Consider the following 71,677-nt stretch of genomic DNA (forward strand, 5'->3'; position numbering starts at 1 on the left):
CATTGCTGCAATCACCATCTGCAATGATTTTGGAGCCCCCCAAAATAAAGTCTGACACTGTTTCCACTGTTTCCCCATCTATTGCTTATATGTGAAATCAAAAGAAATGGTACAAATCAATGTATTTACAAAATAGAAGTTAAGTCACAGATGTAGAAAGCAAATTTGTGGGGAGGGAAAAATTGGAAGACTGGACTTGACATATGCTATATATAGAATAGATATGTATATACAGAATAGATATATTCTATCTAGAGAATAGATAACTAATATGTATATAGAATAGATATAAACCCCACTGAAAAGCACAGGAGACTATTCAATATGCTGTAATGACCTGTACAGGAATAGAATCTACAAAAGAGTGTATACATGTATATGTGCAACTGGTCACTTTGCTGCACAGCAGATACTAACAGAGCATTGTGAATCAACTATATTTCAATAAAAATATTAGAAAGAAACAAAATGCACAGTGGTAAGGGGAATGAGAAGTACACACAGGGAAAAATAAAAGTATTTGTTGAGTTGGTATGGCTTTTTCTTTTTTCAACCAGTCGAACAATTTACTTCTGAGAAAGTGATGTAAACAGCAGGGCAGGTAGCTGCGGATGCTGCCATGGCTTATCATTACATATGGGGACTTTACAAAATCAAACAGTGTAAGACCCAGGTCACATGCAAGTCTGACAAAGTCATGAGAAGTGAAAAGCAATGGAAATCCTTAAAAACTGAGACTCTTTACATATACCGAATGATTGTGGTGGGCTCTGCTGGTGTATTTTACAGATGAACTGACTAAAAAGAAGACCCAAAGTGGCTGACAAAAGAGAAACGACAGAGAAGATTTACAGTGTTTGGTGCTGTTGTTGCTTAGTCACTAAGTCATGTCCTACCCTTTAGGGACCCCATGGACTGTAGCTCGCTAGGCTCCTCTGTCCATGAGATTTCCCAGGCAATAATAGTGGAGCGGGTGGCCACTGCCTTCTCCAGGGGATCTTCCCGGCCCAGGGATTAGGAAACAGTTATAGGGTAACTGTTGTTGAGCTGGGCCCAGCTGCTGGGTCCCTGCTCTGTTGAGACAGGGTCCCCGTGGCCTTCTCCCTGCCTGGACCTTGCAGTGCTATCCTTCTCCCGGACCCCCACGTCCATTACAGTTCACATTTGTGCCTGGCTTGCTGTCAGCTGCACTCCAGGGATATGTTCTTTCTTCTGTGTATCTGGATTCCTGCTGATGTTCCTGTTCGATACTGATGTGCTGGGTCCTTTGTATCTGTGCATTCTGGTATAGTGAATTGTCTATGTATGGTTGAGCCCCAGTGTATGACAGCTAATATTTAAAAAATACCTCAGTTGTATACTTGCATCTTGGCCCACTGCCTATAAGGAGACTATCCCTTTTCAAACAGCATGAATCTTCTCCTTAGTCTTTTCATGGCTGCCTTCATCTCCTGGTTCCTCAGGGTGTAGATCAGGGGGTTCAGGACAGGAATGATGACAGTGAGGTTGATGGAGACAGCTCTGTCCATGGGGAGGGTGGAGAAGGGCCGGGCGTAGACGTAGATGCAGGGCACGAAGTGCAGGGTGACCACCGTGATGTGGGCAGTGCAGGTGGAGATGGCTTTCCCCCTGCCCTCCCCAGCCTGAGACTTTATTAATAATAATATGACCATATACGATACAAGGAGGAAGACGAACCACAGGGTGGTGAGCAGTCCGCTGTTGGAAATCATCAGGAGCTCAAGGACAGCAGTGTCTGTGCAGGCGAGTGTGAGGACCTGGGGGACGTCGCAGTAGAAAGTGTCCAGGACATTGGGTCCACAGAAGGGGAGGGGGAGTAACAGGGAGATCTGCACAATGGAGTGGACGAAGCCCCCTGCCCAGGAGGCCACTATCAACCCAATGCAACGCCCCCGACTCATGATGGTCACGTAGTGCAGGGGCTTAGTGATGGCCACGTACCGATCCAGTGCCATCAGCGACAAAGAAAATACATCCACCCCTCCAATAAGATGGAAGAAAAACATCTGGGTGAAGCAGCCATTGAAGGAGATGGCCTTTCTCTGGACCAGAAGGTCTGCCAGGACCTTAGGGGTGGTGATGGAGGAAAAGCAGATGTCAGCAACAGATAAATTCCGGAGCAAAAAGTACATGGGGATGTGAAGGCAAGAGTCCCAGGTCACCGTGACCATGATGAGGAGGTTTCCCAGCAGAGTGGTGATGTACACCAAAAGGAGGAAGAGAAATAAGACCAAGCTCAGTTCTTGATTCTGGGTCAGGCCGAGGAAAATAAATTCTTTCACCCTGGTGCCGTTTCCCAGCTCCATGGACTCATCCTGTTTCTGTCTGTATTCTGAAGTCTACTTCATATGGCAGTGCTCAGCTATTCATTTTGTTTTCTTCTATGAATGCAATTCAGGTATTCCTCAGGTTGCTGCAGTGTTTGCAACGTGTTGAATTGTCCAAATTTTTAAGATTGCAATCTGTTTGGTGATTCAATCAAATTATCATATGAGAAATCATTCAGTCAATTGTTTTCCCATAAAACTATTTTTGAAAAGAAAAAGTATTTGTGTTAAGTAGAGACTTTTAATTTACATCTAATTTTATTTAATATGTTTTTGTTTTAAAATATTGTTATCATTTTTAATTTCACACCAATTAATTTTTCATTCTGCTAAGTCACTTCAGTCGTGTCCATCTCTGTGCAACCCCATAGACGGCAGCCCACCAGGCTCCCCTGTCCCTGGGATTCTCCAGGCAAGAACACTGGAGTGGGTTGCCATTTCCTTCTCCAATGTATGAAAGTGAAAAGTGAAAGTGAAGTTGCTCAGTCCTGTCCAACTCCTAGCGACCCCATGGACTGCAGCCCACCAGGCTCCTCCATCCATGGGATTTTCCAGGCAAGAGCACTGGAGTGGGGTGCCATTGCCTTCTCTGAAGAAGACATCTGATGGCTAGTAAACACATGCAAAGATGCTCAAAATTGTCATTATTAGAGAAATGCAAATCAAAACTACAATGAGATATCACTTCACATTGGCCAGAATGGCCATCATCAAACAATCTGCAAACAATGAATGCTGGAGAGGGAGTGGAGAAAAAGGAACCCTCTTGCACTGCTGGTGGGAATGTAAAGTGATACAGCCACTATAGGAGACAGTGTGGAGATTTCTTTTAAAAACTAGGAATGAAACTACCATATGACCCAACAATCCCACTACTGCACTGATTACCTGAGTAAACCATGGCTGAAAAATGCACATGCACCCCAATGTCCATTGCAGCACTATTTACAGTAACTAGTACATAGAAGCAACCTAGATGTCTGTCAACAGATAAATGGATAAAGAAGCTATGTACAAATATACAATGGAATATTATTCAGCCATAAAAAGAAATGCATTTGAGTCAGTACTAATGAGATGCATGAACCTAGAGCCTCTTATACGGAGTGAAGTGAATCACAGAAAAACAAATACCCTATATTAATGCATATATATATATATGTAATCTAGAAAGACGGTACTAATAAACCCATTTTTCAGGGTAGCAGTGGAGACACAGACATGGAGAACAGACTTATGGACCTTTGCTGTCACTGAGATGACCATCTTAGCTCTGAAGTATTTCATAGAACTGAGGAGTATTATGGACCTTTGTTGTCACTGAGATGACCATCTTAGCTCTGAAGCATTTCATAGAACTGAGGAGTATTATGGACCTTTGCTGTCACTGAGATGACCATCTTAGCTCTGAAGCATTTCATAGAACTGAGAAGTATTATGGACCTTTGCTGTCACTGAGATGACCATCTTAGCTCTGAAGTATTTCATAGAACTGAGAAGTATTATGGACCTTTGCTGTCACTGAGATGACCATCTTAGCTCTGAAGTATTTCATAGAACTGAGAAGCATTAACATCAAACTATTTTTACAAAGTCAGTCATGACATCTCAATTTCTCTATGCATAATCTTTAACCTTAGCTAGAAGTTAAATGTCTTTACCTAATTCCTTTGATCCTGAAACTCCAAGTCTGAAGTGTATGCCATTGGGTCAAGTGCAGAACAAAATGCTGGTGACATTAATTCTTGAAAATTTTGTTTCTGAAGGTAAAGCCCTTTGGAGACTAAATATCTTAGCGTCTTTTCTCCCCTTTCAGGAGAGAAAGGGCAGATTCAAAGGCTCACATCTTCAGGTTCTTTCACTGTGTCTTATGTATGCACAACTCCCTTGACGTCTGGCCTCATATAAGAACTGGGGAGGGAATATTACTGGATGAGGAAGGGGAGTCAAGTGCCTGAGCACGCCCCTGGTGATGAATTTTCAGTGGGAGCTATTAAAAAGTCACCAAGACACACACACACACATACACACATACGCATGGACACACTTTACTTGGTGTCCAGATTATTCAGCGGCAGCAGGTGAAGCCTATGCCTTTATCCACAACTCATCAGAGCTTTGTTAACACATGACACTGACTGTTCCTGAGAGACTTGAAGGTCCAGTTGCTGGGGTGTTAGGCTCAGAGGACACCACAGACAGTGAGTTTTCATTCCACCGCCAAAAGCTAGAAAAAGAAAGCTGGACCTCAAATCCTTTGCTGTTCATCTGGTCTCTGAGTCTACACAGGGTGCTCGCGGTCTCATGGATCTCCTCACAGAGAGAAACGCGAGTGCGGTGATGTTTGGGGACCACATGGCGTTCTTGTTTTCCAACAGTGCACCCACGCGGACTCTCTTTCCACACAGCAAGATAAGGATGTTAGTAACGTTGTCCACACAATTATAGTACTTTAATATTGATTCAATTCATCAAATGGTTTCATTTCATATAGAATGTGCTTTGTTTCTAGAATGCTGATGGCTTTGAATATACCTGCTTTGGATTTTGTTTTAGTATATTAAACTAGTCTACATGATAAAAACTATATGTATACTTGTTGTGTGCTTGAGATGAGTATTTTTCCCACCTTTGTAGAAATATAATTGACTTATGCCCTGGTGGCTCAGTCAGTAAATAATAATAATAATAATATATATGTATTATTTATAAATATATAAAAATATATGTATATATAATATATATACATATGGAAAAATTCATATATACACATTACATATATATTATATTATAATCATATAATTATATTATATATTATATATATAATACTATATTAATACATATATATAATAAATAATAATATAATAGACATCCTGGAATGTGAAGTCAAGTGGGCCTTAGAAACCATCACTACGAACAAAGCCAGTGGAGGTGATACAATTCCAGTTGAGCTATTCCAAATCCTGAAAGATGATGCTGTGAAAGTGCTGCATTCAATATGCCAGCAAATTTGGAAAACTCAGCAGTGGTCACAGGACTGGAAAAGGTCAGTTTTCATTCCAATCCCAAAGAAAGGCAATGCCAAAGAATGCTCAAACTACTGCACAATTGCACTCATCTCACACGCTGGTAAAGTAATGCTTAAAATTCTCAAGCCAGGCTTCAGCAATATGTGAACCATGAACTTCCACATGTTCAAGCTGGTTTTAGAAAAGGCAGAGGAACCAGAGATCAAATTGCCAACATCCGCTGGATCATGGAAAAAGCAAGAGAGTTCCAGAAAAACATCTATTTCTTCTTCATTGACTATGCCAAAGCCTTTGACTGTGTGGATCACAATAAACTGTGGAAAATTCTGAAAGAGATGGGAATACCAGACCACCTGACCTGCCTCTTGAGAAATCTGTATGTAGGTCAGGAAGCAACAGTTAGAACTGGACATGGAACAACAGACTGGTTCCAAATAGGAAAAGGAGTACGTCAAGGCTGTATATTATCACCCTGTTTATTTAACTTATATGCAGAGTACATCATGAGAAATACTGGACTGGAAGAAGCACAAGCTGGAATCAAGATTGCCGGGAGAAATAGCAATCACCTCAGATATGCAAATGACACCACCCTTATGGCAGAAAGTGAAGAGGAACTCAAAAGCCTCTTGATGAAGGTAAAAATGGAGAGTGAAAAAGTTGGCTTAAAGCTCAACATTCAGAAAACGAAGATCATGGCATCTGGTCCTATTACTTCATGGAAAATAGATGGGGAAACAGTGGAAACAGTGACAGACTTTATTTTTGGGAGCTCCAAAATCACTGCAGATGGTGACTGCAGCCATGAAATTAAAAGACTCTTACTCCTTGGAAGCAAAGTTATGACCAACCTAGATAGCATATTCAAAAGCAGAGACATTACTTTGCCCATAAAGGTTCTGTCTAGTCAAGGCTATGGTTTTTCCTGTGGTCATGTATGGATGTGAGAGTTGGACTGTGAAGAAGGCTGAGCACCGAAGAATTGATGCTTTTGAACTGTGGTGTTGGAGAAGACTCTTGAGAGTCCCTTGGACTGCAAGGAGATCCAACCAATGCATTCTGAAGGAGATCAGCCCTGGGATTTCTTTGGAAGGAATGATGCTAAAGCTGAAACTCCAGTACTTTGGCCACCTCATGTGAAGAGTTGACTCATTGGAAAAGACTCTGATGCTGGGAGGGATTGGGGCAGGAGGAGAAGGGGGCGACAGAGGATGAGATGGCTGGATGGCATCACTGACTCGATGGACATGAGTCTGAGTGAACTCCGGGAGTTGGTGATGGACAGGGAGGCCTGGCGTGCTGCGATTCATGGGGTCACAAAGAGTCGGACATGACTGAGCTACTGATCTGATCTGATAATATATATTATAATTTATGATAATAATATAATATATAATATATTGTCTATATTATAATATATAATAAGGTATTATACAATAAAATATATAATAGTATATACTATTATATAATATACTATATTATATACTATATTATAAGAACATAATTATAATAATATAATATAATATAATATAATATAATATAATATATAAATATAAATAATATAATAATATATTATACAATATAATGTAATTATAATATAATATATTATATAATAATAATATAATATAATTATATAATAAATTTAATTATAATATATTATATGTATAATATATATTATATAATGTATATGTAACAATATATAATTATATAAATATGTTTAAATGCATATTTATTGTATATTTATATTATTTATATTATATATATTTACCCACATCTTTATCCATTCATTCACTGATGACACTTAGGTTGTTTTTATATCTTGCGTATTATGAATCAGCTACAGTGACCATGGGGGTTCTTATACTTCTTCTAGACCCTGATTTCCTTTCCTTTGGATATATACCCAGAGGCGGAATTGCTAGATCATTTGTAGTTCTACTTTCAATTTCTTGAAAAACCTCTATATTGTTTTTCAAAGTGGCTGTACCGATTTATGTTCCCACGAAGAGTGCACAAGGATTCCTCTTCTCCATGTCCTTGCTGACACTTACCTCGTGTCTTTTTGACTATAGCTACTCTAATAGAGGGCCTTGCTGGTGGCTCAGTGGTAAGGAATCTGCCTGTAACCCAGAGACCTGGGTTTGACCCCTCGGTTGGGAAGATCCCCTGGAGAAGGAAGTGGCAACCTACTCCAGATGTTGAGTAATATCTCATTGTGAGTTTGACGTGCATTTCTCTGATGTTTTGTGACGTTGAGCACCTTGTCATATACCTGTTGACATTTGTATGTCTTGTTTGGAAAAAGATCTATTCAGTTCCTTTGCCTGTTTTCAAATTGAAAATTTTTTTCCTGCCATTGAGTTGTATGAGGTCTTTATACATTTTGTATATTAACCCCTTACCTGATATATGATTTATAAATATCTTCTCCCATTCTTTAGGTTGTTTTTTCATTTGTTGATTATGTATTTTGTTTTGCAGATACTTTTTAGTTTTTTCCCCATGGAAATGCATTTTATTGTAATTACAGCACCATGTACATGTCAATCCCAAATTCCCAATCTGTCCCCTCTCTGGACTCTTACCCCACTAGTAATCATGTTTGTTCTCTAAATCTGTGAATCTGATTTTGTTTTGTAAATAAGTTCATTTGTATAATTTCTTTTAAAGATTCTATGTATCAGTGATATCATATGATATTTGTCTTTATCTGATTTACTTCACTTAGTTTGATAATATCCAGGTTTATCTATGTTGCTGCAAATGGCATTTCATTATTTTTAATGGCTAATTAATATTCCATTATATATAGGTATGACATCTTCTTTATTTATTCATCTGTTGATGGACATTAGGTTGAGAAGCTTTTAATTTGATGCAGCCCCATTTGTTAATTTTTGCTTTGTTACTTGTGCTTTTGGTGTCAGATTTAAAAAAATCATTGCCAAGACCAAGTCAAGGAGCTTTCCCTCCATTTTCCTTCTAGGAGTTTTGTGGTATCAGGTCTTATACTTAAATATTTAATCCATGCAAGTGAATTTTTGTGAGTGATGTAAGATATGGGTCCAATTTTGATATTATGCATGTGGTTATCCAATTTTCCCAGCAACATTGGTTGAACCGAGTATCCTTTCCCCATTGTATATTCTTGGCTTCCCCCCACCTCCGGCCCCATAAATTAAATGATTGCAATTGTATGGATTTATTTCTGGGTTCTTGATTCTGTTTCATTGGTCTCTATGTCTATTTTTATGCTAGTATTATGCTGTTTTGATTACTATAGCTTTATAGTAGAGTTTCAAATGATCAGTGTGATGCCTCTAGCTTTTTTCTTTCTCAGGATTGCTTTGACTATGGAGTCTTTTGTGGTAGCACGCAAATTTAAGGATTGCTTTTCTATTTTTGTGAAAATTGCTTTTGGAATTTTGATGGGGATTACATGGAATCTGTAGCTACCTTTGAGTAGACTGTAAGTTTTGTAATATTAATTCTCCCAGTCCATTAGCATGGATTATCTTTCCATTTATTGGTATTTTATTCAATTTCTTTAATCAGTATTTTATAGTTTTCAGTGAACAGATATTTCATCTCTTTGGTTAAATTTATTCCTAAGTATTTTACTCTTTTGATGCAGTTATAAATTCAGTAGTTTTCTTAATTTTTCTGATAGACTGTTGTTAGCGTATAAAAGTGATGCTCGTTTTGACTTTTGTGATTTACAGTTTTGTGACTATATATGACTCTATTCCTCAAGTATTCTAGGATGATGTGTTATGAATCTGAGAATTTGTATTTTTCATCAGTCATGGAAATTTCCCCGTTATATCCCATAAAATAATGACCCTTCCCATTATTTTTTCATTCATATTATTTTTTCATTTTGGAACTCATGTCAGATATACTATTTATTAGATCTGTTCCTCTTTCCTACGTATCTTAACCACCCTTCTTGTGTACTCTACCTCATACGTGTCCCACTTCAGGGAGTTATTCAGTTCATATTCAGCTTTCATTTCTAGAAGCTTTGTTTTATTCTGTTTACAAAGTTCCTTTTTTCGTGCTCATTTAAAAACGTTAACTTTTGTTTTTAGCTTTGAGTTTACCTTGCGTTCTGTATCTGATTACTTCCGTCTTCAGAGACCTTGAGCGTCACACTGTGCTCTGGTTGTTCTGCTTATTCGACTGAGTTGGTCTCTGTGGTGGCCTGCTGCCTCTGCTGCTCACAGGCTCAGCTGCCCTGCGGCACGTGGGATCTTGGTTCCCTGACCAGGGACTGGACCACCAGGGAAGGCCTTGGTTGTTTCTTGTGATTCTTGCTAATAATGACTTGTTTCTGCATGCATTTAAAATGTTGTTCTATGAATTTGTGCTCAAGCTATTTATGTGGAAATCTTCAAAGGCTTAGGTTTAGTGTGCATTCCTTCAGATAGGGAAATATTTGTTTCTTTCAGGCATCACAAGGCATTATTAACCCTGCATTGCTGTTAATTCCTCCTTTTGGTGTTTCCTATTTCATCGGCAGTCCAAACTTCAATCTGAGACTTGTGTCAGGGTTTTGAAGTCTCAGAAGAGATGACTCTTTTTCCACACGAAGTTCAGGTTGAGGCAAACAAGTTTCCCTGTAACCTCTGCTGGCGGGACGATTTTTTAGCAGCTTAGCCTTCCACTGGTGGGGGAGCGTTCAATTCTCTGGTTTTCTGCTTTATATTTGTTTTTTGTCCTGAGCCTTTCCCTTCTCTTCTTGTGAATTCTGATATGCACATAAGTGGATGTTTGCAAGAAGCAATGAGTGTGCATGTTTAAATCAGGACTTTGTTTCATGATATGTGCTCTTTCATTTTGCCTAAAATAGCTCTAATTACTTTTTCTCTATGGATATTGATGGTGTATTGGAAAACAATGGTGCATGTAATTTGATTTTATGTGTTACCACTGAGTTGAATTCTTTTGTTATTTTCAATAATATTTCAGTGAATTCCTTACAGAACTTGTGGTGTAGCATCTTAATATCTGAGAATAATAACCCCCCCCCCAATTTTCCCACATTTTTATGCTTTGTCATTTTTCTTGTGTTTTTGAGTTGTAAATGAATTGAAGTGCAATAATTAATATTAGTGGTGATAGCAGGTATTATCCTCTATTAAGGACAGTAATAAAAACTGTTTTAATATTTAGTCATTAAGTATAATATTCGGACCTGCTTGGGTTGGAAAAACTGGACTGGTAGATTTCCTAGTGATCACTGGGGTCTTCTGTGCAATTTAGATGGAATATTGTGAACTGCTTTTCAAATATGAGTTTTAAACGTTCTGAGCAATTTTGTTCTGTGTTCTTGCAAGCATAATTTCTGCATGTCTGGAAAGGTAGTTTAATATGGAGGAGTTATCATACTGGATCTTTGTAATAGAAGAAAACACTATGATTTTATCTTGTGGATTGTATCCTCAGATTTCAGAACTAAATCTTAATGTCTACCTAAACTAAAGCGTACCTGTGTTCAGAACATGAGGCCTCTTAATGAAAGGTCATGACAGCTACCAGGGCTTGTAGTGGTGCTCCACAGCTGCTGGCTGGAGTACAAGAAGGCCCACTTTGCCTGTGGACTAGCCTTTATATTAGATTTATTTTTAAAATCAGGTACCCAAATAGTTGATATTTTCAATAAGCCTTCAAAAAAAAAAAAAAAGAGATTACTGAATCCATGGGGTTGGATCTTTTAATAATATTTCACAAACCCAGACAGTCTTAATCTGGTAGTTATCTTCCTTCAGGCTTTTTGTCAGTTAACAATTTTGGTGGCTCAGATGGTAAAGAATCTAACTGCAATGCAGAAGACCTGGGTTTGATTCCCGGGTGGGGAAGATCCCCTGGTTAGAGAATTTCAAGGACAGAGAATTCCAAGGACAGTTCCAAGGAGCCTGGTGGCCTACAGTCTGTGGGACCCCAAGAGTGAGCACACACATAATACTTGCTACATAGTTCCTGTTAATATTCTTTATTGAGGTGGTCACTTTTTTTTTTTTCAATTCCTGGCTTCTTAAGTATGTTTTGCTTTCCAGGGATGTGGGCTGATTTATGATGAATATTTTCTGAGCCACTGAAATAATTGCACCTTTTCATATGCAGTGAATTATATTAATATTTCTTTTTGAAACTGGAATAAATTCCACTTGACCTTGCTGTTATTACATAATGCATTGCTGTGGAACTTGCTAATATTTTACAAGAATTTTACATCTGTCTCTAAAGATGTGATTGGTGTGTTTACCTACATTAGATATATGATATAATTAGATCAATTAGATGCCATTATATAGTTTGTCAGTAGGGTTGCTGCTAAGTCACTTCAGTCGTGTCCGACTCTGTGCGACCCCATAGACGGCAGCCCACCAGGCTCCCCTGTCCCTGGGATTCTCCAGGCAAGAACACTGGAGTGGGTTGCCATTTCCTTCTCCAATGCACAAAAGTGAAAAGTGAAAGTGAAGTAGCTCAGTCGTGTCTGACTCTTAGCGACCCCATGGACTGCAGCCTACCAGGCTCCTCTGTCCATGGGATTTTCCAGGCAAGAGTACTGGAGTGGGGTGCCATTGCCTTCTCCGGTCAATAGGGTTATGGTATCCTTATAGACTGTATTAAGAAGTGCTCTAAAATTTACAATAAAACTGGAATTACTGGATCCTTGAATATTTATTGGAAATCACCCACAAAGTTATTTGGATCTAAAATTTTTTCAAAGGATCTGTCTTTGGCAATTTTTTCAGTTCATCTATAATTATTGATTTGCTAAGGTGTTTTCTCTTTTAGCCCATTTTTTATTAACTATATTTCCTATGGAAATTATATGGTCTTTTCCATCCTGTAAGTTTTCAGTGCGTTGAGTCCTCTTTTCTTCAGTAGGCTACAAGTTCATAGCATGTATTTATTTGTTCCACCAAAGAAGTGTAACTCTTTTTTTTCTTTCTTCCATTTAGTACCAGGAATTTAAGCAGAAACCTGAAATGGAAGCAGTTCACTCACGCTGTAGTAAATACAAAGTAAAGCAATGATTTTGGCTTGAGCTGTCTGGTTCAGTGGTCTGTGGGAATGTCACAAACAAGCTGAGTCACTGCAAACAATGTTTTTCTGGCTGTGACCACTGGCTGTCACTTCTAACACAGCAGAATCATGCCGGGGGGATGGAGAAAGTGAGCACCACTTCTTACCATGTTCCCCCTCACACTGCCAGTCTCCCTCTGCCTGTGTGCTGGATGTCACAGAGACCATCCACCAGTCAGGCCAGGGGAGGTAGGCCAATAGGCAGGGGCCAATCACTCTGTTCAACTACAGCCAGACTCACCCCCACAGCAGTTCCTGTGGCTCTCGCCTGGACTCCTGTACAGGGATCGGCTCTGGCAGTGGCAGCTGGAGAGGGTACTACGACCTCCCGCTGAATGAAGTTGGGTGAATGAATGGGAGACCTGCAGGGGTCACTTGCAAAGGGCGCAAGAGTGATAAGGGAACAGCTCATTCAGGCAGAAGCTTTTGATACGTAACTCCCAGACTTGCCTGTGGCGCAAGGGGACGCCATCTCCCATGGGAGAGAAGGGGGGGAGGCCATATTCTCACTACGGAGTCTTTCTAGGAGCCAGGGCTTCAAAGCACAGGCTCCGGATTCCTTCTCTCAACCACCCTCTCCACGCTCCGATCTCACTCCTTGTGCTTCTTCTTTTTCTTCTTCGTTGCTGCCTTGCTGTCCTTTGACGTGTGCCTTGCCCTCTTGCCTGTATCACTCTCAGAGTCTGAGCTGTCAGAGTCAGATGACTTCCTGTCTCTATGTTTCTTTTTCATCTTTTCTTTCTTTCTTTTTCTAGAAGAATTTCTCGTGGTGTCAGGCTTTTCAAACTCAGCTGACTTTGGCTCTTCTTTCTTCTCTTCCTCATCAGGTATCAGAGAATACTTGGCCCCACCTGGTTGCATGAAACAATCCTTTGCAAAGTGGCCTTTACAGCCACACTTCTTGCAGGTGGCGTTCAGGACAGCCTCGAGGGTGATCCTCTGCCCTGTGTAATCCTGGAAGGACCACCTCCGCCTCTCTTCCTGCTCAATGATAATGTTGTTGGGATCAAGGTCCTTCACAGTCCCTTGGTTGACAACCTTCATGGAGAGGGATACTTTTATCCTATCATCTTTCATCTCTCGGCCAATAAGTTTCACCCACACTTTGTCGCCAACATCTACTATCTCAGAGGGCTTATCCACGCAACAGGATGACATGTCAGTTCGATGGACCAGACCTTGCTTCCGACAGCCTGGGATTTTGATAAAGGCTCCATAGTCTGTGACCATAGCAACCTCTCCTTGGAAAATAGTGTAGAGAGCAGGCAAGTTCTCCATGGTCTCGGGTCTTCCTGAATTCATCCTTAATGCTCTATGGTCCCTCCATTTCTCTTCTGCTAAAGCTAATTGAAGTGTTTCGTTGTCAGCTTCTGGTCTTCCCCTCGCAGCATTGCGTGAAACACCAAAACCCAGAAGTGTAGCCCTTGAATGTGCCTGGGTCTTTGGGGATAGTAGGCTCTTTCCTAGGAGGGAATACCTTAGCAGGCTTCCGTGAGATAAGAGAAGCGTCTTCCCGACCTCCTCAGGGAGGAGCTGAGGCGGCGGTGTCTTTGGGCCCTAAAGTGAGGAAACCCTGGAGCTTCACAATTTATTTCAATATAAGAAACAAATATAAATAATATGTAAACATAATGCCCATAATAATAAACGTGTTATGAAGCGAAGTGAAATGAAGTCGCTCAGTCGTGTCCGACTCTTTGCGACCCCATGGACTATAGCCTATCAGGCTCCTCCGTCCATGGGATTTTCCAGGCAAGAATCCTGGAGTGGGTTGCTATTTCCTTCTCCAGGGGATCTTCCCTACCCAGGGTTCGAACCCAGGTCTCCCGCATTGTGGGCAGACGCTTTATCCTCTAAGCTCCCAGGGAAGCATAAATACCGGGGAAAGGTTTAATAAATGTGTTATAGGTGGTCAGAATTTGGTTAGAAACAGTCTGTTTTGTACTACTGAATTAATGGCAGTTTTTTGTGCTCCTAAAACAGGATTGGCAAAATAAAACTTGTTTGCTTTATATCTGTCTCTCTTGGGGAAAGTGTATGTGTGTATGTATGTGCGTGCAGGAGACAGGGACTGATTATTTTGTATTTTTGAATACTGAGTTTGTTAAATTCTAAGATGAATTTTTTCTTTCCTTCACATTTAAATGTCTCTGAAATTAAGATGCATCTTAAAATCAATGATTGTGTGTAATATGGTAGCTCTTCTTTTTTACTACCTAGCTGTTATTAGAGTGGCAAATGTATTTTACAGTGGATGACATTTTCAATTAAAATATGGTAAGTATAGTTGCTATAGAAAATACTTGAAGTTCCACCTGTGTCTCATTTCATGAAGTAGAAACAATTCACTTGGTACGACATAGGAGAAACAGTGTAATCTACAATACATGCACTGTGTGATCTTTCTAGACTTTAAGAAATTAGAAATTGGAAAATCTACCTGGCCCTAGTAAATTAAAATAAAGGGATGTGGGCCTGTATAAAGCTTAGAGTGCAAGATCATAGTACACTCTGATTCAATCATTTCCTTTTCCTTTGACTTCCATGAAGGAGCATCTGTTCAAGAAGTAAAGTCAATGTTACTTTATTTATTTATTTTTTTTGGCTGCGTCATATGACATGTGGGATCAGATTCCCAACCAGGGATCACACCTACGCCCCCTATCAAACCTATGCGGTGGAAGTGAGAATTCTTAACCACTGGGCCACCAGGGAAGTCCCTGAAGAAGTAACGTCATCTTTAAATACTAAAAAACCAAGATTAAGTAGAATTTGGTATCAAATTCTTACATACATTCATTTAATCCCTTTCCAAGTATTTGAAACACTTATTTAAAGCTTTTATGGGTCAGACACTATTTTAGACCCTGAGAATATAAAGGAGAATTAGATGTACTAACTTGAAGTTTTATGGAATTTTTAAAACACTGCAATAAGGGAAATGGTAAGCAGGTACACATAGGAAAAATAAAAGCATTTATTGGCTTGGATATGAATTTTTATTTTTTCAACCGAACTGGCTTATGCCCGAGGCAGTGTTGTGGGCAGTAGGGCAGGCAGTCCCACTGGCTGCACTTACATGTGGCCACTTCACCAAATCAGACGGTGTGAGTCCCAGGTCACGTCTAAGTCTGACAAAGTCACAGAGAGTGGCAGGCAATGGAGATCCTTCAAAACTAAAACCCTTTACATGTAACAGATGGTTGTGGGGGCTGTGCCAGTATATTTTATAGATGAGCTGATTGAGAGAGTAGGCCCAAAGTTGCTGATAGAACAGAAATGATAGAGAAGGATGTCCCCGTGCAGAGTCTGGTGCCTAGCATATGCTTGGGAGATACTCATAGGGAACTGTCGTTGCACTGGGCCCCAGCAGCTGTGCCCCTGCTTTGTTGGGACAGAGGCCTGGGCGGCCTACTGCCTGGGCCCCAGCAGCTGTATCCCTGCTTTGTTGGGACAGAGGCCCCGGCGACCTACTGCCTGGGCCCCAGCAGCTGTACCCCTGCTTTGTTGGGACAGAGGCCCCGGCGGCCTACTGCCTGGGACCCAGCAGCTGTACCCCTGCTTTGTTGGGACAGAGGCCCCGGCGGCCTACTGCCTGGGACCCAGCAGCTGTATCCCTGCTTTGTTGGGACAGAGGCCCCGGCGGCCTACTGCCGGCCTGGGTGTCAGAGCGCTGTCACTCACCCTTCGTCTGGACACCCATTTCTAGCACAGTCCGCATCTGTGCCTGGCTTGTTGTCAATTACTCTTCAAGAACTAGGTTCTTTGCCGTAACTTCCTGCTGGCGTTCCTTTCCGATACAGGTGTTCCAGGTCGCTGGTCCTTTGTACCTGTGCCATCCTGGTCTAGTTAATTGTCTATGTACAGTTGAGCCCCTGAATACGACAGCTAATATTTTAAGAAAATATTTCAACTATATACTTACATCTTGATCCACAATCTATAAGGAGACTATCCCCTTTCAGAAAGCATGAATCTCCTCTTCAGTCTCCTCATGGCTGCCTTCATCTCCTGTTTCCTCAGGGTGTAGATCAGGGGGTTCAGGACAGGAATGATGACAGTGAAGGTGATGGAGACAGCTCTGTCCATGGGGAGGGCGGAGAAGGGCCGGGCGTAGACGTAGATGCAGGGCACGAAGTGCAGGGTGACCACCGTGATGTGGGCGGTGCAGGTGGAGATGGCTTTCCTCCTGCCCTCCCCAGAGTGAGACCTCAGCATCATCAGGATGACTGTGTAGGACACAAGAAGCAGGACGAACCACAGGGTGGTGACCAGGCCATTGTTGGAAATCATCAGGAGCTCAAGGACAGCAGTGTCTGTGCAGGCGAGTGTGAGGACCTGGGGGACGTCACAGTAGAAACCGTCCACAATGTTGGGTCCGCAGAAGGGGAGGGGGAGCAACAGGGAGATCTGCACGATGGAGTGGACGAAGCCCCCCACCCAGGAGGCCACTATTAACCCAATGCACCGCCCCCGACTCATGATGGTCACGTAGTGCAGGGGCTTGGAGATGGCCACGTAGCGGTCAAAGGCCATCACTGAGAGAGAGAAGATGTCTGCGCCCCCGAGGAGGTGGAAGAAAAACATCTGCGTGAGGCAGCCACAGAAGGAGATAGTCTTTCTCTCCGAAAGAAGGTCCACCAGGACCTTGGGGGCGGTGATGGAGGAGAAGCAGATGTCCAAGACGGAGAGGTTGCGGAGCAGGAAGTACATGGGGGTCTGGAGGCGAGACTCGCAGCTCACAGTGACCATGATGGCAACATTTGCAAACACAGTTGTTACATAAACTATAGATAAAAGGAAAAATAGGAGTGCACTCAGCTCTTGAGATCGGGTAAGTCCACAGAAGATAAATTCCGACACCCTGGTGTGATTTTTCAAGGCCATTGGATGACATTTATTCCTCCAGGTACAGCTTTGATGGAGAGGAGAATGGCAACCCACTCCAGTATTCTTGCTGGAGAATCCCATGGACAGAGGAACCTGGCGGGCTACAGTCCTTAGGGTCACAATGAGTTGGATGCGACTGAGTGACTAACACACACCTACAGCTTTGAAGGAAACAATGACATTACTGAAAAAATTAAATCAAGCAAAGTTTTACCTCTCATGCAGAAATTGGACATACATAATGAAAAAAGACCATATATCTTGGACTTTCCTGGTGGCAGAGAGGATAGGAATCCATCTGCCAATGCAGGGCACATGAGTTCGATCCCTGTTCCTGGAAGATTCCACATGCCACAAAGCAACTGAGCCGATGGGCCACAACTGCTGAACCCCATGCGCCTAGAGCCTGTGCTCTAGGAGGAGAGAAGCCACTGCAATGAGAAGCCTGAGAGAAACTCTCTGCAACTAGACAGCCCAGAGGCAATAATGAAGACCCAGTGCAGCCAGAAATAAAGAAAGAAAGTAATCAGCAGTGTGCACACATTAAAAGAGTAAATTAAAAAATCACATATCTTATTCTACGTGAACTTGCTCTGTTATCTGGAAAAATCACTCGTTTCTACTTGCTTCAGCTCCCCGACTAGTACAGGTGGTAGGCTTGTTTCCCTCTTGTCTTCAGTGGGGAGTCTTTGGGTTCTGTTCAAGTTGATTCTAGAAGTTTCTGAGGAAAGGAACTTAAGGAAGGTTTCGTATAAGCAGTTGTGGATTCCCTGTATCTTCATGAGCCGGAGCCACAACTATCGAGCCTGTGCGCTAGAGCCTGGGAACTGCAACCAATGAGCCCACGTGCTCCTGAGGCTTGAGCACCCTGGAGCCCCTGCTCCACGCCAGGAGAAGCCACGCCCTGCAGCCAAGAGTAGTCCCCGCCCACCGCAACTACAGACATGCCCGCACAGCAACGAAGCCGGCACAGCCAAAAATAAAAATCAGTTAAAAAAATTGAGAATAGTTAACTCAGCCTTTGAGAAAAAAGCCATCCTCAGCCTTAGCTGAGTTATCTGAAACCACCATAGACATAGGTGGTCCCTATGCCCAGGGATGCCCAGCTGAGATGCCTCACGCTTGGTTTGTGTTGAAACCAGCTTTCAGAGCCTTGAGAAATTATGTGGATAAATAAAAAACATACGTTGCCTTTCATTTGCTCCGGAGGATATGGCTACTTGTTGGTCTTCTCTGGTGACTCAGATGGTAAAGAATCCTCCTGGAGTATGGGAGACCTGGGTTCGATCCCTGGGTTGGGAAGATCCCCTGGCGAAGGGAATGGCAACCCACTCCAGTATTCTGGCCTGGAGAATCCCATGGACTGCACAGTGCACGAGGCAGCAAAGAGTCTGACGCGACTGCGCGGCTTTCACTTTGTTTTCCCAGTTGATTCAGTCTTTGTGGGGATGGTCACCTTTACAGCATGTACTGATTAAGTAGCACATTTTATCCAAGAGACTTACCTGAGTCACCCATCCTGCAAGGAATTTAGACACTTTGTCGAATCTCTTCTGAAAATGCTACTTTCTTCATGTCTCTCATGCATTCCCTTAACTTCATCCTCAGTTAAACCCTTATCATTTCTGCTTAGATTGTTGCAGGAATTCCCTAACTGGTCTTTTCTTTGGTGTAGCCATCTTTAATTCATCCTCTTTATTGTTTCAAGAAATATTAATACATAAATATTTATAAGTCACAAATGGGCTCATTTATTCCTTTGCGGGAGATCTTGGTTTGATCCCCGGGTCGGGAAAATCCTCTGGAGAAGGAAATGGTACCCCACTCCAGTATTCTTGCCTGGAAAATCCCATGGACAGAGGAGCCTGGTAGGCTACAGTCCATGGGGTTGCAAAGAGTCGGACACCACTGAGTGACTTCTCTCTTTTTATTCTTTTGTTGAAAATTTTCAATGGCTCTCTATTGTAAACAGAATAAAGATCAAACTCCTCTCTTTTTCTTTTTATTGAAGTATAGTTGATTTACAAAGGTTGTGTTAGTTTTAGCTGTACAGCAAAGTGACACAGTTATACATCTATCTATCTGTTTATTCTTTTTCAGATTCTTTTCCCTTATAGATTATTACAGGATAAGGATTAAACTCCTCTTATTGCATCCAAGACTTTTTCCCACCTTAATTATTATCTTGTGCTCTGTTTCCTTTGATCCTATTTCAGGTCTTTATTTATTTGCTTATTTTTTCAGAGCTTTAAACATTATGCAAACTCTTTCTGGCCCACAACTTTATAAAAAAAATCAGTAAGATACTTTTAATTTACCCACTTTTATTTCCTATTATCAGAGAAGTGTATATCCTTTTCTGACCACCAAAAACTCTCAAATTATACAGACTTTCAAACTCCGAAAAACGAAATCAGCTCTGAATTATTCTACAACATTTAACAAGCGTCTAAAGCTGAAACCTAAATGTGATGACAGGATTTTATTAAATCTTGGCGAAGCCCTGTGAGTAAAACTTCAGATTAGCCTGCAAAAGCCAGCACACATACAAATCAGATTTCCTCTCCCTAAATCATCGCTGTTTTAAATCCCGTCTTGGCTGTTACAGTGTTGCCTTTAACCTGCAAATGTCAAGGTCAGTCGGAGGTGAGGGCCATGTGGTCTTAGGGAAGAGAATAAGAGAATGAGGAAAATATTTCCAAATCTCAGAGGACAAGTACTTGAGGAGAAAGTAAAAGAACTGCATGATGCATGCTTTTTGCCACATTTTGGAATATAAACTCAAATCCAAAGTCTTCTAAGAAGGCTGAGCACGGAAAAAGATGAAGTGTTTAGAAATTAACAAATAGTTTATGTATTTCAAGGGAAATTCATGCCCTCGTAGGCAAAGGAAATCTATATCCTGCAGTCTACAACACAGAGCGTCACTTTCAGTGTGTTAGGGGAGATTTCTTGGAGGAGGTGACGTCAGAGACGATTTCGAAGGACTGGTATTACTAGAAGGGAAGGCCCACAGTTTTGGATCTGTGTTCCTCTTGTTCTCCCCACCTACCATGCCCTCCCACTCTCATGATCTTCTCATTGATGAGCAGTGATCTTTCAGACTCCAGGAGCTGGTGATGGAAGGGAAGCCTGGCACGCTGCAGTCCATGGGGTCGCAAAGAGTGGGGCATGACTGAGCGACTGAACCAAACCAATCTTTCAACACTCAGGTCCAGAGTCTCCTCTTCTGTGAACATTTTCCTGATGTCCTTTTATGACGCATAATTCCCTGCACTGACTTCTCTTCTGGCACCTATAACAGGTATTCCATCTAATTTCTTCTGTCTCTCCTCACTTCAGTATATTTCCTTGTTATATCTCAAGTCCATCCTGTCTGCTCAGTATTTTATTTATCCTAATGTCATCAAAGCTTTCCTTAGTCTGGGTCACATGTTAGGTGCTCAGTAGTTTTTTTTTTTTTTTTTTAATTAATGAATAAACTTCACTGGTAAGTGCACATCCTGATTTACAAGCCTTGGCATCAGATTGTGTGTGAATGAGCAAAAAGGATCTAGACAAACATAAGAAACCCTTTGTTAATGTCTTTGACTTGGCCTTAGGGATAGAGAGATTTGTTTTCTGCTCCAGGCTATAAAATAGCTCTGCGACCTTGAGAGAGTTCTGTGGCCTCTCTGTGCCTCTGCGCCGCAGTTTGAGAATGTAAGAGCAGTCTAGAATGATGCAGTGTTATGTACCATCCAGTGTGATGCAGTGTTGCTGCTGCTAAGTCGCTTCAGTCGTGTCCAACTCTGTGCGACCCCATAGACGGCAGCCCACCAGGCTCCCCAGTCCCTGGGATTCTCCAGGCAAGAACACTGGAGTGGGTTGCCATTTCCTTCTCCAAGTGATGCAGTGTAAGACAGTCTTAAGAGCTTTGGAGGAGCATCAGGACTGGAATTCTACCACTTCCTCCTTTGTCACTTGGAGCAAGTCCTTTACTTTCCTTTGATTTTCCCCTCTGTAAATGGGGAAGCAGAACACTTACTTCAAGGGGTAGCACAAGGAATAAACTATGACTATCTTTGTGTAAATTACCCAGGACGTTCCAGTAATAGGCATTCCAGCCACTTGTTTCTCCCACCCCACTGCCTCTGCCAATCCAAACAAACAGTACCTTCCCTGAAGGGTTACTTATGAGGGTGTGTGTGTGTGTGTGTGTGTGTGTGTGTTAGTCACTCAGCAAAATGCTATTCAATAGAATGGCTTCTCTTTGAACCAACTTGCTTATTATTGTTCCAATGAACTTGTGTGAATTAGACAGACAGAGGCTTTAGTGCTGAGTCATCAGGTTTGGAAATAAAACTGCCTCTGGAGCAAAGACAAAACAGACCCATTGAGTCACAGGGAATGTACAGATATGAGGTTGCCTTTGAAACCTCCATGGTTTTTTGAGAATTTGGGGTTAAGATCACCTTTTTAACGGAAGCACCCATGTTGTGGAATCTATGATCCACATGGATCCCTATGGACAGACCCTAAGCTGGAAAAAATTCTACTGCTTTTATGCAGCTCAGTCATTCCATCAAATACAAACTGCTTTCTCTCTTACCAAGCTGACTCCATCTCTGTAGCTTCTTAGGAAGAGACTCCTGCTTTCCCAATATTTAATATCACTTGCTTTTGGTCCCTAGAGTTTTCAGCTCTTTTTGCAGCATATGATACACGAGGTATATTTTGCATGCTCATCTGTGTAATCCACAGTGCGTCACACCCCGGCAGCTCGATGTCCTTACCTAAGTCCTTCAGCGTCCAGGCAGGAATCCGCACATTCAGAGACTTGGCGGCTGGGTCTCAGTGTCTATGCGGCTGGGGAAACAGCACGTTAGAAGGTTAGTTATTCTGGACGTCAACCTCTTCTCTTCAACCTTCATGCTGGGAAAGGCAGCCTCAAGGAGTCACGTCATCACGGCTCTTCTCCTTCTCCCAAAGTGCCCCTGCTGAGCTCACTAGTCCCTCAGGACCAAGCTTGATTTGAGAATTAGTAAAGGGAGTTTTATTGGATGTGAGTGTGGAAACAGAATGGACATTCTTCTGCTACTGTTGGAGTTCCAGTGGGCCTTATTATACAGTTTCCAAGTCATTACTGCACATAAGTCCGCACATACATGAAAATGTCCAATTTCTATGCCTTCCAAAGTCTTGCAAGACCCCAGACAACATAACTCTACATACGTTAATATTGTGTGAGTCTCCAAGTTTTGGGGAAACATTTATATAAAGGTATAATGTCAATACTTTGGCCACCTGATGCGAAGAGCTGATTCATCAGAAAAGACCTTGATGTTGGGAAAGATTGAAAGTGGGAGGAGAAGGGGACGACAGAGGATGAGATGGTTGGATGGCATCACCGACTTCATGGACATGAGTTTGAGTAAACTCCAGGAGTTGGTGATGGACAGGGAGGCCTGGCGTGCTGTGGTTCATGGGGTCGCAAAGAGTCAGACACGACTGGGTGACTGAACAACAACTAATGTCATGGGATCATTCATTCTCAATGTGGGTATGATGCCCATGGGGGCAAAAATTGGTTCTTGAGAGCCAAAAAAATCTTGGATGTTTTAGTGAGGTGTGCTTCTTCAGACAACCTCAGAACACAAAAAGAGGTATGGTGTGTCTTTGATATTAAATTTTCTTGAGGGAGAGTAATTAGGAAAAATATCTAAAAAAGCTCTTTTAAGGGGCAATAATTTTAGAAAGCTTGAGAAGCACTGGCAGTATGATTAGGATTCCTGCGGGGAGCGAGCTCCGTCCCTGGCAAAGGTCATGAGGAAGGAGGCTCGGCATACGCAAAGGCGGATCGAGCCTCAGGAGTCTCCCTGGAAATTCTCGAGCAATCTACCCCCAAAACCAGAGTCTGCCTACTTTCTGCTTTGTGCTCTCACCTACACCTCTGACTTTACGGGGGGCTGTCCCCCACTACCTCTCTCTGAAAAAAGAGTTAGCTTACACCTCCAGTTAATAATTCCTGGGTGTGACAGTGTTTCAACCTACAAACTCCTTTGGAAGTCCTCTAGCCTGCCTGAATAGGTTTTTTCTGGCCACATGTGATTGTTCAGAGCCTCCCAACTGTGAGAGGCAGGAGATGTTCTAAACTGTCTAAACACAGATTCCTTTGAGCAGTTAAAAGATTGATTAGAAATTGTATTGGTGAAGGGTTTTTCACTTGTTGGGCCAGTGTTTGCTGCTAAGTTTCCATATCCCTTACCTGCTGTGTCCCTGGCAGTGTATTGATTAATATAATTGGTGTAAGTAGTAGCTTTAATGTTTGTAACCTGGGACCCTTGAGTTAATTCTTTTTCTTGTTATAGCCCACCACACCTTTGCTCTGTAGGAATGCAACTTTATCTAATGCTTTTGGAGGGTGGCTCCTGACCAATCACCTTTAGAGAAAAATAAGTTTTCTGAAGAAAAGGTCTTAAAATGTTAACAGGCCTCCGGGCCAGAAGATGATGCAAATCACCTAAGCTTTTGCATATGATAAGTTTGCAGGAAGAAAGCCTGGCTTGCTGCCTGACTCTACCCCTTCCCCCATTATCCTCTATGCATAACTTAAGGTATAAAAACTACTTTGGAAAATAAAGTGCAGGCCTTGTTCCCCGAAACTTGGTCTCACCATGTCGTTCTTTCTCTTACCTTCTGGCTGAATTATTCAGCCTCTTTTCTCCACTGAATTTCCTCACTGAGCTATCCTTATTTCAGCCTCTTTTCTCCACTGAATTTCCTCACTGAGCTATCCTCATTCTATTACTCTTTATATCCTTAATTAACGTTTAATCAAGCAGTTGTTTCCTGATCTTTGCCTACGCCGTCTCTCCTTCGAATATCCTGGATCAGCCGGGGCTGGTCCCCGGCAGATTCCTGGCCTAATGTGTCTGTCTTGTAAGACTCAGAGAAGATCACAGATGTGTGGTCATCTATGAGGACCTTTTTAGCTAAATATTAACTGATCATAAACATTTGCAAAAAATTGCTGTGTGTTGCAATTTCCTCAGCTTCCTTATTTCCCTTGGCCTATTTTTTTTTTAATTGATGTTTAGTTGTTTTACAATGTTGTGTTAGTTCCTGCTGCACAGCAAAGGGAATCAGCCACGTGTGTGTGTGTGTATATATAAACTCTACTCAATGTGGTAACAAAAAGGATAACCCTAACCCTAACCACATTGAGTAGAGTTCCTTGTGCTGTACAGTCGGTTCTTGTTAGTTAACTTCTCATTAGTCATCCATTTTACACGTAGTAGGCATGGCGGTCCCGATCTCAGTTTACCCCGCCTCCCTGCCCCTTGGTGCCCATGGTTTGTGGGTACACGTGAACTTACTGGTCTATTTCTGAATGACTGCTGGAGGCAGAAGGGTGGGATTTGATGTGAGTGTATAAACAGAAAGGAGATTTATTGTCTCCTTATATATCTACTTTCTTGGAATCCTATTCTTGGAAGAGAGGAGGTTTATAACACAGACCCAGTGGCTATTCTTAAATGGCTCCGTATGCCATATGTTGTGTTTTTTTTCCTTTCCTGGTACACAAAATGGGCCTTGAGTGAGTCAAACGTTACTTCTTAGGTAATTTTTTTTTTTTTTATGCCACACGGATTTGTCCTAAATTGTCTGTGCATATGTAGATGAAAACTACAGGTTTGCTCCAGCTCTGAGAGCTCTGGGGGTGAAATGGAAAGTGGGGATGGAAGGAAGAAGGAAGCTCAGGACAACATAAAATAAAAGCGCATTTTGTGCAGATACATCCCCAAACTATTCAAGTCCTTTTGAGACTAATTTCAATGTAAAGAAAGTAGAAAGAACCGGAGGACAGGGAATATTTGGTCTATTTCTAGATTAGTTCATGCATATATCTGACCCAAAATATATTTCTTCTCTTTTCTCTAATTGGTGAAATATATTGAAGATTCTGTACTCACAATATTAAATCAAAAAGTGATTACTTTAATAATCAACTGGAAATAGCAGTCATTAGAGAGAAAATATGAGAAATACATGCATCCACATTCTAAGTGTGTGCTAAGTTGCTTCAGTTGTGCCCAACTCTTTGTGACCCCATGGACTGTAGCCCCCCAGGCTCCTCTGTCCATGGGATTCTCCAGGCAAGAATCCTGGAGTGGGTTGCCTGCCCTCCTCCAGGGGATCTTCCGGATCCAGGAATTGAACCCTCCTCTCTTGTGTCCCCTGCATTGGCAGGTGGGTTCTTTACCACGAGTGCCACCTGGGAAGCTATATATATATATACACACATCTGGAGACATAAGAGACGTGGGTTCAATCCCTGGGTTGGGAATATTCCCCTAGCAACCCACTCCAGGATTCTTGCCTGGAGAATCCCATGGACAGAGGAGCCTGGCAGCCTACGGTCCATAGGGTCGCAAAAGTGGGACACGACTGAAGTGACTTAGTATGCATACATGCAGCACAGGCGTATTTGGCAACAGAGATGCAGATCATAGGGAACATAGACTGTATGCCTGATTAATGCCAGGAGTCGTGTGTGCCTTTACAACCATAATCCTCTCCACATTGATCACGTTTCATCCTCGAAACCACCTTGTAAGTAGACAGCGTTATTTCCAAACCACAAATGGTAAAAGTGAGGACAGATAGCACTTGGGTTATTGATTTCAGCTTTATACCACATACTTCTCCCCCATCCCCAGCCCGAGAGTGGATGTTCAATCTCATCCCTCCCTTTTGTTCTTCGAGTCTGTCTAACAGAGCTTAGTGGCTGTGACGTTCAATCTCATCCCTCCCTTTTGTTCTTTGAGTCAGTCTGTCTAAAGAGCTTAGTGGCTGTGGCGTTCAATCTCATCCCTCCCTTTTGTTCTTTGAGTCAGTCTGTCTAAAGAGCTTAGTGGCTGTGACGTTCAATCTCATCCCTCCCTTTTGTTCTTCAAGTCAGTCTGTCTAACAGAGCTTAGTGGCTGTGGTGTTCAATCTCATCCCTCCCTTTTGTTCTTCAAGTCAGTCTGTCTAACAGAGCTTAGTGGCTGTGGTGTTCAATCTCATCCCTCCCTTTTGTTCTTCAAGTCAGTCTGTCTAACAGAGCTTAGTGGCTGTGGTGTTCAATCTCATCCCTCCCTTTTGTTCTGAGAGTCTGTCTAACAGAGCTTAGTGGCTGTGGTGTTCAATCTCATCCCTCCCTTTTGTTCTGAGAGTCTGTCTAACAGAGCTTAGTGGCTGTGGTGTTCAATCTCATCCCTCCCTTTTTTCTTCGAGTCAGTCTGTCTAACAGAGCTTAGTGGCTGTGGGGATATGCAGAAATGGCGGTGGACAAAGACTAGCTGTCTCTGATTCCCAGGCTCGTAGTCTGAGAAAACCTCAAACTAGGCTCACATTAGATTTCGGGTCTCAATCTGACGGCTCATCTGAGTTTATTGCTCTCAAAAAGCCCAAGCCTCCTCTGCAGCCTCTTCATGGCTGCCTTCATCTCCTGGTTTCTCAGGGTGTAGATCACGGGGTTCAGCATGGGGGTGACGACCGTGTTATTGATGGACACAGCTGTGTCCACGGGCAGCGTGATAAAGGGCCGGCAGTAGATGTAAACACAGGGCACGAAGTGAAGAGTCACCACCAGGACGTGGGAGGTGCAGGTGGAGACAGCTCTGCTCCGGCCCTCCCCGACGTGGGATCGCAGCGTGACCAGGGTGACGGTGTAGGACCCCAGGAGCAGGAGGAACCACAGCAGGGTCACCAGCCCGTTGTTAGAGATCAGGAGGAGCTCCAGAGCAAAGGTGTCGGTGCAAGCCAGTCTAACCACCTGGGGCACGTCGCAGTAGAAGGCATCCAGGGTGCTGGGGCCACAGAAAGGGAGCGGAAGCATCAGGATAACCTGGACAGTGGAGTGCAAAGCGCCACCCACCCAGGAAGCCACCACCAAGCCCACCCACACCTCTCTCCTCATGATGGTCACGTAATGCAGGGGCTTGGAAATTGCGAGATATCTGTCCCAGGCCATCACAGACAGGAAAAAAATATCCGCCCCTCCAGCAAAGTGGAAGAAAAAGATCTGTGCCATGCAGCCATTGTAGGAGATGGCTTTCCTCTCTGATAAGAGATCCACCAGGAACTTGGGAACGGTGACGGATGAAAAGACGATGTCCAGGATTGATTTGTTCCGCAGGAGAAAGTACATGGGGGTGTGGAGGTGGGACTCCCAGGTGATGGTCACCACGACGAGGGCATTGCCCAGCACGGTTGTGACGTATACAGCTAGGAAGATGACAAACAGGAACAGCTCCAGTTCCCGGAAGTGAGTGAGTTCCAGGAAGACAAACTCCCTCACGTTGGTGTGGTTGCTCTGGCCCATGATGGAGAGCACGCTCTCCCAGGTCTCCCTTTGGAAAAGATACGTCAGGGTGAGCAGCATGGTGCCCTAAGGCAGCAACATCATTGATCACATAGTGCGTTTTTTTTTTTTTGCTTTGTCTTGTTTTTAACTTTTTATTTTGTAATGGAGAGTAGCCGATTAATGATGTTGTGATAGTTTCAGGTGAACAGCAAAGGAACTCAGCCCTGTATATACAACAACTCATTCAACCCTCAAGGCCCCTCCCATCCAGGCTGCCGCCTAACACTGAGCAGAGTTGCACGTGCTCTACAGTTGTGGCTCAGTCACTAAGTCATGTCCGATTCTTTTGGACCCACGGACTGTAGCCAGACTCCTCTGTCATGGAATTTTGCAGGCAAGAGTCCTGGAGAAGGTTGCCGTTCCTTCTCCAGGAGATCTCCTCAGCCCAGGGATCAAACCCATGTCTCCTGTGTCTCTTGCTTTGCAGGCAGATTCTTTACAACGCACCCCCCCCACCCTGGGAAGCCCTTAGTTGGCTTGGTTGGGCCCCAATTACTATTTTCAAATAATGCTGCTCTCAACGTTTTGTAAATCCATTTTTGTGTGCCTATGAAAAGCCAGACATAGACATACTGGGTCAAAGGATACGCTAATTTTCTAATTTTAAATGATGATGAAGATATTGTAAAGAAACAGCGTAGGGGCCAGAGGGGCAGCTGCCTACGCTGAAGGACACAAGCTCCCGAGTCTGTGCCTTCTGGAAGCTTGAAACTGTGGCAGTCCAGAAGCAGATACGCAGTCCATTTCACTGGTATCAAAAACTTTTGCATCTCTTACACTCTCACAGGGAGAATGAATTGTGTACTGGTCAAGTGCAGAAAGAGGCTTCCCTGATGACTCAAGTGGTGGAGAATCTGCCTACAATGCAGGAGACATGGGTTCAATCTCCTGGAGGAGGAAATAGCAACTGACTCCAGCATCCGTCCCTGGGAAACCCATGGACAGAGGAACCTGGCTGAGCACGCACGCGCATGCACGCACGTGCATGCATGCACATATATGCACACACACATATGGAGGTACTGTTTTGATAGTCTTATACTTAAGCTTTGATAGTCTTATTCTTCAAGTTAAGATTTAAAACAAAAACTCCAGCTATGAAAGCAAGATAAACAGATTCTAAACTGTACCTCATCTGTTAAGTTCCAATGTCAACTCATTAGGTGATACTCAATCTGTACAATAAATTATGAACCTGGGAAAGAAGCAAACAGCCTAACTCTATTGTATTTGTGTTTGAATACTTGATTTCTTTTTATAAGTAGATACTATGAGCTGAAGTAAATGATAATACTTTTTAACTTCTTAGGGAGATGGAATACTGAAGATTTTGTCACCTTAAGAACATAAACATCAAAAAATAAGCTAAAATATTAGAATAAAGTCTAAGTAATTTTTGTTTTACTTTTGGGGAAGAGAAGAACTTTGTAAGCATTACAAAGAAGATGATTAGATTTGGCTAATTAAAATATGAGGATGAATTGAGAGAGTGGTATTGACATATATACCCTACCATGTGTAAAATAGATAGCTACTGGAAAGATGCTGTATAACACAGGGGGCTCAGCTCAGTGTCTGTGATGACCTACAGGGGTGGGATGGGGGCTGGGAGGGAGGCTCAAGCGGGAGGGGATATACGTATACAGATAACTGATTCACATCGCTGTACAGCAGAAGCTAACACAACATCGTAAAGCAATTAGACTCAGTAAAAAATAAGGAATTTCCATGTTTTGGAAAATAAAAAACTTGAGAAAACAAGTTTTGTATACGTGAAAAATAAATAAAATAGGCTTAATGTTTTAGATATATAGAGTTCTAATCATTTAGTAAGAAATAGATATTTTAAAATAAAAATGGGTCAGGATTCAGAGAGAAGTAGAGTTGGTCATACCATTCATCAAATAAGCACAAATTAAAAGTGTGGTGAGATACCACTTCTCATCTAGAAGATCGGCCTGTGAAGAAGTGATCCATTGTTGGCATGGATATGGAGAAAGAGACACCTCCATCTGTGGTTAATAGGAATGTATACAGGGACACACTTTCTGAGGTCATTCTGGAAGCATGTGTCAAGACAAAATCTGCAAATCTTTTGAGTCAAAAATTCTACTCCAGGAATTAATGCTAAAATGTGAATAAACAAAATGCTTAACGTTATGAGTACAAAGAAAGGTCATCACAGTGAAGTTTAGAAGAGATTAAATTACTATCTGATTTATAAAATTGGTTCAATAAGTTATGGCACTATAGAGTAATTCAATATTTGCAGCCATTCAAATTTATAATGTAGAACTTTATTCTTAGATGTGGTAAGATTCTTTTTTAATAAAAGGTTGAAGCACTGAATATATCACATAATCTTATTTTTTGGAGAAAAACTACATGCCTAGAAGAAATCTGGAAAGATGTATACCATTATCTGTGGGTAATTGGATTTCGGTAGTTTTACTTTAAAAAGATATTCTATTGTTTCCTATTTAAAGAAATGACTGTAGGCTCTCTCTCACCTTCAAGATGCCCCATACTCTGCCTGTGGAGGGTTTTTCTCTAAATATATCCACTCCTTACCAGTCAAAAAATAAAAAGACTGTAAATGGCTTCTAATCTTAAAAATCAGGAGAAGAATCCCTCATACACATAATTACAACTTGAAGTAAAAGATTTTTTCCATTAATTTGAACTCTGATGTTATGCTCCTCGTATTTTTCTTTTCCTTCTCTGTAAAATTGTCCTAAGAAAGATAACTTGTTAAGGAAAGAGGGATGGGGGGGGTGACAGTTCTAATTATTCTTTTGGGGTGTTCTGGCTCCATGAGGCATTGGCTGGAGCAATCTAGGAATCTAGGACCCACCAAATCAGATCTCTGGAAAATGAGATCAAAGATACTTACTGCTGGCTTCTCTTTTGAATTTTGGCCCAGACGGTATTAGCGTCTGTCTACAATGTGGGAGACCCAGGTTTGATCCCTGGGTCCGGAAGATCCCCTGGAGAAGGAAATGGCAACCCACTCCAGTACTCTTGCCTAGAAAATCCCATGGATGGAGGAGCCTGGTAGGCTGCAGTTCATGGGGTTGCAAACAGTCAGACACGACTGAGCAACTTCACTTTGCTCCTCTTAAAAGGTTTTGGACAGACGATCAGGCCCAAGATCGAGCTAACGTTGAATGGTGGCCTTTCTGTCTCGTAACCTCACAGTTGCCTTGTAGAACTCAGTTATCCAACAATTCTTTTTGAATGGATGAATGAATGAATGGGTGGCTAGTGCCTGATACGAAGTAGTCACCCAACAAGAAATCATTCTTCTTTACTCATCTCCAGTCTCATCTAAACTTCCCTCTCTCACCCCTTATTCACTTTTGCTTCTGCGCAAATCAACTAAATGCCAATTCACAGGAGAGTACCTTGTAAACTTCAAAGCGTTATATAATATTATCATAATGCTAACGTCCTTACATCATCCTGTTTCTTTTCCTGCTCCCAGCTAGCTTTTAATCACTATTTCTTTTTTAAAGAAAGGGACTGTGCTGGTTACTTTCCTAAACTTTGTAGATGCTCAGTAAATGTTTTTAGAAGTTTTTAAAAAAGAATTTTACAGTAGTCCTTCTTTTTAAAAAATTTTTTTTGAAGAATAATTGCTTTACACTGTTGTGTTGGTTTCTGCCATACAACAGTGTGAATCAGCCCTGAGTATACACATGTCTCTTCCCTCTTGAGCCTCCCTCGACCCCCTACCCCATCCCACCCCTCTAGGTCATCACAGAGCACCAGGCTGAGCTCCCTGTGCTATAGAGCAAATTCGCACCAGCTCTGTTTTATACGTGGTTGTGTATATATTTCAACGCTACTCTCTCATCGGCCCCACCGTCTCCTTCCCCTGCCGTGTCCACAAGTCCTTCCTCTACATTCATCTCTCTATTCCTGCCCCGCAAACAGGCTGTACAGAATGTTTTAATACAAACAATAACCCAATTTGAATGTGTCTTGAGAAGCCTAGTATTTCACCTGAGAAGCAACAGACTTTAATCAGCCGGAGGCGTTTGGTTGTACACGACACACCTGCTTCAGGGTTTCCCGTGGAATGCGCGTGGCCGAGTCCCCGCACTGCTCACCCGAAACCGTCACAGCACACCCGTGGTAACTGCTTCTATATTATCACACAAAAGAAAAGGTAAAAAAAGAATTGCGCATGGATATTCTATTTTTCAGGGACTGGACATGGAACACTATCCAAATCATAAAATTACACACGTGCCACGCTGAAGTTGCCTGCTGTTGTGCCTTCAGGATGCCCTCACCTACCTTTGCTTTAGAAAGGGGAGCCGGCCAGGTTCCCCATCTTCACCCAGACAGACGCATCATCTACATTGCTCCCTGAGACACAGGATCGGGAGTCTAACGATGTAGCAGTCAGCATGGGGAATACTGTCGGGTATTTGTAGGAAAAGTACTTTTCATTGGAGAAGCTGGCAGCTGCAGATGCAGTGGGAGTTATTAAAGCGTTACTAAGCAACATGTATCTCTATTGGAGTTTTCCGATCTAGCTTCCTGTTATTGCTTTCTTTGTAGTTAAACTCCACTGCGGTCTTAGAGCACACTCTGCATGATTTATGAATAAAACATTTTATGGTCCAGAATGTGATCTGTCCTGGTAAATGTTCCATGCGAGCTTAAGAAGAATGTGTGTTATGCTATTGTTAGATGAAATATTCTATAAATATTAATTAGCTCCCATTGATTAATGGTGCTGTTCAGTTCAACTGTATCCTTACTGATTTTCTGCCTACTGGATCCATCAATTGCTGATAGAAGGATATTGATATTTCCAGCTATCGAGTGGATTTGTCTATTTCCCCCCGTATTTCTATCAGTTTTGCCTCTTATATTTTGACATTCTGTTGCTAAGTGTATACACACTAAGTATTGTTGTGAATTCTTTGACAGTTGACCCCTTTATCATTATCATTATGAAGACTCTTAATCTCTGATAATTTTCCTTGTTGTAAAGTCTGCTTTATCTCAAATTATTATACCTATTCCAGCCTTCTTTCTGTGTTATCTTTCTCCTTTGCATTACTTTTAATCTATCTCTGTCTTTGAATTTAAAGCTGATTTCTTACAGAAAACATATAGTTGGTTCCTTTAAAAAAATCCCCTCTATACTGTTTTATTTTTATGTATTTGTTTTTATTTTGGATATTACATTATTTTATGGATATATAATTGACATCAGTTCAGTTCAGTCACTCAGTTGTGTCCGACTCTTTGTGACCCCACGGACTGCAGCATGACAGGCCTTCCTGTCCATCACCAACTCCCAGAGTTATGCAAACTCATGTCCATTGAGTCAACATTCTATGAATTTCAGGTATACAAAATAATGATCTGATATTGGTAAAGTGATGTGATCACTGTGAAGTGATGATCACAAAGAGATGGAAATTTAACACAAATTGCATATATGTATAGAATTTAATTACCACATCTTTTTTTTTTTTTTTGCAAAGTAGATGTGATAATTAAATAGTAATCAACTTCAAATGAGTGGTGGTGTCAACTTGGCAGATTTAAGAATGAAGATGTGAGAGCATAAGTGACGTCCACCAACTGTCAGAGTTGGCGACCATTGGAATTCAAACCTCGATCATTGAAAACTGTTCACCTTGCTGATTATATCAAAGAGCAACTGTGAAGTGTGTGGCCCAATGCTCCGTGAATAGCAGACAGTCAGGAAACACTAATCCTTTTACCTGCATCAGTGGGGAGTGGTGGAAAGCATCTTGGGGCCTGATCCTTCTTCAGTCAGATAAACACACCTAAACTGATAAAACAGAAGATTTGTATTGGTGTGCAAGACCCAGGATGTTTTGCATATATTACCTTATGTAATCAGCTCTTGCCAGTTTTCAATGTCTTAAAATTTGTGGCCAAGTTTGAGCTTGACCAGTTGGGTTGCCAGTTTGGGTTTGACAGGTGTCTCGGCTGTGAGAATGAAATGGCATAAACTGATACCAGCGCTCTTTAACCTGAGTTGAGTCAGACGGTGAGTTGGGATGTTTGTCCGTGAGTGTGCCCCCTCCGGGTCTGGACCTTGTCCTCTTTCGCTGTGGCATCTCCCTTTATCTTAGGTGCCTACAGATCTTAGCTTCCCTTTTAAGATCCTTTCTGAAGAAATGACCATGAAACTTAAAGAATATCCTTTTTTTAAAAAGGAAACATTGGCACTTTAAAAGGGGACCAGCCTTAAACAAACAGATGAATTTCAGAATTTCAGGCAGTAAGGTGCAAATAATGTGGACATTAGGGATCTCCCTGGTACTGAGAATATATTCATACGTGCTCAGTCGCTCAGTTGTGTCAGACTCTTTGCAAACACATGGACTGTAGCCCTCCAGGCTCCTCTGTCCATGGAACTTTCCAGGCAAGAATATTGGGGGGGTTGCCATTTCTCCCAACTCAGGGGTCAAAACTGTGTCTTTGGCATTGGTGGATTCTTTAACACCGAGTCACCCGGGATATGCCGCTTACTAATTCTTTGGCGAGGGGTCTAAAACAGGCAACCTCCTCAGAAATGTTTTCTTTTAAAGTTTGTTTTTTTTTTTTTCCCTAGGAGCAAAGTTTCAAACATGGGTCAGGAGACTCACCAGAGGATGCCATTAGAGGAGCAGAAGCAGAAAGGGGAGAATTTGGGTTGAGCTTATAGGAAGGCAGGAAAAACCAGAGTCGTGCCCGGAAAAGAAATGTTAAAGAAGTTCCTGCATCTGACTGAGACTCAGAGTTCCAGGAGGTCATAAACGAGCCTGGGTGGTACATAGTCACACAGAGCAAATACCAGCTGATGGTGGGCAGCCACTCCCAGCCAGTCTGTCCCCGAACAACTTTATATTTTCATTTATTATTCTTTGGATACAGTCTAATCAGGCAAATGTAGCTGCTTCCAGTCCCCAAGCTGCTCTCTGAGACAGAACACTTGAAGCTCATTTATCCTTCCTCTTGATGCTGGGAGTGTGTGTTTGTGGGCAGATACTTGAAGTGAGGGGGCTTCCCAAGTGGTGCTAGCGGTAAAGGACCTACCTGCCAATGCAGGAGGTGCAAGCGATGTAGATTCAATCCCATGGGCTGAGAGGATCCCCTGGAGGAGGGCACGGCACCTCACTCCAGTGTTCTTGCCTGGAGAATCCCATGGGCAGAGGAGCCTGGCAGGCTACAGTCCATGGGGTTGCAAAGAGCTGGACACAACTGAAGCAACTTAGCATTCATTCACTTGAAATGAGAAGACAAAAAGAGATTGGAGAGAGGCTGTAACCTCTAAGAATTTCTCTTCCAGAAATATTAACCTGTTAATATCCACAGCTCTATGCCGGGGCCCAGCCCCGGTGGATCCAGGGAATTCGAAGCGGGGACAGCGTCGGCGAGGATCAGGAAACAACTGCTTAATTAAACGTTAATTAAGGATATAAAGAGTGGTTAAATAAGGATAGCTCAGTGAGGAAATTCAGTGGAGAAAAGAGGCTGAATAATTCAGCCAGAAGGTGAGAGAAAGAACGACATGGGGAGACCAAGTTTCGGTGAACAAGGCCCACACTTTATTTTCCAAAGTAGTTTTTATACCTTAAGTTATGCATAGAGGATAATGGGGGAAGGGATAGAGTCATGCAGTAAGCCAGGCTTTCTTCCTGCAAACTTATCATATGCAAAAGCTTAGGTGATTTGCATCATCTTCTGGCCCGGAGGCCTGTTAACATTTTAAGACACTTTCTTCAGAAAACTTATTTTTCTCTAAAGGTGATTAGTCAGGCGCCACCCTCAAAAGCATTAGATAAAGTTGCATTCCTACAGAGCAAAGGTGTGGTGGGCTATAACAAGAAAAAGAATTAACTCAAGGGTCCAAGGTTACAAACATATAAAGCTACTACTTAAACCAATCATATTAATCAATACACTGCCAGGGACACAGCAGGTAAGGGATATGGAGACTTAGCAGCAAACATTGGCCCAACAAGTGAAAAACCCTTCACCAATACAATTTCTAATCAATCTTTTAACTACTCAAAGGAATCTGTGTTTAGACAGTTTAGAACATCTCATGCCTCTCACAGTTGGGAGGCTCCGAACAATCACATGTGGCCAGAAAAACCTATTCATGCAGGCTAGAGGACTTCCAAAGGAGTTTGTAGGTTGAAACACTATCACACCCAGGAACTTTATTAACTGGAGCTGTAAGTTAACTCTTTTTTTTCAGAGAGAGGTAGTGGGGGACAGCCCCCCGTAAAGTCAGAGGTGTAGGTGAGAGCACAAAGCAGAAAGTAGGCAGACTCTGGTTTTGGGGGTAGATGCTCGAGAATTTCCAGGGGGACTCCTGAGGCTCGATCCTGCCTTTACATATGCCGAGCCTCCTTCCTCATGACCTTTGCCACGAGTGGAGCTCCTCACCACCGGTTCCCCGGCAGCTCTAGACAATAGGGGAGGGATCTTCCAAGTCTATGGTTAGAAGGGCATTTAGGCAGCTGGTTCTCTACTGCTGCTGCTAAGTCACTTCAGTCATGTCCGACTCTGTGCGACCCCATGGACAGCAGCCCACCAGGCTCCCCTGTCCCTGGGATTCTCCAGGCAAGAACACTGGAGCGGATTGCCATTTCCTTCTCCAATGCATGAAAGTGAAAAGTGAAAGTGAAGTAGATCAGTCATGTCCAACTCTTTGCGACCCCATGGACTGCAGCCTACCAGGCTCCTCCGTCCATGGGATTCTCCAGGCAAGAGTACTGGAGTGGGGTGCCATTGCCTTCTCCACACCCTTCCAAATGATTAGTTACATTTACCCCTTGAATGTTTCTACAAAGGAAGGATTTGCAAAAAATCCACAGCTTCACAAATTAATCACTCTCTGAGGTGTCAAAGACACATTCTTATTTACATTTTCTAAAAGCAGAGGCAATTAATCTCCGTCCCAGTCACCAGACCCTGAGATTCATTGTTAGCCACACTGTAAGGAAATAATATAAACACCATACTCTGCAAAAGCCAACATTACTAGGGACAGTGAATAATTCATTTATCAAACAGATATTTGATATGTCCCTAGTGTGTGCCAGACACTGTGGTAGGTTCTGAAAGAACAATACTGAACAAGAGTCGGTAACTGTCCCTGAGGAAGTTGTAGACTAGTGTAAGGGCTTCTTGGTGGCTCAGTCGTAAAGAATCTGCCTGCCAGTGCAGGAGACACAAGAGATGAGGTTCGATCCCTGGGTCGGGAAGATCCCCTGGAGCAGGAAATGGCCACCCACTCCAGTACCCTTGCCTGGGAAATCCCATGGACAGAGGAGCCTGGAGGGCTACAGTCCACGGTGTTGCAGAGTCGGGCACGACGCCCCCAACTCTGCCCCGCTGCCATCCACAACCAAAAGACTTCTTTCCTACACGCCTACGAGATAATACATCTATATTGCTTTAAGCCACTAGGTTGGTGGTAATTAGTTACAGCTGTGATAGTAAACTCATACTTGCAGATTCTTCAGATAAAATGATGTACATGCTACATTTTATTCTGCTTCTGGGTAGGGCTCTCATGAGATCAAATGGAGGGTCTAGAGTCTATAAACTGAACAAGTGAAGGTGAAAATGTTAGTCGCTCAGTTGTGTCCGACTCTTTGCAACCCCATGGGTTGTAGCCCACCAGGCTCCTCTGTCCATGGGATTCTCTGGGCAAGAACACTAGAGTGGGTTGCCATGCCCTCCTCCAGAGGATCTTCCCAACCCTGGGATTGATGCCAGGTCTCCAGCATTGCAGGCAGATTCTTTACCGTCTGAGCCACCAGGTACCTCATACAAGGTTGTGGTTGTAATACCCATTGTGAGAATGGGTATTACAGGGGAATAGGGGAATAGGCTACTTGGGGAATTTCTTTTTGTTTTTCTGAAGTAATCGCTTTCTCTTTTTTAAAAATTAATTTTTATTGGAGTTACTCTACAATGTTGTGTTTCTGCTGTACAGCAAAGTGAAGCAGTCATATGTTTACATGCATGCTAAGTCTCTTCAGTCCTGTCCGACTCTGTGTGACCCCATGGACAGCCCACCAGACTCTTTTGTCCATGGGATCTCCAGGCAAGCATACTGGAGTGGGTTGCCATGCCCTCCTTTGGGGGGTCTTCCCGACTCAGAGATCAAACCCACGTATCTTACATCTCCTACATTGGCAGGCAGGTTTTTTTAAATCACCAGCGCCATCTGGGAAGCCTGATATATGTACATATACCCCCTATTTTTTCGGATTTCCTTCCCATTCAGGTCACCACAGAGCACAGAGTAGAGCTCCCTGTGCTATACCATAGGTTGTCCTTTCGACGATCCATGGTGGGGTCAGTAGACAGATGACCAAGCGCAAAGGTGAGAAAACATGGAAGGAGTGCTTCCATTTTCAAGATGCACACCAACATGTCACTTACCTAAAGACACAGGCAGAGGCTATCATGCCAGGTCTCTGGCAGTTTGGAGACATATGTCTTCAGTCATGACCTAGGAAAACACTTTCTTTTTCCCCAGCATCTTCCACAGGGCATCCTTGATCTCTTTGTTCCTCAAACTGTAAATGAGCGGGTTCAGCATGGGGATCACCAGTGAGTAGAACACAGATACCACCTTGTCTCTGCCAAACGAGTAGCTGGAGCTAGGCCGCAGGTACATGAAAAGGGCTGTCCCAAACAACAGAGTCACCACCATCAGATGCGAGGCGCACGTGTGGAAGGCTTTCCTGCGACCTTCCACCGAGCGGATCTTCAGGACGGTAGCCACTATGTGACCATAAGAGACAAGAAGGATGAGGAACGACGTTCCCCCAACAACGGCCACCACGAGGAAATTCACCACTTGACTGGAGAAGGTGTTGGAGCAAGAAAGTGCCAGGACTGGTGGGAGGTCACAGAAGAAATGGTCGATGAGGTTGGGTCCGCAGAAAGGGAGCCGAAATATGGAACTGGACTGGACCAGGGAGCTCAGGAAGCCGCTGACATAGGCTCCAAACACCAAGCGTGTACAGAGGCCCTGGGACATGACGGTGGAGTAGAGCAGGGGGCTGGAGACGGCCGCGTAGCGATCGTACGCCATCGCCGTCAGCAGGAAGCACTCGGTTAGACCTGCGCCCACGAAGAAGAAGAACTGAACGGCGCAGCCCAGGAAGGAAATGCTCTTTCGTTCCCGGAAGAAGTCGGAGAGCATCTTGGGAGCCACTGCGGAAGAGTAGCAGATGTCGACGAAGGACAGGTTGCCGAGGAAGAAGTACATCGGCGTGTGTAGACGGGTGTCACCTCTGATCAGAAAGATGAGGGCCAGGTTCCAGGCCAGGGTCACCAGGTAGATGCCCAGGAAGGTCACAAAGAGGAGGGCCTGCAGTTGTGGATGGTCTGCAAACCCCAGGAGGATGAACATGGTCACCGACGAGCCATTCCAGGCCCTAGATGTGGACATGTTTCCCATGGACGACGACAAGATGCAGACCTGGGATCACAATAATAACCCACAGGACAAATGATGTCAGCAAATAATTATTAAATGCATAGGAGGAAGGCAGAGTATTACAGACAGTTACATGCGTGCGTGCTAAATCACTCCAGTTGTGTCTGACTCTTGGTGACCATTTGAACTGTAGGCTGCCAGGCTCCTCCATCCCTGGGGTTTTCTCGGCAAGAATACTGGAGTGGGTTGCCATTTCCTCCTCCAGGGAATCTTCCCTACCCAGGGACTGAACCTGTGTCTCCTGCATTCCAGGCAGATTCTTTACTGGCTGAGCCATCGGAGAAGCCCACAGAGAATTACAACACAGAGAATGCAAAGATTTTCTCGTTCTCTTTCCCTTAGAAGGCAAATGTCTTAAATATTTGCTTTTTAATATAATACAGAGTGGTTTACATGAGCTTATGCTTTGGATTCAGACTCTCTGGGTTTAACTGCTACGTCTACCATTTGGTAACTGTGTCACTTTGGGTGAGATGGCTAACATCTCTAGACTTCAGTATCCTTTTAAAATGTGTGGGACTTCTCTGTGGTCCAGTGGCTAAGACTCTGCACTCCCCATGCAGGGGGGCCTGGGTTCAAACCCTGGTCAGGGAGCTAGGTCTCCTATGCCACTGCTCAAGAGCCTGCATGTTGTAGTTAAGACCCGGGGGAGCCAAGTAAATAAATAAATATTTAAAAAAGGTGACAGTGCTTACTTCACGTGTTTGTTTTAAGAATAAAATAAGCCAACATGTATAAAGTGACTGGCACCTAGTAAGTCCTCAAAGAAAGTTATTATTAGGACAGCTTCCTGTGCCCCAGGTGAATCATATCATGCCCTGACCTAACTATTTACCTAGCATTGTTCCAGTTTCAATATTGGAACGGAGAAGCCAACAGAGGGACAGGGCTCAGCTATTTAGATGGGAAACAATCTGTAAGGCATTTAAAATGTTTTTAATCCAAAGGATTAGGCCAGATGTGCATAGAAATGCTCTTAATTGTCTTCACGACCCAGATAATCATGATGGTGTGATCACTGACCTAGAGCCAGACATCCTGGAATGTGAAGTCAAGTGGGCTTTAAAAAGCATCACCATGAACAAAGCTAGTGGAGGTGATGGAATTCCAGTTGAGCTATTTCAAGTCCTGAAAGATGATGCTGTGAATGTGCTACACTCAATATGCCAGCAAATCTGGAAAACTCAACAGTGGCCACAGGACTGGAAAAGGTCAGTTTTCATTCCAATCCCAAAGAAAGGCAATGCCAAAGAATGTTCAAACTACTGCACAATTGCACTCATCTCACATGCCAGTAAAGTAATGCTCAAAATTCTCCAAGCCAGGCTTCAGCAATATGTGAACCGTGAACTTCCTGATGTTCAAGCTGGTTTTAGAAAAGGCAGAGGAACCAGAGATGAAATTGCCAACATCTGCTGGATCATGGAAAAAGCAAGACAGTTCCAGAAAAACATCTATTTCTGCTTTATTGACTATGCCAAAGCCTTTGACTGTGTGGATCACAATAAACTGTGGGAAATTCTGAAAGAGATGGGAATACCAGACCACCTGATCTGCCTCTTGAGAAACCTGTATGCAGGTCAGGAAGCAACAGTTAGAACTGGACATGGAACAACAGACTGGTTCCAAATAGGAAAAGGAGTACGTCAAGGCTGTATATTGTCCCCCTGCTTATTTAACTTCTATGCAGAGTACATCATGAGAAACGCTGGACTGGAAGAAACACAAGCTGGAATCAAGATTGCCGGGAGAAATATCAATCACCTCAGATATGCAGATGACACCACCCTTATGGCAGAAAGTGAAGAGGAACTCAAAAGCCTCTTGATGAAAGTGAAAGAGGACAGTGAAAAAGTTGGCTTAAAGCTCAACATTCAGAAAACTAAGATCATGGCATCTGGTCCCATCACTTCATGGGAAATGGGTGGGGAAACAGTGGAAACAGTGTCAGACTTTATTGTTTTGGGCTCCAAAATCACTACAGATGGTGACTGCAGCCATGAAATTAAAAGACACTTACTCTTTGGAAGGAAAGTTATGACCAACCTAGATAGCATATTCAAAAGCAGAGACATTACTTTGCCAACAAAGGTCCGTCTAGTCAAGGCTATGGTATTTCCTGTGGTCATGTATGGATATGAGAGTTGGACTGTGAAGAAGGCTGAGCGCCGAAGAATTGATGCTTTTGAACTGTGGTGTTGGAGAAGACTCTTGAGAGTCCCTTGGACTACAAGGAGATCCAACCAGTCCATTCTGAAGGAGATCAGCCCTGGGATTTCTTTGGAAGGAATGATGCTAAAGCTGAAACTCCAGTACTTTGGCCACCTCATGGGAAGAGTTGACTCATTGGAAAAGACTCTGATGCTGGGAGGGATTTGAGGCAGGAGGAGAAGGGGATGACAGAGGATGAGATGGCTGGATGGCATCACTGACTCAGTGGACGTGAGTCTGGGTGAACTCTGGGAGTTGGTGATGGAGAGGGAGGCCTGGTGTGCTGCGATTCACGGGGTTGCAAAGAGTCGGACACAACTGAGCGACTGAACTGAACTGAACTAGGTCTGAATATATTAACATGGTGTCAGTCTCAAATTTGTCGTCAGTATTACCTCTCTAAGCTGTTTGTTAAGAATGTTGGCCCTGGATTTGGACTGCCTGGATTCAATTCCCAGTGTTACCACTTAATAGATGTGCTGTCTTGGGCAGGTCATTTGAACTCTCTATGACTCTCTGTTAAATTAGAGATAATAATAGCTCTATCTATCTATCTATCTATCTATCTATCAGAGCTTCCCAGGGGCATTAGTGATAAAGAAACTGCCTGCCAATGCAGGAGACATAAAAGACGTGGATTCGATTTCTGGGTGGAGAAAATCCCCTGGAAGAGGGCATGGCAACCCACTCCAGTATTCTTGCCTGGAGAATCCCATGGACACAGGAGTCTGGCGGGCTACAGTCCACAGGGTCATAAAGAGTCGGACACGACTGAAGAGACAGCATGCGCGCATCTATCAACTCTTTTTATTTTTCAATTGGCCGCCCGGGTCTCTGCGCATGTGGGCTTTCTCCAGGAGCAGCATGCCCGGGGTTCCTCTCTAGCTATGTGCCTGGTTCCTCCTGGTGGTGGTGTCTCTCCTTGCGGAGCACTAGCTCCAGGTGCAAGGGCTTCCGAATTTGCGGATTCAGGCTCAGTAGTAGGGGCGAATGGGCCGAACTGCCCCACAGCAGGTGGAATCTTCCTGGACCAGCCATCGAACCCGTGTCCCTTGCAATGGCAGGAGGATTCTTAACCACTGGACAACCAGGGAAGTCCCTCTACCTATCTATCTATCATCTATCATCTTTCTAATCTGCTTTGAGGTATTCCTGGCCCACAGTAAGCATTCTACAAGTGTTTGTTGTTGCTATTGTTTAAGGCCTCAATTACAAACTATCTCCAATCATATTCTTAGAATTTCCAGTGTATGAAACATCTTTTGAGATTGGGGACCTCCATTTAACCCTCCTTTGTAAGAATTCCCATCAGTATCTCACACATCCACATGGAATCTCAGTCTTTTCATGTCAATCAGAGGAGAACTCCTGCCATCGGTCTCTAAGCTGAGGTCCTGTCTCCACAGGAGGCACCAGGAAAAGTGTGGTCAGAGTGTGAATGAGCCTTAAACGTTTGGAATACATCTTAATGCTTCTGCATGTCTTATCCCAAACAATTTGGAAGTCAATCAAATTACCTTCACTATCTTTTAAGTCATATTTTCAGCCTATTCTATCTACCTCTTAAAATATAGAAAATCCAACAAATTTCATTTATTTTTCAAAAGGAAACTATTTTATGGATCTTAAAACAATATATGAGAACTGCAAAATAATTTTCTCAGCAAACAACTGTGAAATACTAGCCCTAAAAACCATGAGCTATTCCTGATTGAGGCACAAAAGCCTCGAAACTGGGAATCATGACATTCTATCCCCTGAAATAACAGCACTTACATTTTGGTATATTCTTTTCATGTGAAAGTGTATGTATATACATGAGCGTGTTAGTATCTTGCTACACAGACTCTATAACTTACAGTTATTAGAGAAATTATTCCAGGACACTGGCTTCACTCTTTGGGAAATAAAACTTTCTCTATTTGCTCTGAATTTTTCTTGCTCAATTTAGAAAAGCTACTTCATTTTAATATCCCCCATCTTTCTTAAATCAATCCATTATCTGCCCATTGCTTGTCAAGTTCTCATAGACCTTCTCCATTTTCTTCTTGGAACTTACACAGAGAGATGTTCTTAGAATTGGGGCCCACCCTCTTCCCACTCAGTTAAAAAAAAAAAATCTGTAGCTCCTGTTACAGATTTTTCAGGACCAAAGTCCTCAAATTTGGATAGTGAGACCATGTGAGCTTCATCCTAGCCATCACCATGCCATCATTTGCACAGTTTAGGAGATCTCTTGCAATCCCAATCTCACCAATGTGTTTTTCCCCCTAAACTTTAAATTGATTATTTAAATTATTGGAGCATAATTGCTTTACAGTGTTGTGTTAGTTTCTGCTGTACAACAAAGTGAATCAGCTATATGTATACACATATCTGCTTCCTCTTGAGCCTGCCTGCCACCCTCATCCCCCAGGTAAAGATGTGGTACCTATATACATAGAGTATTACTCAGCCATAAGAGGAACGAAACTGGGTCATTTTTAGTGATGTGGATGGATGCAGAGACTGCCATACAGAGTGAAGTAGGTCAGAGACAGAAAACCAAATATCGTATATTTACCAGTGGGTTTTAAGCTTTATCCTATGTTCAGAGGTTTCGCACCCATTTGTGACAGGTGTGTAGAGTTCTGAGAATCAGGAGAGGACTTTTCCCTCTTGGCAAAAAGAAAGGGACCCACAACAAAGTTTAGAATAATCTGCTGCAGGTATGGAGCCACATGGAGAAGTTTGGAGGCAAACAGACACAGCTCTGCTGGAGCTCTCAGCCCGTTCTAAGTAGGGTCCACCATTCGGCAAAGTAGGGACCCGAGTTTGTGATGTGCTTCAGGCTGTTTGGGGGCAATGATTCAGGTTAGAAGAAAGGGGAGTGGGATAAGGTAGTGGTTATGACACCGGTGAGGCTTCAGGACAAGTTTAATGGTTCTAATCCTGACTCAGCCACTTGCCAGTGGTGGGAGATTGAGCAGTTCTTGTAGCCGTTCTGAGTCTCAGTTTCTTCATTTGCAAAACAGGGGTAACGGTGACCACTTAACAGAGTTGTTTAACTATTGCATAAGACAACTTGGGGAAGGTTCATTGATCCTGAGAGTGAATGCTTGCTGAATGAACTGGCACTGTGATTGTTATCATCAGTGAATATTCCCTCCTCACATGATAGGTTAAAGTGTGCTTTTCTTGCAGAAATAAGGAATTCACTGATGGCCCATCTAGGTATATAAGAAGTGTCTGGGGTGAGATTGAAGAACTGAATAATCTGAGGGTTGATACGTCAACTGAAAGTCTGTTTTGAATGTTGCCATTAGGAGGGATGGTTGGATGGCATCACCGACTCCATGGACATGAGTTTGAGTGAACTCTGGGAGTTGGTGATGGACAGGGAGGCCTGGCTATGGGGTGGCAAAGAGTCGGACGTGACTGAGCAAATGAACTGAACTGAACTGATTACGAGTGAAGGTTTTCATATTTAGGGATGAAATTCCCCATCTCCCGAATCAGAAACTGAAGCTGGACAAATTGAAACAAGAGGAAAACCTTATCCAGGGTTTTGTTCCAACATATGGATGCCTTGAATGGTATTCTGGAACATTAAATAGAAGGTATCTTAAGGGCTTCGTGAAGCAGTTTACATCACTGAACTCTGTTTATGAAGAGTGGCTCCCTCCCTTGGGAGAGGAAGAAAATCTCTTTCATTTTGGCAAGAAATCCTGGGAGGTTCAGTTTGATCTGAATCTCCTCCCTCTCATGAACCTGTGGTGTAGGTACAATCAGCGCCAGGCCTGTTTTACAGAGTCTGAGGGGCCCAGTGACTTTGTTGGATTTGTAAACACTGGAGCTGCATTTCTGTGGACACCACGAGCCTGCAAGGCCGTGGTGAAGATACAATAACGCTGTACAATGAAAAACTCAGCACATGACATTCTGCTATATCTAAAATGGATAACACCAAGGACCTACTGTATGGCACGGGGAACTCTGCTCAGTGTTATGTGGCAGCCTGATGGGAGAGAAGTTTTGGGGGAGAATGGATACATGTATATATATGTATGTATGTGTATGGCTGAGTTCCTTTGCTGTCCACCTGAAAATATCACAACATTGTCAATCAGCTAAACTCCAATACAAAATAAAAAGTTAAAAACATAAAATCAATATATTAATAAAAAACAACCTAGCACCTGGAAGACACTCAGGAATTGATGGGATCTGATAGAATTGATTTATGACTCAACTCATCTTTTATGAAACGTCTTCAAGAAAGTGTTATATTTTGTAACCAAATATGCCAAATCTGTGTTTAACAGGGGCTTCCCTGTGGCTCAGCTAATAAAGAATCAGCCTGCAATGTGGGATACCTGGGTTCGATCCCTGGGTTGGGAAGATCCCCTGGAGAAGGGAAAGGCTACCCACTCCAGTATTCTGGCCTGCAGAATTCCATGGACTGTACAGTCCTTGGGGTCACAAAGAGTCAGTTGGGAATGCAAAAAAAACAAGGCAACAGTGTCAAGGGGAACCTCAGCCAAACTAGTTTTCTGTGATCTTCCCATCCTTCTCCTCACTGGGCAAGAACCTAGTACTCTTAGGGTCTTTCTCTTCTAGGTCTGCCTATCATCTGAACTTACCAATGACTGGTGGAGGTGAACGAGTCCCTCTTGATGTAAGGTGAGAATTAAAAAGACACCCAGACTTTCATCCAAGAATTAGGACTTAGATGGCAAAATTCAAGCCTTCAGTCAAAAAAGAGAAGGAGAGTTTCAGAGGCTTGAGGTCTCGGCAGTGTTTTGAAAATCTACCAAGTGAGTCAGTCTGGCCTGATTCCAGCCCTTCCAAGTTGCTTTGCAGACTACTTATTCACAACTGGGGCCATGTTCAAGGGTATAGCAATTCCTTCGGAAATTTTGTGTCTTCTTACTTTCCTTCCCAGTTGCAAGGACTCAGCATAGTTCCAGAGCCCGTTAATGGAGAAGTAAGGTAGAAACAAGTTTGGGGATGAATTTGGGGGGAAACAGGCAGACTTGAGAGGCCCACGGGGAAAAACTGAAAGCCAAAGAACTCTTTCCTCATCTACAATAGGCGTGCACATCTCGGATGCACTTTGCAAAGTGTGCTCTGTAAGGTAAGATTAATGCGCGCATGAAGACGGAAAGTAAAAGGCGAATGACTGCACTTACCCCTTCTTGTTCTGCCTGTCGTTCAGCTTATGCTTGTCTCCTGATCTGCTTTGGAAGGCATCAGATCTTGCTTCAGGACTTGCTTCCAGTCCTCAAAGTGCTAACAAGTTTGCAGAGCAAGCTTGAGGTTTGTTTGCTCACCAAAGATAAAAGTACCTGCTTGTTGCTTCTAATGTGTGTTTGTGGGCAGAAAAGTAGAGGGAAAGATACAGAGGGAGAAGAGGGAGAGGAAGTAATCTTTAAGAAGCTCTTCTGGTGTCAACTAGTATCTGTACTTGGGCTCATTTGGGAAGTGTTTAAAAGCTGGGGTCAGGGGTGAATTTGAGAGAGGGTCTTTTCTTTCTCTTTGGAGACGTTTTCTTATATTTGCCCTGGAGGGTCTTATATTTTTCAAAAGAGAAAGGAGTGCGTCACCCAGATTTACAGATTTGTACTTAATTGATCTCTGGGGTGGTGTGGAGAACATATATTCACATAAGTGTTCTGAAGACATTGCTTATTAAGCTCTATCCCTGTGGCCAGCTCCTCTGATCCCCCAAGGCTAATCAAGATCTCTTCTTACAAAAAAAAAATCTCTATTGGTATTACTCGGTGAGCAAATGCAGGGTGGCTGCAGAACACAAAGGATAAGATACCCTGCAGGAGGAAACAAGATTGCCACACACCCGAGCTTAGTCTCTTCGGTCGTGTCTGACTCTTAGCGACCCGTGGACTGCCGCCGGGGCTTTTCTGTCCATGGGCTCTCCCGGCAAGAATGCTGGAGCGAGTTGCCATTTCCTATCCCAGGAGGTCTTCTCGACACGGGGCTGGAACCCACGCCCCCCGTGTCCCCTGCATTAGCAGGTGGAGTCTTTACCCCCGAGCCACCTGGTTATGGGCACTTTCATTTTATTTGCTAATCAACACATAATTTCCTAATGACTCATTTGAGCTTGTCTTATCTAGCTATTCCAAAGAGTGTGATATATTCACTTGTTTTCTGGAAGTAACATGTTCACATTATTCACAAATAATTGGTGTTCCTAATCTAATTAGTGTTAAATAATTAGTGTTCCTAATCTCAGAGTAATAAAAATTGACGGTGATAGCAAAAGTCATTGTTTATAAAAATCACTAGGCCAAGATTTTCTGAAAATGAAGAAGTCTCTTTAAAACTATGTCCAAATTAGTTGTCATTTTAATTAAAACATACAGTTAGCTCATATTTAATGAAAGTATATAGTTACTTCAGGACAATAATAGTATAGATTATCATGCATTTCTAATAAACTGGTATCAGAATATTATAGTTGGAGGTATTTCTTTGGAGACAAATGGGAATTTAAGAATCAAATTGATAATCCGTCCTATTTGAATAGTTCTTATATAACGGTTTTCATATAGGTTGTGCATCACATGATCCTCACACAAACATACAGTGTTGACATGTTTGCATGCATCTCACAGATGAAGCATGAGCTCACGTAAGGTCAGCTGAAGGTCACAAGGCCACACAGATGAAAACAGGTGGGATTCAATCCTATGCCGTGTGATAACGTTAATCCTTTTTTAAAAAATCTATGATGCCCTCTCTTTGAGATTGCTCTTTCTTTTTGTCTTGATGCCTCTTTTTAAGAATTAAACCATATGATTTGTTTAAAATGGTACTGTGAACATGAACTTGCAAATTGTCTGTTCTCAATCACGTTATTCTTCTCAAAATGTATTTGTTTATTAATGTTACTCCTCATTTACAATATGCCCAGGGAATCCTCCATCTGCCTGGTCTGATTTATTCACCAGAATTGAAGGACATGAAAGTTTTGAGCTCATGTACTTAAGGAGCTGGTAGAGTGCTTAGAGCTTGCCAGGCATATAGCGTGAATGTGTGTGTGTGTGTGTGTGTGCTCAGTAGTGACCGACTCTTTGCGACCCCATGGGCTGTAGCCCGCCAGGCTCCTCTGTCCATGGGGTTTCCTAGACAAGAACACTGGAGTGGACTTCCATTTCCTTCTCCAGGGGATCTTCCACACTCAGGGATCGAACCCCCTCTCTTGCATCTCCTGCATCGGCAGGCAGGGTCTTTACCAGCTGAGTCACTGGTAAGTCAGAATGCTGGGTTCTCATGTGGATTTTAGGGCTTCCCCGATAGCTCAGCTGGTAAAGAATCCACCTGCAATGCAGGAGATCCTGGTTCGATCCCTGGGTTAGGAAGATCCCCTGGAGAAGGGAAAGGCTACCCACTCCAGTATTCTGGCCTGGAGAATTCCACGGACTGTATAGTCCATGGGGTCACAAAGAGTTGGACACGACTGAGCAGCTTTCCTTTCATGTGGACTTTAGTCCCTCACTGTTGTTCAGTTGCTCAGTCACGCCTGACTCTTTGCAACCCTGTGGACTGTAACCCACCAGGCTCTTCTGTCCATGAGATTCTCCAGGCAAGAATACTGGAATGGGTAACCATTTCCTTCTCCATTTAGTCCCTCAGTCGCCTCTTAAAACTCCCTACAATTTAGGCACACTTCCACGAGGTGGCAGCAACATTCCGTAGGCAGTGGTTCACCAACCTTTTTGGCACCAGGGACAGGTTTCAGGGAAGACAACTTTGCCGTGGAAGGGTGTGTGTGGGGGTGTTGGTTTCGGGGTGATCATTCAAGCACGTTGCATGTACTGTGCACCTTATTTCTATCATTGCATCGCCTCCACCTCAGATTGTCGGACATTAGATTGGCAGGTTGGGGACCCCTGCCATTGGGGGTCTAAACTAGTTAGCATCTCTGAAAATAATGGTTTGTTAATTGACACTTTTGAATTGTGGTGCTGGAGAAGACTCTTGAGAGTCCCTTGGACTGCAAGGAGATCAAACCAGTCAATCCTAAAGGAAATCAGCCCTGAATATTCATTGGAAGGACTGATGTCGAAGCTGAAGCTCCAATACTTTGGCCACCTGATGCGAAGAACTGACTCATTGGAAAAGATCCTGATGCTGGGAAAGATTGAGGGCAGGAGGAGAAGGGGACGACAGAGGATGAGATGGTTGGATGGTGTTACTGACTTAATGAACATGAGTTTGAGCAAACTCCAGGAGGTAGTGGACAGGGAAGCCTAGCATACGTCAGTCTATGGTATTGCAAAGAATCTGACAGGACTTAGCTACTGATCAGCAATAGCAATATAGTTATCTCGGTTGTAACAATGTTGATTCAGCTCTCAAAGTCTTCTTCTTTAGCTGTTTTGTATATATGAAAGTGAAAGTGAAAGTTGCTCAGTTGTGTCTGACTCTGCAACTCCATGGAGTATACAGTCCATGGAATTCTCCAGGCCAGAAAGTTTAAAATTTTTTTTAGAACCTATGCCGACCCAGGAATGGAACCAGGGTCTCTTGCACTGCAGGCAGATTCTTTACCATCTGAGCTATCAGGGAAACCCTTAAATCTTTTTTGGGCTTTTTAAAAATTAATTTTTGTTGGAGTATAGTTGCTTTGCAATGTTATGTTAGTTTCTACCGTACAGTAAAGTGAATCCATATATGTATACATATATAGATTCTTTTTTTATTTCCTTTTCATTTAGGTCAACACAGAGCATTGAGTAGTTGCATATATAATTTAAAGACCTCTCAAACCTCTAAATGTCCTTTACTATTGTACCTTACCTTTGGCTGGAGCAGGAAATGGCAACCCAGTCCAGTAGTCTTGCCTGGAAAATCTCATGGATAGAGAAGCCTGGCGGGCCCCAGCCCACAGGGTCACAAAGAGTAGGACATGACTGAGAGATTAACACAACATTATCTTTGGAATGCCCGGTGAAAAGACTTTGAATCTATGTAAGTTTAATGTTTTTACTTATTGCCAGTGGAAGAAATACCTACTGAGATAACTTTTAAACTCCAATTTCAGAATCAAGATTGTATTTACCTCCAAGCACCTCTGGGTTTTGCTTTGAAACAAAGTATCCTGTAAAAATAAGCATAATGAAATGTTAAACAAACATGAAAGCAAATCCTATTTTAGGAGGAGCTGCCAGCAAACAAACTCTGAGAGGCATAGAATCTTGGTGAGTTAAATTTTTGGTTGAATTACAAAGAAATATTTCCTAAATATTTGTAATTCTATGTGGAGTTTCCTTGCTTTTTTGTGTTCATACTTTCTAATGTTTGCTTAAACTGCATTAAATTCTTTAATTTAACCATATTTGAAATATTTTATTTTAAAGTAAGGATATGGAGAGTTTATGGTTATATCTGCTTCCCTGATAGCTCAGTTGGTGAAGAATCCACCTGCAATACAGGAGACCCCAGTTCGATTCCTGGGTTGGGAAGATCTCCTGGAGAAGGGATAGGCTACCCACTCCAGGGTTCTTGGACTTCCCCTGTGGCTCAGCTGGTAAAGAATCCGCCTGTAGTGTCAGAGACTTGGGGTCAATTTCTTGGTTGGGAAGATCCCCTGGAGAAGGGAACAGCTACCCACTCCAGTATTCTGGCCTGGAGAATTCTATGGAATGTATAGTCCATGGGGTCCCAAAGGGTTGGATATGACTTTCATTTCATTTCAGTGGTTATATCTAGGTAATTAAATAAGGCAACTTTATTCCTCATTCTTAAACTTTTTAGAGTAGCCTGACAAATACACGGCATGTCCCTACTCTACATTTTCCTGTCCAATATAGGCATTGCTAATTTATAATTTGATCTTTATACTTAACCTTTTTTGTATGTAATCATTATCATCATAATCAGAGTTTGCATGGCAGATGAAATCTATTACCACTCTCTTTTAATCCCAAGAAAATGTATAGGTCATAACTAGAGGTTTACCTTCTAAACGATCTTAGATCTGAATTCAGTATCAAAGCTCATTCATAGTTCTTTGAGTTTGCTTCTCCTAGCCTTAGGATTTCCTGGACCAGTTGATCTTCAAGCCTAGTGAAGAACGTTTCTCTTGACAAGAAAATCTTGCCATCTCTCCTTCACAGTCTATTCTGGGGATCACTTATCTGCTTTTCTTTGAACAATCTGCATGACTAAAAATTTCCCCTGAGTTTGTTTATTACTGTCAAGGGCTTCCCAGGTGGCACTAGTGGTAAAGAACCCGCCTGCCGATGCAGGAAACATAAGAGATCAGAGTTCAAGCCCTGGGTTGGGGAAATCCCCTGGAGGAGGTCATGGCAGTCTAATCCAGTATTCTTGCCTGGAGAATCCCATGGACAGAGGAGCCTGGCGGGCTACAGTCCATGGGGTCGCAAAGAGTCAGACACGACTTAGCGACTAACACTTTTACTCTCACCTTCGTATAGAATTATTTCTGTCAGCTCATTTTTATTGTCAGATTGAAGATTGCTAACTTGATCTCCATGAAACAGATGAACTTCTTTTGCTAAACTTTATTACTATGTAAGGGCTTCCCAGGTGTCACTAGAGGTAATGAATCTGACTGCCAGTGCAGGAGACAGGAGACGCAGGTTCGATCCCTGGGTTGGGAAGATCTCCTGGAATAGAAAATGGCATCTCACTCCACTATTCTTGCCTGGAGAACCCCATGGACAGAGGAGTCTAGTGTGCTACAGTCCACAGGGCCACAAAGAGTCAGACATGACTGAACACATTCCTATATAGAAAGTTTCAAAAAACAAAAAATCAGTTTCTCAAAATTTCAGCCTTTTGGAGCCTGAGGAATTCTTGGAGAGGGAGCCCGATTTCATCAGGCTCAGCAGGGGTGAAGGGGGGGATTAATGGACTCACCCAAAGCAACACATCCAGGTTGTATCAATGTTGGGAGCAGCACCTAACATATGAAAGGGTCAAGGAATTGTTTTCATCAGGATGAAAATGAGTCACAGCAAAAATCAGATGGAAAGGCAAGAGCTCTTGGCTGTGACCCTAGAGACAGGGTTGGCTTCCCTTGTGGTCAGAGGGTAAAGCATCTGCCTACAATGCTGGAGACCTGGGTTCAATCCCTGGGTCGGGAAGATCTCCTGGAGAAGGAAATGGCAACCACTCCAGTACTCTTGCCTGGAAAATCCTATGGATGGAGGAGCCTGGTGGGCTACAGTCCATGGGGTCGCAAAGAGTGGGACATGACTGAGCGCCTTCCCTTTCAGTTAACATTTATTGAGTGATTTTTTTTTCATTAGCTCTGTGCTAAGATGTGCTTATTCATATCTCATTTCAGGATCACACCAGTCTATTTGAGGTAGGTATTATTACACTAGTTTTACGAGTGAGGAAACTGATATTTAAGAGATTAAAAATTTGTTAAATGTGGACTTGTGGGCACGGTGGGGGAAGGAGGACGGGACAAATTAAAAGAGTAGCATGGACATATCCACTACCATATGTCACAGAGACGGCTAGTGGGGAGCTGCTGTCAGCACAGGGGCCCACCTGAATGCTCTGTGAGGACCTCGGGGGGTTGGGAGGCTCAGGAGGGAGGGGATATGTGTGTACATGTAGCTGATTCATGTTGTCGTACAGCAGAAACTAACACAACGTCGTAAAGCAGTTATACTCCAATTTAAAAAAAATTGTGGATGGAATGGTAAGATATCTGGGGTTTGATTCAAAATAATCTATCAGGAAAGGGCTATCAGAGGATAAAGATGAAACAAGATATTGCTAACCAAGGGGTACCCAGAGGTTAATTATATTAATCTCTTTATCAGTGTATGTGTTTGGAACTTTCCATTATAGATAAATTTTTTGTGAAGGAAAAAATAAACACCGCTTGGAAAAAAATTAAACACTTGTTACATGTCTGTACGAATAAAATGGCAGAGCCAGAACTGGAACCCGCCTCTCCTAGTTAGGAGTTCGGTTTTAGGCACTGTATTTTAGCACAAGCCTCCATCTGTGTGCGGTTTCCTGCTAATGAAGGGTCTCTTGACGTGGAAGGCTGCCCACCAACACAGCACGAGGTCTCCTTGGACCAGGGTCAGGGAAGCTCAAGGAGAACAAGGTGAGGGACTGTGTGTGAGACTCTGGCGACCGGTGGTTGGCCCCGTTCCCCACCATCCCTAGAGAACAATCAGCGCTCAGGAATGTTGAGCTCTGATGATTGCTGGGTTTTTACCTTTGGATCCAGGAGTCAGTGACAAAGCAGCACGTGGGGGCCGAGTGCGGCTACCCCTCCCCATCAACGTAATGACGCATCAAGGCCACTGGAAGACCTGATACTCGAGGAAGGGATTCCAGAAGCAGATGCTACTGTTTGCCTGAGGCCAAAGTATAAAAGAACGGACTGAACCAGAGGCCAGAGGTAGAGCTGATGAAACAGACAGAGCATTGGGGAATGCAGATGGACTGCAATGTGTAAAAGATGTTATTGGAGCAAAGCGACCAATAATCCTTCTCCTTTGGCTTCAGGACACTTCTGCCTGATGTAACTCAGTAAGTTTAGCTCCCTTCCTCCCGCCTCACTAATCCAACAAATGACAATTATAAATTTAAACACTTCCCACATTCTATCTGTCTAAGGGGCAGAGTAAATCTATCCATCTCCAGTTAATGTAAATCAAGTCCTTAGAACAGTGCCTGGTACTCAGTAAGCCCTAACAAATGTTTGTGATTCTATTTTATATCACATGTTGTGTGTCAGTCACACAGTCGTGTCTAACTCTTGTACCCACGGACTGTAGCCCGCCAGGCTCTTCTGTCCATGATGTTTCCCAGGCAAGAATACTGGAGTGAGGTGCCATTTCCTCCTCTGGGGGATCTTCCCAATCCCGGGATCAAACCTGGGTCTCTTGCACCTCTTGTATTGGCAGGCAGATTCCTTACCACTGTACCACACGGGAACCCCCAGTTACATATTATATTACTATTACTGAACACTTATTATAAAACAAACACTCTGCTAAACTCCATGAATAAACAGTGAAGAAAATTCATCCATTAAACAAATATTTACTGAGCCTATGTCCCAGACACTGTTCCAGGGACTCAGGATAGGTAAATACACAGAACAAATACAACTCTCTGCCTGCCTTTGAGTAGCTTACCTTCTGGTAGGGAAGATTTCATTAAGATAAGAAACACCAAACTCATCTAATTTCCTCTTTGATAGGATGAATAGATCAATATTATAGTGAAGAATTGTCAGCTCTTCTTTTTTTTTTTTTAATTAGCGTCCTAGATCTTTCTTTAATAAAAGAATGTATATTTATTATTAGCCTAGGATTTTGTGAAAGCGTTAGTGACTCAGTCGTGTCCAACTCTTTGTGACTCTGGCCAGCCAGGTTCCTCCATCCATGGAATTCTCCAGGCAAGAATATTGGAGTGGGTAGCCATCCCCTTCTCCAGGGGATCTTCCTAACCCAGGAATTGAACCTGGGTCTCCTGCATTGCAGGCAGATTCTTCACCATCTGAGCCACCAGGGAAGTCAATAGGACTTTGTATATACACTGTAATTGTAAATATGATAATCCTATACATCATATATAAATATGAAAGTCCTGTACACCATAGGACTTTGTAAATACATTGCAATTGTAAATATGAAAATCAGTTCCAACACATTTATTAAATTAACGTCTTTAAAGAAAGGGACTTACTAATCATAATAAGAACAAACTATAGAGAAAGGTGCATAGGGTCCGTAGGATGGAAGCCTAGTGTTCAGAGCACAAGTTGGCCCCAATCACTCTTCTGTGGTGAAATTAGACCCGGCTGCAAGACTATCTGGGTCACAGTTAGTCTTCTTGGTTTTGACTGTCCATTCAGTGAATAATTGTGGGGGGATTTAAAATTTTTAGAAAATACAAAGCTAGGAATAGTACTTCCTTATTTTTAACAACATGATAGAGATATGTTTAACAGACAAAAACTGCATACAGTTAAAGTGTACAGGTAATGGACAGGGAGGCCTGGCGTGTTGCAATTCATGGGGTCGCAAAGAGTTGGACACGACTGAGCGACTGGACTGAACTGAAAGTGTACAACTTGATGTTTATACGCATATATATGCATACACTATAAAAAGATCAACACAATCAAGTTAAATAACTTACCTATCATCTCTACATAGTTACCCGTGTGTGTTTGTGTGTCTGTGTGACTGTTTAGTGTGAGAAGATTTAATTTAAGATCTATCCTCTCAGTAAACTCTGGGAGGTGGTGATAGACAGGGACGCCTTCCATGCTGCAGTCCACGGGGTCGAAAAGAGTCGGACACGACTGAGCAACTGAACTGAACTGATCCCCTTGGAAAGCTTCAAGTATGCAGTAACGTTACCTATGGTCACCGTGCTGTTCATCAGACCTCCACAACTTATCCTGTACGAGTGAAACCTTGTACCCTGTGACCTGCATCTCGCTCTTCCCTCCACCCAACCCCAGCCCATGGCTACAACCGGTCTACTCTTTACTTGTATGAATTTGACTTTCTAAGATACACATGTAAGTGGGATCATGTGGACTTTGACTGTCTGTGTTGGCTTATTTCATTTTGCAAAGTGTCCTCCTTGTTTGTCTACACTGTTACAAATGACGAGATTTTCCCTTCGTTTTTCAGGCTGAATAGTATTCCATTATCTATCTTAAATTTTCTTTATGCATTCATCTGTCAATGGACATTTAGGTTGTTTCCATATCTTGACTATTGTGAATAATGCTGGAGTGAACATGGAATCACATCTCTGCAAGGGACTGACTTCATTTCCTTTGGAGATATAGCCAGAAGTGGAATTGCTGGGTCATGCAGTAGTTCTGTTTTTATTTTTGCAGGAACCTCCATACTGCTTTCCACAGAGGCTGAACTCATTTACATTTTCACCAGTAGTGTGCAGAGGTTCCCTTTTCTCTGCCTCCTCACCAACACCTGTTAATAATAACCATCCTAAAAGGTGAAAGGCGAGATGTCATTGTGGTTTTGATTTCCATTTCCTTGACGGTTAGTGATGTTGAGAATCTATTCATGTAAAACAGTTTTTAATATGATGAATGATGAACACAATCATTGTTCAATCTGGTTGCAATGGTTGCAAAATGCCTGGACAATCAAATTCCATAAAATAATAAAATACATCAACTTTAATTCTACCATCAAGTCTTCCCCAGGACACTTCTGCCTTTTTACATCCATTTATATTTCTTCATTTTGATGCTATTATCAGTGCTAGCCTGTATTTCTTAATGCAGAGTGTTTATGGGCTTACTTCATGTCTCAAAAATGATAATTTGGTCTGGCCTGATGACATCCAAATTTCCCCTTCAATTCAGTTCAGTTCAGTCACTCAGTCATGTCCGACTCTTTGCAACCCCATGAACTGCAGCACACCAGGCCTCCCTGTCCATCACCAACTCCCGGAGTTCACTCAAACTCATGTCCATCAAGTCGGTGATGCCATCCAGCCATCTCATTCTCTGTTGTCCCCTTCTCCTCCTGCCCCCAATCCCTCCCAGCATCAGAGTCTTTTCCAATGAGTCAACTCTTCCCATGAGGTGGCCAAAGTATTGGCGTTTCAGCTTCAGCATCAGTCCTTCCAAAGAACCCCCAGGACTGATCTCCTTTAGAATGGACTGGCTGGATCTCCTTGCAGTCCAAAGGACTCTCAAGAGTCTTCTCCAACACCACAGTTCAAAAGCATCAATTCTTCGGCACTCAGCTTTCTTCACAGTCCAACTCTCACATCCATACATGACCACTGGAAAAACCATAGCCTTGACTAGATGGACCTTTGTTGGCAAAGTAATGTCTCTGCTTTTAATATGCTATCTAGGTTGATCATAACTTTCCTTCCAAGGAGTAAGCGTCTTTTAATTTCATGGCTGCAGTCACCATCTGTAGTGATTTTGGAGCCCCCCAAAATAAAGTCTGACACTGTTTCCACTGTTTCCCCATCCATTTCCCATGAAGTGATGGGACCAGATGCCATGATCTTTGTTTTCTGAATGTTGAGCTTTAAGCCAACTTTTTCACTCTCCTCTTTCACTTTCATCAAGAGGCTTTTGAGTTCCTCTTCACTTTCTGCCATAAGGGTGGTGTCATCTGCATATCTGAGGTTATTGATACTTCTCCCGGCAATCTTGATTCCAGCTTGTGCTTCTTCCAGCTCAGTGTTTCTCATGATGTACTCTACATATAAGTTAAATAAGCAGGATGACAATATACAGGCTCAACGTACTCCTTTTCCTATTTGGAACCAGTCTGTTGTTCCATGGCCAGTTCTAACTGTTGCTTCTTGACCTGCATACCAGTTTCTCAAGAGGCAGGTCAGGTGGTCTGGTATTCCCATCTCTTTCAGAATATTCCACAGTTTATTGTGATCCACACAGTCAAAGGCCGTGGCATAGTCAATAAAGCAGAAATAGATGTTTTTCTGGAACTCTCTTCCTTTTTTGATGATCCAGTGGATGTTGGCAGTTTGATCTCTGGTTCCTCTGCCTTTTCTAAAACCAGCTTGAACATCTGGAAGTTCACGGTTCACGTATTGCTGAAGCCTGGCTTGGAGAATTTTGAGCATTACTTTACTAGCATGTGAGATGAGTGTAATTGTGTGGTAGTTTGAGCATTCTTTGGCATTGCCCTTCTTTGGGAAATTTCCCCTTGCCTCTCCCTAAATATTATCCTCAAATATGCAATGAATCATTCCCAACTTCTCTTGGTCAGGAAGTACTGGTTTCTGCTTTTCCACGACCACCATGACTTGGCCAATTTCAGTCAACTTTGCTGTTGCTTCCTTCTTCCACCTCACACCCAAAGGTAAGCAAATAGCCCTGTATCCCATAATGATGCTGATGGAGCTAGTCCGAACTTTGAATTTTTTATGATTTTATGCAGTGATTTGTATAAAACTTACTATAGGGGCTCCCTTGGTGGTCCAGTGGCTAAGACTCCACACTCGCTGAGCAGGGAGCCAGGGTCTGAGTCCTGGTGGGGGAACTGGGTCCTACATGCTGCACCTGAAGGTCCCACATGCCACGACTGAGACCCGGGGCAGCCAAATAAATAAATAAAAATAAATATTTTTAAAACCTATAAAATTAGAAAAAATGTCTAGTTCTAAGCATGCATTTACTGATACTGCACATGTATGTGTTTGTATATATAAATCCCTTTTCCCTTTAATTTTGCTACCTAAAAGAATGGATTGTTTTCATTATGGGTTGAATCTCCTCCCTCAACATGGAACATGCAAAATACTATAACCAGTTGTATTTACTTCCTTTTTTGGATTCTTATACTAAATATGCATAAAATAGAATAAATTCCTAACTTTATTGTTAATCTGGGTTGATATTTTCAAGTCAGAAAGTCTAAAAAAGCCATAAGAAACCCAAACCTAAAGAAGCCCTGAGACTCAACCTTCCATTTTTCAACTGAGAAAATGAGGAAACAAAGAGATTAAATGACTTCCCACCGTCTCCAGGGAGTTGGGAATAAAGTTGTGAACAAAATTCACATTTCTGACTCCCAGTCTCTCTCTCCTCTTTTAGACCGCTTCTCTTCTTGTCAGCAAAGTATAGAGCACACAGATTTTAAATAGTACGAAGGGATTATCATAGGCTGACTTGCTCGGAGAAGACTTTGCCTAGCAGGTGGCTAAACCTGGTATCTGCTGTAAGATATTATAGGAAATATCGACTCGTAACAAAGTCTAACAGATCACAGGATTGCTTCCCTCCTTTATTCAGGAAGCAGGTCTGCGGCTGCAGGAAGGAACAGCACCATTGTGACAAAATTCATCCTCCTGGGATTTTCAGGGCAGCCTGAAATGAAGATTTTTCTTTTTGCATTATTTCTGGGCATTTACCTCCTGACCCTCGCCTGGAACCCGAGCCTCATGGCCCTCGTCAGGATGGACTCCACCTGCACACGCCCGTGGCCGTCTTCCTCAGTAACCTGTCCTTCCTGGATGTCTGTATGTGTCCTCCACAGCCGCCAAGATGCTCTCTGACATCATCCCGGAGCGGAAAACCGTCTCCTCGATGGGCTGTGCCGTGCAGTGCTTTGTCTTCTGCGGGCTGGGGCTGGCTGCCTGCTTCCTGTTGGCGGCCATGGCACTTGATCGCGGTGCTGCGATGTGCAGCCCGCTGCCCTACACGGTCCTCGTATCTCACACCCTTTGATTAAAGAAGGCGGCCGGAGCCTACTTGGGTGGGTTCCTCAGTTCTTTGATTGACACCTGCTCCGTCTATCAGCACGATTTCTGCGGGCCCAACGTGATCAACCACCTCTTCTGTGACCTTCCTCCAGTCCTGGTTCTGTCCTGCTGATACTTTTGCCAGCCGGGTGGTGACCTTCCTCATGGGTGTGGGCGTTGGGGTGCTGTCTGTCCTTGTGATCCTCATCTCTTATGGTTGCATTGCTGCTGCCGTCCTATCAGGTCAGCTAGAGGGAGGACCAAGGCCTTCAGCACCTGTGCCTCTCATCTGACTGCTGGGACCCTCTTCTATGGTTCTGGTCTCTTCATGTACATGCGACCTAGTTCCAGCTACTCCCTGGACCAGGACAAGGTGGTGTCCATAGTCTCTGCTCTGGTGATTCCTATGATAAATCCCATCATCTACAGTCTTAGGAACAAGGACATTAAAAATGCCATGAGGAAAGCTGTGCAAAGGGATTATGTAATTTTTCATGGGCATTGCCTTTTCTGACCCTAATATAATGTTTGCAATGAAGCTGTGAGCTGGGTCACTTGTTCAGACTCATGTCGTTTTGGACTAGTTGATCTGCATAATTTGTGATGACCAGGCCCCCCCCCCCTTTTTTTCAATATTTCTCTAACCAGTTTCCTATTGCTTATTGGGAAAAAGTTTGGCCATTACTTGTTTCTAGAATGAATAACATTGCATAGATTGAGATTAGCAGAAAACTTCACCATGAGGAAGGCTGATCAACTTGGAGTATCAAAATATGAGTTTGTGTCTGTAGGTGGAAGACATTGAAAAAAATGTTAGTCCAGTATTTAAGGTGGAGATTCTTCAGGTAGGTCCAGAACATAGCATTGTAACCTGAGGAAGGGATTGTCGTTGTTTACTTTTTAGGACATGTTGGACTCTTTTGTGACCCCATGGACTGTAGCCCACCAGGCTCCTCTGTCCATGGGGATTCTCCAGGCAAGAATACTGGAGTGGGTTGCCATGCCCTCCTCCAGGAATCTTCCCAACCCAGGGATCGAACCCAGGTCTCTTGCATTGCAGGCAGATTCTTTACTGACTAAGCCACCAGGGAAGTCCAAGAATACTGGCGTGGGTAGCCTATCCCTTCTCCAGGGGATCTTCCCAACCCAGGAATCGAACATGCATCTCCTTCAGTGCAGGCAGATTCTTTACCAGCTGAGTTACCAGGGAAGCACTATACAGTTGCTAAGTGTTCTTAAATCATGAAACCTATGGTTATTAATCTAAATATGCCATCTTTATATTTGTGGCCTTATGCAAGTTACTTACAAGCTCTATTTTTCTCATGTGTAAAATGGGAATAATAACTGTATCTACCTCATTGAATTGATGCAACAATTAAGTGAGAATGTACATGAGAAGGGCTTAGCCAAGTGCCTGGTATATGGTTGTCTTGTTCTTTAGTCCCTGAGTTGTATCCAGCTTTTCTGACCTCTGGGACTGTAGCCCACCAGGCTCTTCTGTCCACGGGATTTCCCAGGCAAGAATACTAGAATGAGCTGCCATTTCCTTCTCCAGGGATCTTCCCAAGCCAGGAATTGAACATGCATCTCCTGCATTGGCAGGTGGATTCTTTATCACTGAGCCATCAGGGAAGCCCCTGCCTGGTATATAATAATATTTAACAAATGTTAGCTCCTATTGTCAGCCATTTAGTCAATATTATTAGTTTTGAACACAGCAGGAGAAATTCAGGTTAATGTGCTAAAAAGAGACAAAGTACATAGCTTTATAATGTCTACTCAAATTGGGCCATAATAGTCTCAGTAAAAGGCATGTCTATAATTTCTCACCTTTGCCACTTCTTTTGCATATTAGGAAGCAGTTCTTTGGGAAGAAGAAAGAGCTTAAGCACATAGAACTGCCCACGTGTGGAAATCCTATCACTGTGCTAATTTTTTAAAATTAATTTTGATTGAAGTCTAGTTGCTTTGCAATGTTGTGACAGTTTCTGTTGTATATTAAAATGAATCAGCCATGTGGCTACATATATCCCTTCCCTTTTGGACTTCCTTCCCATTCAGGTCACCACAGTGCATTAATAGAGGTCCTTGTGCTATATACACAGTCAGTTATCTATCTTATACCTGGTATCAATTTGTTGTTGTTCAATCGCTAAGTTATTCAATTGCAACCCCATGCACTGCAGCACACCAGGCTCCTCTGTCCTCCACTGTCTCCCTGAGTTTACTCAAACTCATATCCCTTGAGTCGGTGATGCTATCTAACCATCTCATCCTCTGCTGCCCTCTTCTCCTTTAACCTTCTATCTTTCCCAGCATCAGGGTCTTTTCCAATGAGTTGGCTGTTTGCATCAGGTGGCCTGACGGGGTCCAGTCCCGGCTGATCCAGGGAGTTCGAAGCGGGGACGGCGTCGGCAAGGATCAGGATACAATAGCTTCAATTAGATATTAATTAGAGATGTAAAGAGTAATAGAATGAGGATAGCTCAGTAGGAAAATTCAGTGGAGAAAAGAGGCTGAGTAGCTTGGTTTACACGGGAGACCAATAAAACTTCAAGACAAGAAGTTTGCACCACTTACGTAGGCCACAGGCGTCCTTCCATTCTCCTGAAGGAGAGGAGACACTGAGGCCTCCCCAGTCGGATCTTAGAAGCCCAGGCATAATTAGTAAGCATGGCGGGTTCCATGCTCCAGATGGAGACTCAGCCAGAGTTTGAGAGAGAGAAAGACATGGGGAGACCAGTATTTCGAGAAACTAATCCCAATTCTTTATTTTCCATGGTCTACTTTTATACACTGAGATGTTAGGCAAAAGTCACGTGGGGTCAGCAGTCCTGACTTTTATCAAAGTCAGGTGCTTCATACAAATGTATACAGAGGTCTTAGGGGTGTTACATCATCTTCTTGCCAGGGGGCCTGCTGACAATTTATGACCCTCTCCTTGTGACAGTGGTCAGTCAACCAGGACACTTATATCTCCAGGGGTGATTATTCTTAAAACAGACGCCATCCAAATAAAGTTACATTCCTATAGGGTGAGGGTGTAGTGGGTTTTAATTAAGGAAAGAATTTACTTAGCCTAAGGTCTAACGTGATTAATATCAAAGGTTAATACTTATTTCTTCTATATATTCATTAATGTGTGTAAGGGCAGGGGATGTGGAGACTTAGCAACAAACATTGGCTCAACAAATGAAAAACCCTTCACCAATACAATTTCTAATCAGCCCACTATACTTATACCAATGGTTTTCTAACTTTTCTAAGGAACCTGTTTTTAGAAGGTTTAAAGCATCTCGTGCCTCTCCCGGTTGGGAGGCTGTGAGCAATCACATGTGACCAGACAAGCTTGTCAGGCAGGCTAGAGAACCTTCAGAGGAGTTTGTAGGTTAAAACACTCTTGTCACACCCAGGAGTTTTTATTAACTGGAGCTCTAAGTTAACTCCTTCTCCGAAAGAGGTGGTGGGGGACAGCCCCCTGTAAAGTCAGAGGTGTAGGTGAGAGCACAAAGTAGTAAAGTAGGCAGGCTCTTGTTATGGGGGTAGATGCTCGAGGAGTTCCAGGGGGACTCCTGAGGGTCGATCCCGCCTTTGCGTATGTCGAGCCTCCTTCCTCATGACCTTTGCCATGGGCGGAGTGCCTCCAGCCGGCTCCCCGCAGTGGCCAAAGTATTGGAGCTTCAGCTTCAGTGTCAGTCCTTCTAATGAATACTCAGGACTGATTTCCTTTAGGACTCTCAAGTGTCTTCTCCAGCACCACAATTCAAAAACATCAATTTTTCAGTGCTCAACCTTCTTTATGGTCCAACTCTCACATCTGCCCATGACTACTGGGAAACCATAGCTGTGACTAGACAGAGCTTTGTCGTCAAAGCGATGTCTCTATTTTTTAATATGCTGTCTAGTCTTGTCATAGCTCTGTGCTAGTTCTATCTGCTCCCTGGACACCTTGTCTTTTCCTTGTGGCCGTTTCCCTCCGCCTTTCTTTATATGTGCTCCATTTCACCAATTCTCCTACTGCCGGAGTCAGTATACAAGCCTCATGCTTTGGATTTATGTGGAGCTGTCACTGGTCTATTATTATTTCTATTTTTTTTTCCTGAACAAAGATTCTGACTATAAGATCTTTATAAAAATTTCTTTTGTTTGGCCATATATATATATTTGCTAGTAATGGAAATTTTCTTTTTTCATTGAGAAGATAGATGTTTCTTCAGTTGATCCAACTACCCAGGAGAAAGTAATGTTCATTCATTAGTAATAATGAAATCTAGGGACTTCCCTGGTGCTCCAGAGGTTAAACTCCATGCTTCCACTGCAGGGGATGTGGGTTTGATCCCTGCTTGGGGAACTAAGATCCTGCAGGCCACGTGGCATGACCAAAAAAAAAATCTAGTTCTTAAGACAGGAATTGGCACAAAGTTTGAATAAAGCAAAAATGGTCTGGTAAGTAAGCCACATGTTAAATAAAACTTCCCAAAGTAGTGCATTCATTATGGAGTCCATATGCAGATATACATCAAACAGAATATTTTTGGCTCTAAGAGAATCAGGCGTTTTATAGCTATTTGAAATAGGACGAGGTACATCTGACTCCAGGGAGCAGCTAGCCAGATGGAGATAAATCTACTTTACTAAAATTACCGCAATCCAGGGTGTGGTGCTCCTTTCACAACAACCCAAAATCTTTTCCAGATGGCCTGAAGTTAACCACGTTCAGAAGCGCTGCCTGCATAAGCTGGAAGACCATTTTTAGTTTTCAGGGGAGAGCAAAGCCGCCAAGCTTGTTCTTGGGACAGTGGCACCATTCTTCGTCTTGTTAAAGAAACCACATGAAAAGCCAAATTACAATTGGAAGTCTATTTGGAGAGAAAGGAATCAAAGCCAAGTGGATAATGTTTATCAACACCAGGTACTGGGTCCAAGCAGGCTGAGACCCTGGGTTAGGGTACTACCAGTTTTCCTCCCCAAACATTCATTTTCCTCTCTTCTAAGTGACCATCTTCCATTTTAATCAAAATATTATTTACAGATTCATGAACTAACAGCTTTTCTTTCTTTTGGCCCAAGAAATGTTTTGTCTCTAAAATGTTTCTTTCACACATTTTAGTTACCTATGGTGATCTCACTTTGTGCTTTGATTTTTAGCATTTCCAGAAATCTGATTACTGTCCGTGTGTATCACCTACATTTCTCTAATTTTTGGTAGGTATATATGATCACACACAGATACACACATGCACACATACACACACACTGACTCTCAAATTAGTGACTGATGCATTAAATGAGCTCTGATGAGATTTTAAATATTTTTTCCCTTAAAGATTACTGGTCTCATGTTTCTGGCCTTAAACCTAGGCAAACCTAGAGCCTGCTTATTCTGTGATGACCCGCATGAATAAGATCATATTTGCATTCCCCTTCCTGTGTCCAGATAGCTGATTTGAATCTTCCTGAGGGGGCTTCCCAGATGGCGCTAGTGTTAAAGACCTCACGCAATGCAGGAGACACAAGAAACACAGGTTTGATCCCTGGGTTGGGAAGATCCCCCTGGAGGAGCATATGACAACCCACTCCAGTATTCTTGTCTGGAGAATCCCATGGACAGAGGAGCTTGGTAGACTACAGTCCAAGGGATCGCAAAAGAGTTGGACACGACTGAAGCGACTTAGCACGACCTACAGTTGAACAGGAACAGGCTGAGTCTTACATGGAAGGAGATAAACCATGTATCCGAGAATTCTCCCATCAGTTTGACATACAGCTACTTTCCCTGAATTCTTATTGTGTCTCCTTGTCCGTAACATCTTCCAAATAACTGGGAAAGAAAAGCCAACTGCTAATATCTGACCTTTGCTGCTTTTCCCCATCCTTGCTCTTCTTGCTTCCTTCCCCTTTTCTAATGCTGGTCAAGATCTCCTATGTGCAATACTGCTTATGGATCTGACCAGGAATGAGATACTCCTCTCTTCTACAAGTTAAAAAGTAGCCATGGCAGGCCCTTATAGCCGTGGCTTGGCACTTTTAGAAACTGGACGTGGCAGGATCTTGCATCAGTGTTGCCAGACTAGATGGCTGGCACCATCTGGTCGGAAGACAGACAAACCACACTCTTTGGAGGGACCACATTCTAGAAACAAACAGGCCCCTGGAACCCAGGGAGCCCTCAAGGAAGAGCAGAAGTTTCCTCTCTCGCAAAACAAAGTTTTTCTGAAATAGAATCACGACATCAGACTGGACTTTAATGTCAAGATAAATAGAAAACCCACTATGTCTAAAGCATCACACTGATATTGTATGGTATATTCTTGTTACTACAATAAAACCTCCTTCTTTTGCAAAGGGAGATTAGGCTGTTTTCATCTTGCATGCATGTGTGCATGCTAAGTTGCATCAGTCGTGTCCGACTCTTTGCAACCCTATGGACTGTAGCCTGTCAGGCTCCTCTGTGCATGAGGATTCTCCAGGCAAGAATACTGGAGTGGGCTGCCATGTGCTTCTCCGGGGGTCTCCCTCACCCAGGGATTGAACTTGCGTCTCTTAGGTCTCCTGCATTGTCAGGTGGGTTCTTTTTATCACTAGCGCCACCTGGGAAGCCCTGTCTTCATCTTAAGAAACCCTTAAGGAACAAAATTGATGAGTATAGCTCAGAGGGAGTAAGACCTTATATCAGACCCAATAAACCTCATAGTTCATTTTCTAACAAGTAGAAGTTAAAGAAACAGCTTGGCAGGGATCATCTCACTCTTGGGCTTGACCCCCAGTATAGGATACAACTGGGATAAGACTCATTCTGGGACTGTCAACTGGGACATCTCATTCTGAGATGCAGCTGAGGTGTCCTTGAACCTGATCAACAAGAGGTGGGTTCTGAGAAGTCCTTCATCTCAGCACACTGCCAGTCCTATCTTTCCTTCACTTATTTCGTGTATTCTCTAACACACCCTGCTTATAATTTGCTGTGTTATTGGCACTGTTTCTCTGGGTGACACCTTTTGCAGTCCGTCTTTTTACTAGAAGGCAAAGCAAATATTCCTTCTCTGTTTAACACTTTTGGTGTCCACGGCTTCTGTATCTCGGAAGGTTCTGGAATTGTTTTTCATGCATGTTTTACATGCATACCATCCCTGGTAGTTTTTCAACAGAAGGTCATATGTGAGACTTTCCTGTGTTGGCCAGTTAAACGTCTTTGATGGAAACTCTAGCCCTCTATGTTAATTTTATTTAACAATTACAATTAGGTGTAACTCACCATGAAGGAAAAAAAAATATTTGTTAGTTTGAGGGGAAAATAACCTTTTTTATCCTCAGCTGTCATTGCTGGAGTGGAATTGATTCCAACTATGGGTTTCAGGGTTGAACCCTGACCAGTTCAAGATAATTAGAAAATATCTGAAATGCAAATCAAAACCACACGAAACATCATCTCACACCAGTCAGAATGGCCATCATCAAAAAGTCTATAAATAATAAATGTTGGAGAGGGTGTGGAGAAAAAGGAACCTTCCTACACTGTTGGTGGGAATGTAAATTGGCACAGCCACTATGGAAAATAGTATGGAGTTTCCTTGGAAAACTAAAAATAGCGTTACCTTATTATCCAGCAATCCCAGTCCTGGGCATGTATCTAGAAAAGACGAAAACTCTAACTCAAAGAGGTACATGCACCTCATTGCAGCACTACTTCCGATAGCCAAGACATGGAGGCAACCCAAGTGCCCATCAACGGGAGACTGGTTTAAGATGGACCATAAAAAACAGTGAAATATTGCCATTTGCAGCACATGGATGGACCTAGAGAATATATCACACTCACTGAAGTAAGTCAGAAGAAAACAAATTTTATCTGATATCCCTTACACGTGGAATCTAAAAGCAATACAGAGGAATGTATATACAAAATAGAAAGAGACTCCCAGACGTAGAAAACGCTAACACATTTTCAATGTTAGTAATAATATTCCTTTGCTGACACATTAAAAGTGAGTCAACTATATTATTTAAATACTGCAGCTATAAACACTACAGGGTTAAAAAGTCAGGTAACAAAAATGTCATTTAGATTAACATAAGTAAATGTTTAAAGTATTATAAATGTAAAGGAACCATGTTCTATTGGAATCATATTCCCTTAACTTTTTTCTGTCAACTCAGATGCTAACCATCTTTTGTTCAGGGTCTCTCTCTTCTTGGTGTCTCTAAGCTTTTTGGAGTTTGTGCTTTTATGGTGAAGGCCTCTGTCCATAAGCCATCCTGAAGGCTCACTTATGCGAGTCTTTGGCTTCCTTTTGCTGTTACACCTCTTGTCTTCGGCTCAAGAACCTAACAACTTATCTGCTTGAAAGAAGGGAGTGATCAGATATATGCGGAAGAATATATTAGGTAAAAGCTAAATACTATTCAAAAATACTATTTTTGAGCTGTCACATACAACTAAGTGAAAAATTTAAAAAGAGGGTTGGATGGGGATAAAAGAAGAGATTAAAGACTTGCAGAAGCATGACCAGACATTAATTCTAATATATCACAGCTAATAGAAATAACCCGGGCCTCTTCTGTCCCCTCTAAGACATCCTTCCCAGGCAGTGTCTGGGGACAGAAAAGCCAGACCTTGAGGGCCAAAGGACAGGGCTTAATCCATGCTAGTGTCTTGGCTACAAAACAAGAATTGCTTCTCTGCTAGTGTGCTTGGAGACAGGTGACAGTGAGCGGGGTGAGAGGAGGAGGAGGAGTTGCATCTTGGTGTATACTTGAGGGAGCTTGGCTCGTTTACCTTGCAAACTTTCCAGCACACTGTGCCCAGTTATTCCTCTTTTCCTCCTTTTCTCTGACCTTCTTCATATGATCATTTTCTCTTTCCTCTCATTTTCCCTTTCCTCTTCTTTCATTCCTTGAAATCAAACAGATAGAGCCATAGGAGAGGAAAGAGAACTGTTTATCTTTCTTCTTCCCGATTCCAAACCTCTGGAAGGTCTTTCTGAATGTGCTCCATCTATGGAGTCCCATCCAGAAGGTGGGGGGTGGGGAACAAAAAAACTGGTTCCAAATATGACATTAGAGAGTTGAGACTCGCTCTGCAGTACACAGTCAGACTCAGCATTTCTGGAGGTTTCCCACATCCTGGTGTTTGTTTTTCCCAGACAGAGGTCTCTGATGATTGTTCTTATGCTTTGGTGGTGTAATTTATTTTATAGATCACAGGATGGAAGGGACCGCTATACTAGTCCCATGGTTCTTGCAAAGAGAGGAAGTTTCCTTGCTGTCAAAATGTCTCAAAAGATTAGCGCCATGAAGGGAGGTCTTGGAACCCAAGCAGGGGACCAATGAACAGGGTTGGTCTCCATCCATTACCCAGGAGACAGCTAATGTACAGCTTGCCTGGTTTCAATTGCTCCTTCTTCACTGTGGGCTGTGCTCTCAAGTCCTCTCTTCGCTAAGATGGAGAAGGAGTGTAAGCATTTAGGGCCCTCTTGTTTCACAGCCAGATCATTTCTGAAGTAAGTCAAACACTGCTAACAGAAACAGAGTAAGGATGAGTGGGATAATCTCAGAAGCTGGGAGGTGAAACATCTTTTGACCATTTCTGAATACCTGGGTACACCACGGAGCAAAAGGATGACAGAGGAATAAAGCTTTTCCTAAGTGTTAGGTGAGTCTCTAGGGGCTCTGATCTAAAGCATCTCAATGGTCTAGGATGCAGGGAGAATTTCAAAGGCTTACAAATAGCTCAGTGTCATGGTCCTGGAGGGCTAAGTTTCATAAGGGGCCCTTTTCGGTGACATTTCATTCAACTTGAAAAGCAAAGTTGTTGAGTGATGATTTAAACATGCAGGTGCATCCTTACACTTTAGCATAAAGTAGTGGAGGATGGGAAAATCTGTGACTCACCTGATCAGTGTTCGAATGAGAAAACCCAGACCCAGAGGAAGGGTTGTGAGTTATTCCTGACGAGTGTGTATTACCTGATTTGCTATGTTTGTAAGGTCAGATTTAAGTAGTTTACAGCAGAGGGCAGTATTCCCAAACTGAACGAATCCAATGCAGCTTTGATGAACAAGTCAAGATCTAGAGGAAGTGATGGACTCTTATTCAAAAGTAAATTAATATTTGGTCTTTGGAGAGTAATTCTGTCCAAACTGTTTTTGATAAACAAAGCTGTTCAGAGTTTGTTTCTTGGCCGGCAAATATGTTGAACTTTTAAAAAGTCAACCAAGTAAATAGTAGGAAGGGCTATTGATGAAGCATCTTAAAGGAAGATCTGAAAGGGACCACTCTTTCATGTCCTCTTTACACTTGCTCTTTTTTCTAATTCAGTAAGCAGAGTCAGGTGGAGAGAAGTATGGGGAAGGGGATATACAACATGTAATCAAGAATGGTGAAAAAAAGAAAAAAAATTGGTGTTAGAAAAAGCTGAAGGAAGAGAGATGACAAAACATTATCTTTAGTGAATTTTTATCCAATCAAAAGATAGCTGAGGTGTCCTTAATAGATAAGAGGCAACTAAAACTAAGGTCTGATTAGAAACGATGGACCCTGGGGTGGTGGCTGAGAAAAAGGACAGGTAATCACAGGTGTGCTGAGATTAATAACAGCATTGCTGGTTTATCTGTTCTCTGTGCACAGTGGGGTTTGCTGGGGTAACTTTATCTCTTAGGCATCTGTGGACACAAGCTTTGCAGTGGTTGCCATCTGAAGGCTGAGATTCCCCTCTCCTTCAGTTATGCCAGCAAAATGATTTAATGCTTCTCTCTGTATATCTTCCTCCTGAAAGAAGACAAGGTGAGGTGAAGTCACTCAGCCGTGTCCGACTCTTAGCGACCCCACGGACTGTAGCCTACCAGGCTCTTCCATCCATGGGATTTTCCAGGCAAGAGTACTGGAGTGGGTTGCCATCACTTACTTGGCAAGGTGTCGGCATTACATCTTTGCTATTCATTTCCTGAGAGGATATCTATGTGAAAAGATGCTGTGTTCATGTTATTGACAGCATGTCCAATTACATTGTAGTTCCCCTGTTCATTTGTACAATAATGTGTCTGAAATAGTCTCTGCCTTTCTAGAGATCTTTTGTGAGAGATTCCTGGAAAGAACATATAGGGGTCCTCCTGGATTTCTGATTTTCTGCCCACATCTGGCTGGTGATCACCCACAAAATTTGATGTCTTTATCATGCCACGTATTATCTCTTGCTTTGAATTATGCTTATATGGACATGTTTCTCAGAGAAGGAAATGGCAACTCACTCCAGTGTTCTTGCCTGGAGAATCCCAGGGACCGGGGAACCTGGTGGGCTGCCGTCTATGGGATCACACAGAGTCGCACACAACTTAGCAGCAGCAGCAGCAGGACATATTTCTCATCTCTTTTCCTGAGCTCTATATTCCTTACTGGATCATTTCCAGAGGTCCCTAACCTCCAGGATCTGACGCCTGGTGATCTGAGGTGGAGCTGATGTAATAATAATAGGAATAAAGGGCACAGTAAATGCAACGTGCTTGAATTGTCCTGAACCCATCCCCCACCCCTGGGCTGTGGAGAAATTGTCTTCCAGGAACCTGGTCCCTGGTGGCAAAAAGGTTGGGGACCCACTGTTTACATCATTCAAACCACCAAGTTTAGTGCTTTGCACTTTATGAAAAAGTAAAACTGTTAGTCACTCAGTCGTGTCCAACTCTTTGAGACCCCATGGACTGTGGCCCACCAGGCTCCTCTGTCCATGGACTTCTCTAGGCAAGAATACTGGAGTGGGTCGCCATTCCCTTCTCCAGGGGGATCTTCTCGACACAAGGATCGAACCCAGGTCTCCTGCACTGCTGGCAGACTCTACACCATCTGAGCCACCAGGGAAGCTACTTGCTCTTGAGTTGTTTAGAAGTAAGATTAGTGCAGCAGATAGCATCATTCCACTGAGCAGATGAGAGCAGGCTTTAAGATGTGGCTTTGGAGTTAGATTGAGTGGATTTGAATC

The 71,677-nt window shown here is 42.9% G+C and overlaps 6 protein-coding genes across 6 annotated transcripts; 1 reads left to right on the forward strand and 5 right to left on the reverse strand.

Moving 5' to 3' along the window:
- Nucleotides 1–1,391: 1,391 nt before the first annotated feature.
- LOC102268743 (olfactory receptor 4D10) lies at nt 1,392–2,327 on the reverse strand. Its single transcript, XM_005905551.2, has one exon. It carries the CDS (start codon nt 2,325–2,327, stop codon nt 1,392–1,394), a length of 936 nt encoding a protein of 311 aa, XP_005905613.2.
- A 10,736-nt stretch (nt 2,328–13,063) lies between these two features.
- Nucleotides 13,064–13,879, reverse strand: LOC102268470 (zinc finger CCHC domain-containing protein 17). The gene has a single exon (XM_005905550.3). It carries the CDS (start codon nt 13,772–13,774, stop codon nt 13,064–13,066), a length of 711 nt encoding a protein of 236 aa, XP_005905612.2. The 5' UTR covers nt 13,775–13,879.
- Nucleotides 13,880–16,423: 2,544 nt separating this feature from the next.
- On the reverse strand, nt 16,424–17,359 carry LOC102268183 (olfactory receptor 4D9). The gene has a single exon (XM_005905549.3). It carries the CDS (start codon nt 17,357–17,359, stop codon nt 16,424–16,426), a length of 936 nt encoding a protein of 311 aa, XP_005905611.3.
- A 9,409-nt stretch (nt 17,360–26,768) lies between these two features.
- Nucleotides 26,769–27,772, reverse strand: OR4D6 (olfactory receptor family 4 subfamily D member 6). Its single transcript, XM_005905548.2, has one exon. The coding sequence runs from the start codon at nt 27,711–27,713 to the stop codon at nt 26,769–26,771; it is 945 nt and encodes a 314-aa protein (XP_005905610.2). The 5' UTR covers nt 27,714–27,772.
- A 10,496-nt stretch (nt 27,773–38,268) lies between these two features.
- Nucleotides 38,269–39,216, reverse strand: LOC102266503 (olfactory receptor 5A1). The gene has a single exon (XM_014481373.2). The coding sequence runs from the start codon at nt 39,214–39,216 to the stop codon at nt 38,269–38,271; it is 948 nt and encodes a 315-aa protein (XP_014336859.2).
- A 19,045-nt stretch (nt 39,217–58,261) lies between these two features.
- Nucleotides 58,262–60,217, forward strand: OR5A2 (olfactory receptor family 5 subfamily A member 2). Its single transcript, XM_070383234.1, is given in 6 exon segments — nt 58,262–58,322; nt 59,255–59,422; nt 59,425–59,481; nt 59,484–59,832; nt 59,834–59,937; nt 59,940–60,217. Coding segments are annotated over 6 exon segments (1,017 nt in total).
- Nucleotides 60,218–71,677: the final 11,460 nt, after the last annotated feature.

Source organism: Bos mutus, chromosome 15 (genome assembly GCF_027580195.1).
Source record: "Bos mutus isolate GX-2022 chromosome 15, NWIPB_WYAK_1.1, whole genome shotgun sequence".
NCBI classification, from domain to species: domain Eukaryota; kingdom Metazoa; phylum Chordata; class Mammalia; order Artiodactyla; family Bovidae; genus Bos; species Bos mutus.

What these genes read in the sequence shown, in the direction of transcription:
- LOC102268743 (XM_005905551.2), bottom strand. Translation starts at nt 2,327, where the DNA reads ATGGAGCTGGGAAACGGCACCAGGGTGAAAGAATTTATTTTCCTCGGC.
- LOC102268470 (XM_005905550.3), bottom strand. Translation starts at nt 13,774, where the DNA reads ATGAATTCAGGAAGACCCGAGACCATGGAGAACTTGCCTGCTCTCTAC.
- LOC102268183 (XM_005905549.3), bottom strand. Translation starts at nt 17,359, where the DNA reads ATGGCCTTGAAAAATCACACCAGGGTGTCGGAATTTATCTTCTGTGGA.
- OR4D6 (XM_005905548.2), bottom strand. Translation starts at nt 27,713, where the DNA reads ATGGGCCAGAGCAACCACACCAACGTGAGGGAGTTTGTCTTCCTGGAA.
- LOC102266503 (XM_014481373.2), bottom strand. Translation starts at nt 39,216, where the DNA reads ATGTCCACATCTAGGGCCTGGAATGGCTCGTCGGTGACCATGTTCATC.